The sequence below is a fragment of the Pleurodeles waltl genome, chromosome 12 (assembly GCF_031143425.1).
Source record: "Pleurodeles waltl isolate 20211129_DDA chromosome 12, aPleWal1.hap1.20221129, whole genome shotgun sequence".
NCBI classification, from domain to species: domain Eukaryota; kingdom Metazoa; phylum Chordata; class Amphibia; order Caudata; family Salamandridae; genus Pleurodeles; species Pleurodeles waltl.
In genome coordinates, this window is record NC_090451.1 from 113,755,164 (window position 1) to 113,827,252 (window position 72,089).

The 72,089-nt window shown below is 45.6% G+C and overlaps 4 non-coding genes across 4 annotated transcripts; all 4 read left to right on the plus strand.

Moving 5' to 3' along the window:
* The first annotated feature begins 26,279 nt into the window (after positions 1-26,279).
* Positions 26,280-26,351, plus strand: TRNAH-GUG (transfer RNA histidin (anticodon GUG)). Its single transcript has one exon. It is a non-coding gene; the product is annotated as a tRNA-His (tRNA).
* A 9,911-nt stretch (positions 26,352-36,262) lies between these two features.
* Positions 36,263-36,334, plus strand: TRNAH-GUG (transfer RNA histidin (anticodon GUG)). The gene has a single exon. It is a non-coding gene; the product is annotated as a tRNA-His (tRNA).
* Positions 36,335-46,225: 9,891 nt separating this feature from the next.
* On the plus strand, positions 46,226-46,297 carry TRNAH-GUG (transfer RNA histidin (anticodon GUG)). The gene has a single exon. It is a non-coding gene; the product is annotated as a tRNA-His (tRNA).
* A 4,919-nt stretch (positions 46,298-51,216) lies between these two features.
* Positions 51,217-51,288, plus strand: TRNAH-GUG (transfer RNA histidin (anticodon GUG)). Its single transcript has one exon. It is a non-coding gene; the product is annotated as a tRNA-His (tRNA).
* Positions 51,289-72,089: the final 20,801 nt, after the last annotated feature.

Sequence of the window (72,089 nt, forward strand, 5' to 3'; positions counted from 1 at the left end):
CCCTCTCTATGCTTAACTCGGACTATAAAATACTGAGCTGAGTGCTAGCGATGAGATTGCTGCCCTATATGACAAAGTTAGTACACCCAGCTCAGGCGGGATTCATTCCTACTAGGAGCACTGCCCAGAATATACGTCGGCTGCTTTACCTTAAGGATACTGTGGCCTCTTCGGAACCTGGGTCTGAAGTCCTTCCAATAGACATAGAGAAGGCATTTGACAGCTTTGAGTGGAATTAACTGTATGCGGTCCTCACACATATGGGTTTTGGGGAGAGTTTTATCAAATGGACAATGCTGCTCTATACAGCCCCCAAAGCAAGGGTTAGGACGGGAGCAGGCGTCTCAGAGCAATACTCGGTTGGCAGTAGCACCAGACAGGGTTGCCCCCTGTCACCACTGCTGTTTACCTTGGCAATGGAACCCTTGGCAGCCCAGGCTAGGGCTGCCACCTGGTATCGGGGTTTGACCCGAGGCGACCGGCACCATGCGATTGCACTATACGCAGACGATGTACTCTTACGGGACACTGGCCCGGAGAGGGAGGGGGCACAGCCCTTGGTGGCGATGTTCGGTCAGCTGCCGGGATTGGGGGTCAGTTGGAAAAATCATTCTTGTTTCCATTGATGGCGGGATGTGAACCGCCGACGGAGCTGGGTGAAGTGACATGGGAGCCCTGTTGCATTTCGTATCTAGGTGTGCAAGTGTACCACTCTCATTCAGATATTCTGGACGTTAACATCGGAAGGGCAGTCAGGACTCTGAGGTCAAGCTTCGGATTCTGGGGCTCGCTTCCGCTCTCAGTAGCTGGACGGGTTGAGCTTCTCAAAATGGTGGCGCTGCCCCGGCTGTTGTACTATTTTGTGGCGCTGCTGCTTTGGGTGCCGCACGCACTGTTCAGAGAACTGGATACGGCGATCACCGCGTCCATATGGGGAGGGGGTAGACGCAGGGTTGCGCTGACTACCTTGAAGAGACCTCGGATGGAGGGGGGGGGGGCTGGCGGTAACTGACTTTGACGCCTATTACCTTGCCGCACAGCTGCAATGGCTGGTGCGCTGGATGGCGGATGGTGGCACTGGGGAGAAAAATGAGGGCCTGGCAGTTCTCCCCCATAACTTTATTGGCGGGAATCTTCTTTAACATTTATTATAGCTAAGAGAGAGCTGACGAGGAATTGGTAAAGCCCGGGAGGCCCCAACCTCCGGGACTAGAGAAGGGAACTCAAGAAATAGGCTGATAGTGAAGGATCGGCACTGCATAACGAACTGAAAAAGGGAAGGGAATTCCCCGAGTTGAAGGAGGCCTGGGAACAGATCACTATAGCGCTGCAAAGGGAACAGCTAGCCTCTAGCCGGAGGGTAGTCGCACAGATCGACACATCTAATGGCTGACATCCACACAGCTCCAGAATTGCAGTCAGAACAAACAGAGCGGAACCCTGAGACACAAGACTAGGATACCTTACACGGCTCGTGCGACCTCAGACGCGTGGACACCACATATCACACCTACAAGAGGCAAGTTTGAAGGTGGCAGTAGTTACACATAAGTCAAGTTTCACGTCTCTTAAATTAGAAGGGCACAGTGATCATGATTAGCCATATTAAGATCTCTACCCCATACTACATGTACATATCTACTAACACTGTGGGGAGGGGAGAGGTTGTTTCAGAATAAACACCAACGGAAGGGATAGCAATATTGACTGAATGCACAATAGCAAGCGGGAATTGATGTGGAATTGTGGCATAACTGGCTGTTGTACTTCATGCTATGTAACATAGACCTGCTGGTGCTAACCTTCCCATTTCTGTATGCATGACTAAGACTTATTTTATTCAGCATTTTTTTTCAATAAATTCTGTTTACAAAACAAAAGCTTCATTCATTTAAAGCTTCGTTTTGTTCCAGAGACAGGAAAAAGAAAGATAGTTTCCTGCGAGAGCCAGAACGACGAGAACCGTTGAGAAATGTAAATTCAGCGGGCATACACTCTCGTTTGTTCTACCAAAAAGATGGACTCATCACTTCTTGACAATCTTATGGGCTTGCGGCAACGCTTAGTGCCCATCTCTAACTGTTTATCATTCCTGAGCCACCTGCACATCTGAGAAAATCGATCCTGCACCATATATGCCCAAGAAATAGATACCATGGATAACCTTGGATTTGCTCAAATGACACGTCAGCATCATCCATGGTGCTGGACACAGGCTTGGATTTTAATTTCTTCAGGTTCTGGACTTTCACACCTCCAATTAACTGTCTGTCTCCTGGTTGCATCAAACCCACCAAAATGTCACCATCCTCAATATATTTAGCAGTGACTTGAAGTGCCTTGTGGAAAGTTCCTATTACAGCAGCATGATCTCACATCATTTCCACCATTTCACGTTATGCTTACTTCATGAAATGTCTGAACCTATGCCATCAGGCCACTGTGTGTAATGTCCAGCCTGTTCGGTTAATAACTCTATCACTAGAGCAAGGGAACAAACTAAAAGAACAGAATGTAAGTGACTGCTGTTTGCTGCTCTTGAGTTTTTTTACACTATTGTATAGAGTGAGATGTATACTTGTATCCAAAAGCAAGCTAGGATGCATCATGCACTTATATATTGCTACAAATGCAGCTTTTTATTGCCCATAATTTTCCATACTTCCTAATTTTCGCATTATTTGTGTTAAAGACATGTAAACGAGCTTCACACACCCCTAGAATTGAATCCACTGGCTAAGAAACTAGTCGGAATGCGGACCCCAACCTGTCCAAGGTTGGTGCTGCCATCTATGCTCTGGCACTTCTGTGCAGTCTGTACACCTTCTGATGCCTTGGTCTCATAAAAACCAACTAACTATACACTAGTCTAGATTGGTAAACAATAAACCTTGCACGGATAAACTTCTCCTGGAATGTAGAGGAGCCCCGGTGCTTAAGGAAATCAAACCTCCCCTTGACCTCACCACTTGCTAGATTTACGGTTAGAAGGCAGGAGTGTCCTCCATCAGTCCCTTTCCGACTTGTCCTGTATAATCAGTCTTCCTCGCCCAAGGACTAGTCAAGGGACCACCAACAAGCTGCCTTCACTCCAAGCTCATCACTGCGGCCATTTGTAATGATTGTGTGAAGACTGCATGATATCTCTGAGATAACAGAGGCGGGCTTCGGCCTAAGCTCTCAGCATCTGACATTCAGTAGAGCCCACCTGGGAGAGGTTGAGCCACCTTCATAAAATTCAATGAAGTCCAACTACCCCTGGAATTGAAACCTGCAATGACAAAGCCACCAAACGGTGCCAACCCTGTGTCACTGGCAAAGAACCTAGTTTAACAATAAGTCAGTGAAATCCAAAACGCTCCCCAGCACCCACTGAAAAACACTTTGACATTCCCCTTGTGAAGAACTCCAGAGCTGAAGTTGAAGAGTAGGCGATCTAGATAGCATTTGTGGTGTAGCTTAGATAACCACTGCAAGGCTGAGTGCGCTGTCGCGTCATTTCACACTTTTGTGCCCTACATGTAACATGACCAGGCAACGTGCTGTACATGGTCTCTGTGGCGCAATCGGTTAGATCGTTTGGTTGTTAACCAAAAGGTTGGTGGTTTGAGCCCACCCAGGGATCTCTGATTCCCCAGTTTCAGATACAAATGTATTCCAAGACTCCCCTGCTTACAGTAAGATTTCATGTGATCACATCTAATGCAAAGGAAGAAGTCTCAGACTTTTGACGCAGGGTCACAGCTCCGGTTTGCATCATGAATCTTATGGTGACACCACCCAGTAAATTCAGCTAGCCTGTAACTGTATGTTTCTCTGCTGCTGTTTCTTCGAGCTGCATGTGGTGTGCACTTCACCTGCCGCACCAGGGCGGGGCGTTTAGGAGATTGGATACTGGGTGTAGATAGCGACATCTCCAGGCCATTTATGGAATTGCCACTGGTTAGAAGGACTCGTGAGTGCACACAGCACACTAAGAATAAGATGAACAAGTAGAAAATCAGTAAAATATATGAGTGGTAATAAAGCTGATCCTCGGTACAACAGGGAATGGAGCACTTTAGTGCGGTGAATGGATTGATTTTCTACAGGAAGCGAAAGCAGGTTGGTGTCTCGGCCTGGACTCACCATACTGTGAGTCCGAGAAAATCACGTGATTTCCCTGTTGCTAAAATTAACCTTCCTATGGTAATGGAACTGGTGCTCATGTAAAACGCTGCCATACCTTCGGCCACGGTTCGCGCTATGTGCAGTTTTTTATACATAGCTCGAACTAAAACTGCAAGATCATGTCCAGCGCAAACTCAGTCCAAGGACATCGGTTCTTTTTACAGGAGCATCAGATGACACTACAGGGTTTTACTGTTGTTGTTTTAGGCACAGTTTGAGTGATTAGGCCAGAATCACAGCATAGAGCAAGGAGGTGTTTGCACCACTTTAAAGAGGGGCTGGGGGTTAGATTAGAGAAGCCTTGATTGTTGGCTTTGAGGAGTGAAAAGAATGACTTTTGGTCTTTTTTCAGGCACATGGAAAGTTGTTATTCATAAATATTTAAAGTAAACTAAAGCAAAAGATACGAGGAAGATGGGATTCGAGCACGCTGGATTAGCAGTTCATTGCCTACACCACTCGGCCACCTCGTCTGTCCCTCTTCCCGTTCCATCTGTGGATTTGTTGTACTACTACTGGGCTGGGAGTATGACGGATACCAGTGATATGGGTCTGGTGTTTATGACGCCATAGTTTGATCCCCACAGTGGTGGAAATACCTCTTTATGCCCTCCCTCTAAAATGTCTTATTTCAAATGACTGTGCCTGCAGCTTGCGAATACCCTTCCTGCTTCCAGCCAAAACAGGTAGATAACTGGTGAAAAGAATCAGAAAAAGTGTTCTAGCCAGGAGGTGCATGTTAGCTCAGTTGGGTGGCAGGCAGGGCTGATAAGTTCAAGGTCATGAGTTTCATACCTCCACATCACCATCACGTTTCGTTTACTTTTTGTTTGTTTTCATTTTTGTTTGATCTACACTCTCTGCAATCTACACTCTCTGCAAGTAGACCAATTTAATTACTGTTCCTTGCTAGGCAGTGTTGTATCTGTATCGTATGCCTGGCCACTGAGTTATGCAGCAGGAGAGGGCCAAATTATGCGACAGGGTTCAATAAATTATGCAACAAGAAAAGGCAAATTATGCAGCATAATGCGGCATGTTTTATAATAGTATTGCTCCATTATTTCGTCATTTTTTAACATAGTAATACTGTCTGTTCATTGGCTGCACCTCAATAGGCCCATTTTAACACCCAAATATAGCAATAAGTAACAGAAAGGTGATCAGAGCAGTTTTGCAAAGGGCCTTCCACTGCGCTGCAACACATGTCGCTGCATTTGTAGTAACTTTTGAACTGTTTAAGCGAGAAAGATTTTTTTTTAGTAAGATCTATAGACTGTGCACCAGACGAATGATTAAGTGGAAAATGCAACAAATCTATAATTATGCTAAAATTGTAGCAGCCACACAAGAACTGAGGTGCTCTGTTAGAAACGATGTATGGGGCTCCAGGCACTGGCAGGGCTGAGGGCTTAGAGTGTGTGAACTGAGGTGCAGTGCTGGAGCTGCACGCAAGTTGCCATTACTGTAACAGCAGTGTGTACTGACTGCAAAAACTGAGATGCTCTGGCAGACAGCATGTGTGGGGTTCAGGTACTGGCAGAGCTGAGGGCTTGCAGTGTGTGAACTGAGGTGCACTGACTGAACTGCAAGTGGGATCTCAGTATGGAGCAAAAGTGAACGCTATATCTGAGAATAGCGGAGCCCTGGTAGAGCTGGGTGCCTAGGCTGTAAGCTATTACAAGTGATTCTCTGCCCTTGCTCTCAACACCAGGGACCACAGGCAGGCACACTTGGTAAGGAAAATCCAGGCCAACGAAGGGCGGGAGCCAGGCAGCTGAGAGAGGGTGCAGAGAGCCCACAAAGACCAAAAGTGACCAAGACATCAGCCTTATTTAAGCCTTGTTTACAGCTAATCTCAGAGCAAGAATGCTCAGCATATGAAAAGGGAAGCTTCCCTGGACAGGAGCAGAAAACAAAGTTAAAAAAATGCACCCTGCAGACCAGATAAACAGGGCCAAGCATAAATATACCGTAGTTGGTCCCTGCTCCCACACAGAAGGAGGGACAAAGAGGCATGACTGAGGACTAGCAAGGAAGGATTTTTAAATGACACTGAAACTAACAAATGAAATAGCTGGAAGCTTACAGAAGAGGTATACTTAAAACTATACAAGAGGTCGTACGTTTACATTCCGCCTAAAAACAAGGGCATTTTCACATAGTATGCAAAATTGGGAAAATGCAATGAGAGCAAACTGTGTAACTGCAACAAATGTGAGCAGTGTTGAGGTTTTGGATGGGGAAATAAATTTTTATTATAGTAACTTGGTATTGAATGTTGAAGTTAGTTTGCTGGTATCAGAGAAGGTTAAGGACCATATGTTCCAAGTAACTTTAGGGCACATGCTTACAACTGACATGATGTGCAACTCTGGGACCCCAAAAAAAACATTATTTCGGATGTGCTGTTTAATGCACACTGGAGAGCATTTGTAGTTTTAAATAAACCTGACGTTCACCCAAAAGGATATGTAGATCAGAACATCGATATGGTAGGGTAATTTGAGGACTTTGTCATGTGTCTCGGAAGGAAGGTGTTCACCAAGGTCTATGTGGCAATCAAGGGCAGAACATTGTGGAATAGCCAGATCTATCCAAGTTCGGTCTTATGTTAGTGCCTGTGGCTGATACACCTGGGTGAATTTTTAATGTGCCTGTGTCTTTTGTTCAAGTTTTTATTTAGCAATCATCAGAAGAAATTGTCAAATATTTCCCTTAGATTTTCAAGAATGCTTTTGTTTGGGTAAAGAACTATGTGCATTCCGTTAAGTTAAAAAAATGCTCTGCCAATCGCTCACAAGGTGCTGTCAGTACCGTTGAGTGTAAGAAGGGAGTTGAAAGTACCTCTTGAAAAGATGATTAAAGATGGCAATATCAAACATGCTATCTGAGTGGGTGAGTCAATTAGTCAATAGTACGCAAGAGGGATGGTGATATCAGAATTTGTGCTGATATGCACAGTCAGAACAAAAATATTGTGGTAGAATGGCACCCATGTCTAAAATTCAGGATTTGTTAGCGAACATTGGTGAGGCAAAGTTCTTTTCATTTTTAGATCTCAAATCTACGTATCATCAGATTCCCTCGGATGATCTGTCAAAAGAGCTCACAACTCTTGTAACCCCTTTTGGTGTGTATAAATTTACAATATTACTTTTTGAGTTCGATTCAACAGCCAGCATCATTTAAGGATTGATTGACACCATCTTGGGGGACGTTGTAGGTGTGCAGGCCTTCCAGGGTGATTTTCTCATCTTTGTAACGACACTGGCTGAGCACAATCAAATTTTGTGCACAGTTTTTACGAAGTTTAAGGAATTTGACATCACTTCGTGCATTGACAAGTGCAACTTACTTGCACAGAATTTTTGACTATCTGGGGAATTCCATTGGTCCCAAAGGAATTTCTTCAACTTTTTCACTTATAAAAGCTATTAAAGAAGCTCCATCAACACGGGACAAATACAGGCTTCAGTCCTTCCTGGGTTTGAGTGAGTACTACTCATGCTTTGATAAAGGTTATGCATTTGTGATAAAAACCATTAGGAAATCTTCTCAAGAAATGTCTTAAATACATTTGGTTGGATGAGTTTCAGCAGGTGTTTCAAAGTGTAACGAAACTGGTTATCTCAGTTCCTGTGCTATCTCTCTTTGAGGCTGGAAGAATACGTGTGATAACTGTGGACGCCAGCCAGATTGGTATTGGAGCTGTGTTATCCCAATTTGCCGAGGATAAGTAATACACTATTGCCTTTACCTCATGCACCCTTACCTCTGCTGAAACAAATGATAGCACAATTGACCGTGATGCATTGACTTCCCCATGGGCTGTTGAAAGGTTTAAATGTTACATTTGGGGTGCTCATTTTAATAAGCATAGAGACAACACTCCTTTTTTTAATTTACTCAATGTTAATGGTTCGGGAAAAGCTTCTGCATGACTTGTTAGGCTACTTTCCAAGCTGCAAGAGTTTGTCTTTACTTTAAAATATATTCTTGACGGAAAGAAACGTATGGGTAGAGTGTTTATCTAGATTTCCTGTGTCTGATGGGTTTGTAAACAGTACTGCTGAGGACGAGTGTGTGATTGTATTAGTGCATAATATTTTGTGTGATTCCAGGACCATTACATGCAATGATTGGAAACTGCAAGTAAAGATCCTATACTGTGAACTGTGTGTTTGTACATACAAAATGGTTGGCCGAAGGAAAGAAATGTTGAGCCCGCTTTAAGGCCTTATGCCCAAGTATGAGAGGACCTTTCCTTAGTCGATGGCATGTTGTTGCATGTTGATGTCTGTGTACCACCTGCATCATTGAGAGAGGTTCTCATTGAAGGGGCACATAGGGGTCACTTGGGCATCAGCAGTATGTGTAAAGCTCTTAAACAATTTTATTGTTGGCCAGCCATGGAGTTCCAAGTCACCAAATATGCGAACAACTGTGCTATGTGTCTGGTGTTGGATAAACACTGGAAATTGCATGAATCACCTCTTCACACTGTGCCATATCCTGAAGAAACTTTGCAGAATGTAGCTTTAAATCTTGCTGGACCAATGAAGTTACTAGCAATGTTACAATACATGATGGCACGTGTGGACTATTTTTCTAAATGGGTCTATTTTTATTTCACAGCTATTCCTAATACTGATTCCATCATCAAGTTCTTGTGAGATATTCTTGCTATTGAAGAGGCTCCAAAGGAAATTGTGACAGACACTGGTACTCATTTCCCGTCCTGGTGTGTGAGGAATTTTGTAACTGAGTTTCAAATCACACACATCAAAGTGGCACTTTATTCTCCTCCATCTAACATTCTTGTGGAGGACTTGAACACATTTATGATGGAAGGTGTGCAAACAGCATTGATTATGAACTAAGATGTGAAAAGGTTTCTGAAAAAAGAAGGTTTGGTCATATTTAGTAACACCTCATAGCGCCACTGGTGTTTGCCCATTTGTGTTATTACGCAAAAGATGTCACAGATGTTCCATTTGGCCTGACTGCATTAGAGAGGTGAGGAAAGGCAAGTCTGTATATTTATCTTCTGTTCCAGCTACAGTAGCTGCCAAACAAATTCAAACTGAGGAATTTTTCGATGAGAAACATAAAGTGAGAAGTGTGGATTTGTCTAGAGGTGATTGGGTTCTGGGGAGGGTGCCCATGAAGAGAAAAAGGGGACTCCAAATGTTCTGCTCCAGTGGGTGAGGGGAAAGCTTCGAAAGGTTCTGTTCTGCTGCAGAAGAAAGGATGGTGGAGCGAGAGAGATGTTCTCAAGGTCACAGTTGATCAGGAGAGAATAATCAAATATGTGAGGGGTTTGAAGGAGGAGCACAGTAACAGTTTTGTGGGTAGAATTTATGATTCTAGCTCACAGTGTTGTTGCTCTGCAAAGTAATGCTGTTTTTGTGCAGTGTGAATCTCATGATGATCCTATTCTGTGTGATATTATCCTCAACAATCCTCCAGACAATGTGGTGTGTACAGAGAATGAATGTCACCAACTCAATCAGCCATCTCCTTCTGGGAGGGTGGCTGGTAATGCAGGTCTGCCTGCCAAATCTAAGGATTTTAAGTCTATTGGTGCCTGTATTTATTTTTATTCTCTTCCCCTCTCCTATGCTTTGTTTTTCTTTAAAAGGGGGAGCTGTTGTATCTGTATTATCTGTTTATTGTTGCTGGCAGCCTCGCGTGGCGCGCTGTATTCTTGTTATAATGTCTTTGCTTGTGTTATTCTCTAGTGCTTTGCACACTCGTGTTATTACTTGAGTTGTACCGAGTTCTGCTGGCGCTGCCTGTGCCTCGGGTGAGTCAGTTCTCCAAGGTTGGCCGAGGTGCGAGAAGCCTTGGTTGTGGGCTCCTTTCATTTCTTTTTCCAGGAATAAATAGTTTTATTTTTTTAAAGAAAAACCTACTACAGCGGTTCCTGGCCTTTCATTGTCCCGCGCGACAGGCAGCAACATAGATGACAAAAAAAGAATGGAGAAAAAAAACCATGGTAAAACACCAAGAAAATAGGTGCTCTGCAACGTGTGTACCATGGAGAAAAACAGGTGAGTAACAAATGGGGGGTGGGAGGGTTGGGGGGTGTAGCAGCGGACAACGCAGAACAATCAATCGGAGGGGACAAGAAGCATGACACACGTGTGTTAATAGACATGCAAACGGAAGCAATAAAAGAGAGCAGAGTGTGTGTATAGTCTGAGAAACTACTGACTGACGAGTCCGCTGCAGCGCCTATGTATCTCACAGCTGAGGTTTCATAACCAGGAGCTATACCTGAATGCTACATGTTAGTTCCCGTGTCCGCATCACGGTGCTACAATGTCAATGGACACATAATTATAGCTCCTCTAGGGGCCCTAGGCCTACATGCTGGGTAATGCAGGGGAGTAAAGTGAGTGAGTCACTTTGAAGGCAACTACCTCTTCCACACACCTGGGAATGATGACCACACGGTCTCATATTCTCAGAATTGAAGCATCTCAGTTCTATTTACTCACAACAGTGTCATTTTTATTACTCAGGGGGCTCCTACTCCCAACAAGCATCAGTAACACCATTACTTCTGGATGATGCTACGGCATATGGTCATTGGGTGCATGTCCGGATGCAGTAATATACAACTCACAAAGTGGCACTCAAGTACTGCTTGTGGGTTTGATTTATTGTGAGAAAGTGTCACTCAAAGTGTCACACATTTGACAACAGAACTTCATTAACATGCAAACTGAAACCATAGAAATGTCAGATCTAAGGCATCCGGAAGCTTGGCAGCTATGTTTAAAGGAGGTGTGTACCAGCAGCACGCTGGCTATGGATGGACTGCTGAGAATGACAATCCCTGCAGGTCCTTGCCACGTTTTTCTATCAGACATCTGCCTCTGCCTCCTTATCACCATACACTTATTTGCATATAACGCTCAACACACAAATTTCACCAGGTCTTCTAGCGCTGGATGTATAACTACAAACTGCACAGAACACAATGGGTGAAAGTATTCACTGGCTAATTTAAGGCCTTGTGCAGTTGTAATCACTTTGGCCCATTGTCTTCACTTCAGCAATTACCCATGACGCCCTTGCCTTAATATAGGAGGGTAAGCTCCGGATCATGTGCTTAACATTTCTAACTATCTTAAGGGGACTTTTGATGGTTGTATTTAACATCGTATGTATTCGCCACTTTCAGCATGTTAACATGCCATCACTTACGGTGTAATTTACATTTTTTTCATGTAGTTTACTGTGGTCTGTTTCTTTTTCTTTTTCAGGTCTACGCCGATTGTGTTTTTTTTTTTGCGTAACTGTTCATGTAAGTTTTTCGTTTTGCACACGTTTATTTTTTGTTTTTTGAGTAGCTTAGATTTTTGTCTCTTGGTCCTGAGGAAACACCATCCGATCCTTAGGGACGCCTGAGGCGTGAAACATGTCAACCTAATAGTTAGGGCTAGAGTCAATGTCCTTTGCCCTATGTGTGATTGGTTAGAGTAGAGGAACATTATTTTCCTTATGCTCCCCTTGTTTTTAAACTTGACCGCGACTCAGCATTCACAATAAATTGGTTGCAGGGGGGTTTCCGAGCCAATTTTAACATTTCTAGCTTTCTGTCCTTCACAGTAGTTCTGAATTTGTTCCTACTTATCTTTGTGGCACGCACTCTCAAAAGATCTCTGGCATAGAGCCCCCATACAGGGGCCCGTTGGGCATTGCAGCGCCAGCCCGACGAGGTACAGACCCGAGGATGAAGCATGACATCCAATGGATGTGTGAGGGTTTTAGCTTCTAAAATTTGAAGTGCCCCTGTATTTTCTTTCTACCTTTATCTTAGGAATAGTGTGCATACTTTGTTCCATACCGATTGTTTAGGGAGTTTGCACACTGGACCTATCCTAATCCTCCCTGTCCCTCATATATTGATATTCACTTCAGAGAGGACAGCTTGGGTGGAGCAGAGGGAGAGGCTGAGCAGGGCTCCTACACTGGACCTGGTAGCTCACTGGCTCTGGCTTCGAGCACCTGGTGAACATTGTTAAACACACATCGCACTGACCTCCACAAGGGCAGGAAATAACACAGACATCCGAGGCTCCTTGGGTTCCTACAAGAAGGGAAACTGCTTTTAAAATAAATCAAAACTGTCAAACGATATGAGTGACTTTAAAGATGAGAGCATTTCTGAAGACAGCACAGAGAATGTGTTGCATCATTTATACAGCACTTACTACCCCACGGGGGAACTGACGCGCTTGCCTACATGGGTAGCTTCACCATGTAGGGTATCTGGCTGAACCTGTGTTTTCTCCGTGTTGATCCTGGGAGGGAAGTGATTCCACGTTACGAGTGATGACCACTGAGATGCGCTGTTCTTGCCCCCCCATCAGTGCTCCCTGTCTTACTTCCGCAACCACCCGTTTCCGCTGTGCTGCTTATGCCTCGCTGAGTCTTACATGTTCCCCTACAGCACTGGTCTTCAAACTGGGGGGGCGGACCCCCCTAGGGGGGCCTGACGTGATCCCAGGGGGGGGCGCAAAGCTCTGCCCAAAAGACGCATTATACGGATAGCAGTGTTTTGTTTTTAGAAGAAACATATTATTGCACTTTTAAAAAGGTAACAGTACTTAACTGCAATATTTAAATATGTCTGGACATATTTAAACATTGGCATCTTTATAAAATAATTGTGAAAAATTCTGAGGGGGGCCCAATGTTTTTTATTTTTCAACTGGGGCGGCGCTGCATAAAAACGTTTTTTAGACCACTGCCCTGCAGGGTCCTCTGAGTGGCTTAAGACCCCCAGTTGCTTTTCCCGCCCCCTCCAGGTCACCTCTGGGAACTGGGGGACTGTCAAAGGCACGAGGCGTGGTCCTGGGATTCTCAAGCTGGAATCCCAGGGCTCTGGCCCAAGGGGGTTTAGTAAATACTCCGGGGAATAAAAGACCTGCCCAGTCCTACCCAGAATAATGACAGCATCAGCAGCTGAATGTGTCTGAAGAGACACCCAGAAAAGAAAAAAACAACTATATGTGGGGGCCTCTTCCGAGCCCCTCCTTGGCCTGGAGGAGTTTGGTCGGCCGTGGATTAAGTTTTTGCAGTGTTCACTTCCCCGACCCCAGCACTCATGGAACACTTGAGACTTGCAGGGCAGAGTGGTGGATCTTGTTAAGCAGTCTGGGCTTCTTGGTTTATGGGGAGTCTTGTCACTGGAAGCAGAGAGGTAAATATTTGCTTTGAGCTGCTACCCAAAGAAAAGACCCTGATCTAACTTGAAAAGAATGGGTTTTAAACAAACGCTAAATCTATCCACTCCACGGACATTGTGGCCTCTTCGAAGCCTATCAGAGCCACACCAGGGTCCTCCTTTCAGAGTCCAAGTAGCTCGCTGTGATCCTATAGTGGTTAGTACTCTGTGTTGTGGCCGCAACAACCTCGGTTCGAATCCGAGGCACGGCATTGCGGGTGGCAATGTCACGGCAGTTGGGCAGCATTTTTATTCTCACTTCTTAAAATGTACATGAGTTAGGAGCTTGAAACTAATTTCAACAGTGAAATTAAATGTCTTTGAAGAACGCGTTATCAATGTTATTATTTATTTCACCTTTCTGCGCTTTTACGTTTGTGGCGGTTCTGATGTGAAAACTATGAGCTACAGTTTGGTTTCACGGGACCCGGTCACCAAGAGGGATGGATGTCTGTGTCTCCTGTACCTGCAGCGCCGAGGCTCCTGTACTGACGCGGAGTAGCTTTCAATGTTGAAAGGGATCCTGCTAGTCAAATATCAGTTTCTGCAGCAATTCAGGCCGCGAAGAAAAAAGGTCTAAAAATAAAGATCTGTATAGGAAGTAACACTGAGCTCCCAGGGGTCCGAAAGAAAGAGGCGACAGAGAAGGACACTGAGTGGCGCACTCACCCAATCAGCGTTTGGCTTCATCATCCCGCACTCGACGAATCACCGGGCAGTTAGAGGGAAAGTTTTAAAACTTAAGCCAAGTTTATTACTTTGCCTAGTCGTGGTCGAATCGTGGATTACACAATTACGCTCCTTTGTGGAATTTGGAGTAATGTGGGGAAAGACATCTACCCAAGAGCGGAGGAAAAGAGCGCGAGCAGCGGCTGTTGTGCCAGTTCTGTTGCATTTAGAGCGATTTTCTTGTGCAAAGTGTATATCAGGTTCCTTTCGGATCTGAGCGTGTATTTTGCACCAGGAAAATAGCCTTGTGTAATTCTGTACAACCTCGCATAATGTTGCTGTAATTTCGCGTAATTACACTGCAGTGAGTTACACTGGTTACGCCCATCCCTACATTTGACTCATGTTTAACAGAGAGGTCCGTCCATCTATTGATCCATTCATCTGTCCATCCATCTTTTTGCCCGTGTGCCTGCTTATCTATCTGCTCACCTACCTGTGCGTGACTGTGAACCTGTCTAACAGAGTGTTGATGCCTGGCTGTATGCTTTGTTAACACTATAACGCTCATAGGGACATTGAGGAGGACATCTTGGCGCTATGTTTTTTTTTGGTATGAAGCAACCGTTCTCAAATCCTGACAGTCCACACAGAGTTGATCATATGTGATCCCATTTTCGTACCAACAGCTGCTTCTCTATATACTTATCGGTCCACGTCTATTACTACATGTGCTTTCTATTTACTTTCTATTTCAATCTGGGTATCTGCCTTACTGCCTATTTCTGCCCATCCCTGTTTATGTTAACACTTTAAAGCCTACATGCTGACTACCAAGGTCTTTGTGGCGTGGTTCTTTCTAAAGCAGGCGCGTGTGATTAACAGCGGTTTCTGTGAAGCTGATTATATCTCATCCATGATTTACTAACAGCTACATACCTGCCTTTCTGCCTACAAACCTGTACAGATGCATCGGTGCATGTGGCTTATTTATGACGATCTGTTTAACCTTCTATCCGTCCTTCTATCTGTGCAACTGTCTTACAGTTCCCCCTCTTTTATGTTGTTACAACACTATTTGTTAAACAAACCTTCACAGTCAGAAGGGCTTCCAGGCGCTGTTATTTATTAAAAAAACTGCAAAGAACACCAGTTTATGCAATGTTGATGACATTTACTTCACCCCTTTATTGTTGCATTAATGGGTTTTCAAGTCACAAAACGGGTCCCTGATGAAGCCTAAGTGGACTTCTGAGCTGCTGTAGCTCTGTGGGGTCTCCAGCTCTCCTAGGGCCTCAGATCTACCACTACAACACCAGCCTTACCCTAAGTTGTGCAGCAGATGTTTTATTTTTTTTATTTATTGGTATTTCAGATGGTACATATTATTCACAGGATTGTAACAGGTTGCAGAGCTGTATGAATCTCCTTTCCATGACAACTTTTGAACAGTTACCCATTACTGCTATTATATTATGTTACCACCACGCTGAGGGCTGTTCCTTGCATAAATCTGTAAGCAGGCTTGTGATCTGTGGTGTGGGCCTCCTGTGGGTCTCCGGTTCAGCGCTGTATGCCCATGGAGCAGGGTGGTCGGTTGCCACCATTTCCAGCTCTGGCACGTCAGGTACTCATCATCTCTTATTACAACAAATAACAAGCAAGCCAAACAACTTGCCCAGAAACGAGACCTAACTACGCATCGTGTGAGTGTGTCTACAGCTGTATGGGGCCCAGCCGGGGGGGGGAAGGGACCCAGGGGAACCCTCCCCAGTGTATGATCTTCCAGGGAGGTCTAGGAGAGGTGTGTTTGTCGTGCTCCAAACTCCGCAAGTTAAGAGGCCTGTGAGAAACTGGGGCTGATTGCAGAGGCCCCCTAACTTTTTGCCCCCATTTTCCACTTTATGCTGGTGTTTTCCTGACTCTGATGGTGCCCTGGGTACTGCTAACCAGTCTCTGGGTGCTCTGTGTAAAATGGATATGCAAATTAGGCTAATTATAATTGGCTAAGTTAACCTACCTATAAGTCCCTAGTATATGGTAGGGCATATAGGTTTAGGGACCACAGCATAGGTGGTGCACACCTAGGTGCATTGCTGAGGTGCCCAGTGTCATTTTAAAAGCAAGCCTGCCTTGCTGGCTGCTTTTAAATTAAAGTTATATGCAAATTCGACTTTGGAATTAAAGGTACTTCCAAAGTCTTAAACTACCTTATTTTTACATATAAGTCACCCCTAAGGTGTGCCCTATGTGCCCCTAGGGCTGGGTGCCATGTAACTATAAGCAGGGACTTTATAAAAATAGATTTATAAGCCCTGGTGAGGTAAAAACAGCCAAATTCGTTTTTCCCTCATTGAAGTAAATGGCCTTCATAGGCTAGAATGGGCAGACTTTATTTAAAATTTTAAAGTCTCCTTAAGTGTTACATACCAAGAATTTGGTATCAAATTGATTGTTATAATAAATCCCACAACTTCCAGTTGTTGGATTTAATATAACTAGTGCAGGTAAAAAGTTTAGACTTTACCTAAAAAGTTGCCAATTTCAGCTCTGCATTGTTGTTGCTGCTGTGCTCTGATTGGCCAGCCTGCAGCAGCTTCTGCCAGGCTACTTTAATGAGGTGTGAAGTGGCCTGACTTCACACAAAGGAATGTGCTTGGGGTAGAGAATCTCCCCTCAGCAGATGGTGAGGCAGGAAGGGGGAGGGCTGCCAAACTGGTCTTCAAAGGCAGAGAAGGACATTTGCAGCACCCAGCAACACCCCCACATCCTGCAACCCCAGACAGCTAGGTGCCCCCTTGATTAGATTAGGAGAGGGCAGGAGAGGGGTGTGTTTATGATTTTTAGCCACACCAGTGGGTGGGCTCAGCCAGATCTCTCCTCCAAAAATCAGATTCATCCATTTTGGATTTTTAGAGACTGTTGCCTTCTGGGATGGATTTTTGCCACACTTCCCAGGAAGTGGTCATCACAGGGGGACGACCCTGTCCCTGATTGGAGAACCAGGGCCCCCCTGCTTTTCACCCAGGAGCAAGGATAAAACTGGCAGACCTGCACCCACGCCTAAGATCCCCACCAAATTTCAAGAAGAAAGAACTACAAGGAGAAGAAGGACTGCCCTGCTGGACCTCTGGCCTGCACCTGGACCCTGCACTCAGAAAGACTGCACCAGCTGCACACTTGGGCTTCACCACAAGAAGGACTTTGCCTGGCTTCCACTGGTTCAAGGAGGGACTCCCTGTTTGCTACAGGTGAAAAATTGCTAACCAGAGTCCCCTGCACCAACTCCTGAAAAAGTGACCAGCTGACCACTGTCCAGTGGCCAAAAAGGAGTTTGCGCCAGGTGCATTCTGGGAGTTGAAGTCCGCACTTCCCAAGGACCATCACAGAACTTCTGGACCCTTGGGGTGAGCTGTGGACCCCAAAAGAACCTTAAAAGAACATCTGGGTGAAGCCCCAGAAGTTTGGAAAAGATTGGAGAAATTTTTGAAAAAAGCTCCATAAAGTGACCGACCCGACGCGGAAATTCTAGCCGGCTTGCCTCAACCGCGACCCGGCCTGACTTCGTGGTTCGTCCCGGTAAAGAAAAACATCCAAAAAAGAGACTAAGTCCGAACGTAAAAAGTTGACCGGGACCTTCCAGCCATCGTATCCGAGAAGGGCTCCACGGACGTCGGATCAAGATCCAGGTTTACCCCGGTCGAAGGATTTTCATCTCGAAAAAACGACTAAGTCCGAAGGTAAAAATCACCACCGAGGAAACCGACTTCGCGTATCCGGACAAGGGCTCCAGGAGGTCGGATCCAACTGGCAGGTTCGTCCCGGTGAAGAAAAACTTCAAAATAAAGACTAAGTCAGAAGGTAACTTTTTAACCGAGGCTTCCCGCGACCTGTAGCCGAGCAGGGCTCCATCGCGGTCGGCCTGAAAGTTTGACTTTGTCCCGGTCCTGGTGCAACCAGATGACCCGATTGGCGCTTTTTGTTTCTATGCGCTAGAAAATAATAATACTTTAAAAATTCATATCTCCGGTTCCCCTGAACCGATTTTAATCGTTTTTGTGTCATTTTAAAGATAAAAATATAAGCTATTTTTATAAATTGGTTTTGGATTTTTAAACTGTTTCCTGTGTTTTATTTAATTACTGTTGTGTGATATTTGAATGCTTTACACTTTGTCTCCTAAGTTAAGCCTTGACGCTCGATGCCAAGCTACCAAGGGTAGAGCTGGGATTAATTTACTGAGACCTAACTGTACTTTTGTGGAGGTTTGTGGCTTGTTGCTAGGTGTAGGTACCTACCTGCCCTACCAATAACCCATTTTCCAACATAATTGGAAGCAGCGACGGGATCCTGTACTTGTGTTCAATATCACGTTACAGTTTTAGATAAAACAAATTAAAAATCCTTTAAATTGTCCTAGTGCAAAAATTGTTTTTAATTTTTGATTTTAATTTTTTTTTTAATTAATTTGGATTAATTTCAATTATTGAATTTTTGTAATTTTTTCTAAATTCTTGTTTCCAATTTTTGCAAAAAGTTTTTGTTGACACAAAACTAGGGAACCATGGAGCTTGATCTGGCTAGCCTACCCACACTGACAGTAGTCCAGCTTAGGGGGTTGTGTATTGAGAGAGGGTTGCCTGCAACCCCTGATCTCAGGAAGCAAATCCTGATTAAATCCCTGACAGCATGGGCTGAGGCCCAAGAGGTAGAGACAGAGGAAGCTCCAGAGGGGGAAGAAAAAGAGGAAGATGCTAACTCTAACCACTCAGGGGAGGGAAGGCATCAGACCCCAAGTGAGGAAGAGGAGGAACGGTCCTCACTGGATACAGTCACTAGGGGCAGACCCAAAGCTAGTGGTAGGAAGAGGGTCCTTTCAGGAGGAGAGAACCCATCCATCAGGGAAAGAGAGCTGGAAGCCCAGCTAGCCTACATAGCTTTGGAAGCAGAGAAGCTGGCCCTAGAAAAGAAAAAGTGGGCATACAAAGAGAAAAGAGATGGAAGCAGCGATAAAGAAGCTGAGGTGTCCATGGGTGGGGGAGTTTGCCCCAGATTACCCAAGGGGGTGGTTCCTGCTTATGTAGAGGGGGATGACATAGATAAGTGGCTAGGGGCCTTTGAGAGGGCACTCCAAATGAGAAGGGTTAAGCCTCAATACTGGGGTTCCCTTTTGTGGGAGTTGGTCCCCAACTCAGGGAGGGATAGGCTTCTGACCTTAAGGGGGGAGGAGGCAGATTCATACCCTAGTATGAAGAGGTGCTTAGTCAAGAAGTTTGGTCTGACCCCAGAGCAATATAGAATGAAGTTCAGGGACACCCAGAAAGTCAGTACCCAGTCTTGGGTTGACTTTGTGGACACCTCACTAAAGGCACTAGAGGGCTGGATTATTGGCAACAAAGTAAATACTTATGAGGGGTTATACAATCTGATCATGAGAGAGCACATCTTGACCAATTGTATCCAAGAAAGGTTACGCCAGCATCTAGTGGACTCTAAGCTGACCAACCCTAGAGAGCTAGTGGAGGCAGCTGATGAGTGGTTGAGAACCAGGGTGGTTGTCAAGTCCCAGGGGGGAGACTCCAAGAAGGGGGGGACAGGTCCCCAAAAACCTAAGGAGGGAGGTGGTAAGCCCACCACAGAGACTCCCTCTGTACCGCAGAACCCTAAGAAGGAGGAGAGTAAATCCCACTCCCAATCTGACATGCAGAGACAGGGAGACCCAGGGTTAAAAAAGCTCTTGGACAGTAGGGCTTGCTTTGACTGTCAGCAGACAGGTCACTTCAGAGGAGATGCAGCATGTCCAAAGAAAGTGGTTAGCACTGGGCTGTCCAGTGTAGCCATAGAGGAGGATTCCTCAGATGATGAAGTCCTCCTAGCATTGTGCTGGGAGACAGGACCAGATGGTAAGCTGGTGATCCCTGAGGGTGGGAGTAGGCACTTCCACCACATTCAAGTGAATGGGATCCCTACCACTGGCCTGAGAGACACCTGTGCCAGTCACACTGTAGTGAGTGACCGGTTAGTGACCCCAGACATGTATGTCCCAGGAAAGACAAAGAAAGTCAGCATAGCCACAGGGGAGGTCACCTCCAAACCTGTAGCCATAGTGCCCCTAGAGAGGGAGGGTATCCTTGACTGGATTAGGGTGGTAGTCAGTGCTGACCTTCCCCTAGATTGTATCCTGGGCAATGACCTCCCAGAGGTGAGTCTGGTCACAGATGGGGTGGTCGCCCAGGGCGCCCCCCCAACCCAAAGTCCTGGGGAGTCAGTCCCTACAGTTAGGAGACAGGGGTCCCCAAGAAAAGGAAAGAAGAAAAGGAAGGGTAGGCCACTCTTAAAGAGAGTTCCAGGGAGCCAAAGGCCTTCTGCCCCAGTAGGGGGGGAGCCCAGAGTTGGCACTGGTGAGGCCTCACCTGACCCCAAGGAAGTCCTGAGTAGTCAGGCAGCTGTCCAGATGCAAGGTGTTGCCCCTGCACTGACAGAAGGGAGAGTGGAAGGAGGGTGTCTGCCACAGGAGGTGGTAGCCCCCCACTCTAGACAGCAAGAGGGGTGCCAGGACCCCAAAGATGCCCCTAAAGCAGCTCAGGCACCTGTCAGTGGAGAGCTTAGTGTGTGGTTCTGGGTACTGACAGCTGTCAGTAGCCTCTGCTGGGTGCTCGCCTTCCTGGCAGCACTGTACTTGGCCTGGGAGGCAGACCCCAAGGCCAATAGCAAAGTAGGCCCCCTGACCCTGTTGGTCATGGTGGGGTTGCTCAAGTGTTGGGTGACCTCTTTGGGTAAGCTAGGTGTTGCCCTAGCAAAGTTAGGAGTAGGGGAGGTGGGCACCTCACTACCCAAGTTGACAGAGAGAGAGGAGGAAGACCCCCTAGAGGGAAGTTTCAGTTTGAGTTGGGTCCTTTTACTGTTGGGATGGCTTCACTACCCAGAGGGAGTGACCCTGACAGGAGGATGTAAGGCAGAGTAGGCCCTGCAAAGGGACAGCCAGTTTTCTTCACTGTCTTCCTCGCCTAACAAGCCAGGAAGACTCTCCCAGGGTTGGGCTGAGTCTCCTGGGCGTGTGGGCTGGGGGGGGGTTGTGTGAGAAACTGGGGCTGATTGCAGAGGCCCCCTAACTTTTTGCCCCCATTTTCCACTTTATGCTGGTGTTTTCCTGACTCTGATGGTGCCCTGGGTACTGCTAACCAGTCCCAGGGCCTGTGCTCTGTGTAAAATGGATATGCAAATTAGGCTAATTATAATTGGCTAAGTTAACCTACCTATAAGTCCCTAGTATATGGTAGGGCATATAGGTTTAGGGACCACAGCATAGGTGGTGCACACCTAGGTGCATTGCTGAGGTGCCCAGTGTCATTTTAAAAGCAAGCCTGCCTTGCTGGCTGCTTTTAAATTAAAGTTATATGCAAATTCGACTTTGGAATTAAAGGTACTTCCAAAGTCTTAAACTACCTTATTTTTACATATAAGTCACCCCTAAGGTGTGCCCTATGTGCCCCTAGGGCTGGGTGCCATGTAACTATAAGCAGGGACTTTATAAAAATAGATTTATAAGCCCTGGTGAGGTAAAAACAGCCAAATTCGTTTTTCCCTCATTGAAGTAAATGGCCTTCATAGGCTAGAATGGGCAGACTTTATTTAAAATTTTAAAGTCTCCTTAAGTGTTACATACCAAGAATTTGGTATCAAATTGATTGTTATAATAAATCCCACAACTTCCAGTTGTTGGATTTAATATAACTAGTGCAGGTAAAAAGTTTAGACTTTACCTAAAAAGTTGCCAATTTCAGCTCTGCATTGTTGTTGCTGCTGTGCTCTGATTGGCCAGCCTGCAGCAGCTTCTGCCAGGCTACTTTAATGAGGTGTGAAGTGGCCTGACTTCACACAAAGGAATGTGCTTGGGGGAGAGAATCTCCCCTCAGCAGATGGTGAGGCAGGAAGGGGGAGGGCTGCCAAACTGGTCTTCAAAGGCAGAGAAGGACATTTGCAGCACCCAGCAACACCCCCACATCCTGCAACCCCAGACAGCTAGGTGCCCCCTTGATTAGATTAGGAGAGGGCAGGAGAGGGGTGTGTTTATGATTTTTAGCCACACCAGTGGGTGGGCTCAGCCAGATCTCTCCTCCAAAAATCAGATTCATCCATTTTGGATTTTTAGAGACTGTTGCCTTCTGGGATGGATTTTTGCCACACTTCCCAGGAAGTGGTCATCACAGGGGGACGACCCTGTCCCTGATTGGAGAACCAGGGCCCCCCTGCTTTTCACCCAGGAGCAAGGATAAAACTGGCAGACCTGCACCCACGCCTAAGATCCCCACCAAATTTCAAGAAGAAAGAACTACAAGGAGAAGAAGGACTGCCCTGCTGGACCCCTGGCCTGCACCTGGACCCTGCACTCAGAAAGACTGCACCAGCTGCACACTTGGGCTTCACCACAAGAAGGACTTTGCCTGGCTTCCACTGGTTCAAGGAGGGACTCCCTGTTTGCTACAGGTGAAAAATTGCTAACCAGAGTCCCCTGCACCAACTCCTGAAAAAGTGACCAGCTGACCACTGTCCAGTGGCCAAAAAGGAGTTTGCGCCAGGTGCATTCTGGGAGTTGAAGTCCGCACTTCCCAAGGACCATCACAGAACTTCTGGACCCTTGGGGTGAGCTGTGGACCCCAAAAGAACCTTAAAAGAACATCTGGGTGAAGCCCCAGAAGTTTGGAAAAGATTGGAGAAATTTTGGAAAAAAGCTCCATAAAGTGACCGACCCGACGCGGAAATTCTAGCCGGCTTGCCTCAACCGCGACCCGGCCTGACTTCGTGGTTCGTCCCGGTAAAGAAAAACATCCAAAAAAGAGACTAAGTCCGAACGTAAAAAGTTGACCGGGACCTTCCAGCCATCGTATCCGAGAAGGGCTCCACGGACGTCGGATCAAGATCCAGGTTTACCCCGGTCGAAGGATTTTCATCTCGAAAAAACGACTAAGTCCGAAGGTAAAAATCACCACTGAGGAAACCGACTTCGCGTATCCGGACAAGGGCTCCAGGAGGTCGGATCCAACTGGCAGGTTCGTCCCGGTGAAGAAAAACTTCAAAATAAAGACTAAGTCAGAAGGTAACTTTTTAACCGAGGCTTCCCGCGACCTGTAGCCGAGCAGGGCTCCATCGCGGTCGGCCTGAAAGTTTGACTTTGTCCCGGTCCTGGTGCAACCAGATGACCCGATTGGCGCTTTTTGTTTCTATGCGCTAGAAAATAATAATACTTTAAAAATTCATATCTCCGGTTCCCCTGAACCGATTTTAATCGTTTTTGTGTCATTTTAAAGATAAAAATATAAGCTATTTTTATAAATTGGTTTTGGATTTTTAAACTGTTTCCTGTGTTTTATTTAATTACTGTTGTGTGATATTTGAATGCTTTACACTTTGTCTCCTAAGTTAAGCCTTGACGCTCGATGCCAAGCTACCAAGGGTAGAGCTGGGATTAATTTACTGAGACCTAACTGTACTTTTGTGGAGGTTTGTGGCTTGTTGCTAGGTGTAGGTACCTACCTGCCCTACCAATAACCCATTTTCCAACAAGGCCCATCTGCATCGTCATAATAGTCATGTCAGGAGTGTTCCATGCTCCCGCCACCTCTGCCCATAGGGGAGCTATCTGTCTGTTCCTCAGCCCTCTCATTTCTTCCCTCTGAAGTGCCCTTTCTTCTGCCTTGCCAAGGAAGTGATGTCTGCTTATAGCACGTGTCCTACTTTTATAATGTTTTCAGGGCACTTCGCCCACTTCATATCTAGCCAAAATCCTTTAGCACTGGGAGACCACGTGTCTGCTGAATATCTTACCTCCACCATTGGGGGTATAAAAGGTGTACTTTGGCTCTGTTGTAAATTATTATATAGGGCCCAGTTTGGTTGGGTTGTGAATTGCTGTCAAGCTCTAAATCTCAGAATTCTCTTAGTCACACCTTTTTATGTCTTGCGTACACAGTGAATGTGCTGTGAGACATATTGTTTAGAATTCAGTGGGCTTACCACACGCCCATAGCTTACTTACCAATAATTGTTTTCTATGTCACTCACATTTGCAATATTTCGATTACTTAGCTCCCATAGACTGAATCTTCCTTTCTTGTGTTCATTCCTCCATGGAGGATGGACCAAGTACATGTGTTCTTTTCGTCTTTCTACAGTACGCTATTTTTTATATTTTAAAAGTGTTTTCGTATCATTCTTGGATGTGCCATTTGCTTTCCAACATTCATGACAAGCATACAGCTTATTTTTCACCCTAAACGCCGTCTCTATTGACACTTTAGTTACTTTCTCACACTGTATTCCTCTACATGACTATACTCTACTCCCCTCAGTGCCACTGTACTCTACACTGTGCAACTCTATACCACTCCACTCTACTCAGTTCTACTCCACTCTAATCTACATTGTTCCACTCTATCACTCCACTCTATGCCACTCTAATCTATGCCACTCCACTATACGCCACTTCACTCCACTTTATGCTACTCCATTCTATGCCACTCCACCCTGTCACTCTCTGCTATGCCCCTCTACTCCACTCCACTCCACTCTACTCTATGCCACTACCCTTCATTCCTCTCTACGCCACCCTACTTCATAGAATGCCACTTTATGTGACTCTATGCCACTCTGCTCTACATCACTCTAGAATACTCAACTGAACTCTACTCTATACAATTCCACTCTACTTTACTCCTCTCCACTCTATGCCTCTCCACTCTATGCTACTCTACTCCAGTCTACTGTACGCCACTTTATTTTATCCCATTCTACTCTACGCCACTATACACCACTCAACTCTATGCCACTCTACTCCGTTGCACCCCTCTCTACTCTACGCTACTCTACTCCATGCTACTATACTCCACTCTAAGCCACTGTACTCTCCACCACTAAGCTCTATTCCACTCTACTGTATGCCACTCCATGCCACTCTAATCCACCCCACAGAATGCCACTCTACTCTATGCCACTCCACTCAACTCCATGCCATTCCACACTTTTGCACTCTACCCTACTCTGTGCCTCTCCATTCCACTCCATGCTACTCCACTCTATCCCACTACGCTCTACTCTAGTTCACTCTATGCCACTCCACTTTACTCTCTCCCACTCTACTCTATACTACTTCATTCCATGCCACTTCACTGTACTCCACTCCACTTCATCTCACAAAATATCACTCAATGGCACTACATGCGCTCTACTCTATGCCACTCTACTGCACACTACTCTATGCTGTGCCACTCTACACTACTCTCCTGTAGGCCTTTCTACTCTATGCCACTTTTTTCTCTGCTCCTCTCTACACCACAGTGTCACTCCATGCAACGCGACTGTATGCTACTCAACTCCACAACACTCTACTTCATGCAGTCCGACTCCACTCCTCCTAATTCTTTGCCACCCCTCTCCATGACACACTGTTCTCTGACTCTATGCCATTCCATGCCACTTCACTCTACACCACACTATGCCACTCTACACCACACTACTTTACTCTATGCTACTCTATGCCATTCTATGCAACCTCACTCCTCTCTACCCCACTCTGCTCTATGCCACTCCATTCCTCACAATGCTATTCAACGCCATGCCAAGGCACACCACTTCATTATATTCCACTGTATTCTATGACACATTACGTCACTCTACTCTTTGCACTTCAATCTACTCCCTTCTATGACCCTCTATTCATCACCACTCCATTGTTTGCTAGTCAAGTTTACGCCACTTCATTCCACACAATGCAACTCTAAAGCAGTATGCACCAAGCAGCTGAATGTGTCTGAAGAGACACCCAGAAAAGAAAAAAAAAACAATATGTGGGGGCCTGTTCCGAGCCCCTCCTGGCCTGGAGGAGTTTGGTCGGCCGTGGATTAAGTTTTTGCAGTGTTCACTTCCCCGACCCCAGCACTCATAGAACACTTGAGACTTGCAGGGCAGAGTGGTGGATCTTGTTAAGAAGTCTGGGCTTCTTGGTTTATGGGGAGTCTTGTCACTGGAAGCATAGAGGTAAATATTTGCTGTGATCTGCTACTCAAAGAAAAGACCCTGATCTAACTTGAAAAGATGGGTTTTAAACAAACGCTAAATCTATCCACTCCACGGACACTTTGACCTTTTTTAAGCCTATCAGAGCCACACCAGGGTAGTCTTTTCAGAGCCCAAGTTGCTCGCTGTGATCGTATAGTGGTTAGTACTCTGCGTTGTGGCCGCAGCAACCTCGGTTCGAATCCGAGTCACGGCATTGCGGGTGGCAATGTCACAGCAGTTGGGCAGCATTTTTATTCTCACTTCTTAATATTTACATGAGTTAAGAGCTTGAACCTAATTTCAACGGTGAAATTAAATGTCTTTGAAGAACGCGTTAACAATGTTATTATTTATTTAACCTTTCTGCACTTTTACGTTTGTGGCGGTCCTGATGTGAAAAGTATGAGCTACAGTTTGGTTTCACGGGACCCGGTCAGCAAGAGGGATGGATGTCTGTGTCTCCTGTACCTGCAGAGCCGAGGCTCCTGTACTGACGCGGAGTAGCTTTCAATGTTGAAAGGGATCCTGCTAGTCAAATATCAGTTTTTGCAGCAATTCAGGCCGCGAAGAAAAAAGGTCTAAAAATAAATATTTGCATAGAAAGTAAGACTGAGCTCCCAAGGGTCTGAAAGAAAGAGGCGACGGAGAAGGACACTGAGAGGCGCACTCACCCAATCAGCGTTTGGCTTCATCATCCCGCACCCGACGGATCACCGGGCAGCTAGAGGGAAAGTTTTAAAACTTAAGCCAAGTTTATTAGTCGTGGTCGAATCGTGAATTACACAATTACGCTCCTTTGTGGAATTTGGAGTAATGTGGGGAAAGACATCTACCCAAGAGCGGAGGAAAAGAGCGCGAGCAGCGGCTGTTGTGCCAGTTCTGTTGCATTTAGAGCGATTTTCTTGTGCAAAGTGTATATCAGGTTCCTTTCGGATCTGAGCGTGTATTTTGCACCAGGAAAATAGCCTTGTGTAATTCTGTACAACCTCGCATAATGTTGCTGTAATTTCGCGTAATTACACTGCAGTGAGTTACACTGGTTACGCCCATCCCTACATTTGACTCATGTTTAACAGAGAGGTCCGTCCATCCATTGATCCATTCATCTGTCCATCCATCTTTTTGCCTGTGTGCCTGCTTATCTATCTGCTCACCTACCTGTGCGTGACTGTGAACCTGTCTAACAGAGTGTTGATGCCTGGCTGTATGCTTTGTTAACACTATAACGCTCATAGGGACATTGAGGAGGACATCTTGGCGCTATGGTTTTTTTTGGTATGAAGCAACCGTTTTCAAATCCTGACAGTCCACACAAAGTTGATCATATGTGATCCCATTTTCGTACCAACAGCTGCTTCTCTATATACTTATCGGTCCACGTCTATTACTACATGTGCTTTCTATTTACCTTTCTATTTCAATCTGGGTATCTGCCTTACTGCCTATTTCTGCCCATCTCTGTTTATGTTAACACTTTAAAGCCTACATGCTGACTACCAAGGTCTTTGTGGCGTGGTTATTTCTAAAGCAGGCGCGTGTGATTTACAGCGGTTTCTGTGACGCTGATTATATCTCATCCATGATTTACTAACAGCTACATACCTGCCTTTCTGTCTACAAACCTGTACAGATGCATCGGTGCATGTGGCTTATTTATGACGATCTGTTTAACCTTCTATCCGTCCTTCTATCTGTGCAACTGTCTTACAGTTCCCCCTCTTTTATGTTGTTACAACACTATTTGTTAAACAAACCTTCACAGTCAGAGGGGCTTCCAGGCGCTGTTATTTATTTAAAAAACTGCAAAGAACACCAGTTTATGCAATGTTGATGACATTTACTTCACCCCTTTATTGTTGCATTAATGGGTTTTCAAGTCACAAAACGGGTCCCTGATGAAGCCCAAGTGGACTTCTGAGCTGCTGTAGCTCTGTGGGGTCTCCAGCTCTCCTAGGGCCTCAGATCTACCACTACAACACCAGCCTTACCCTAAGTTGTGCAGTAGATTTTTTATTTTTTTTATTTATTGGTATTTCAGATGGTACATATTATTCATAGGATTGTAACAGGTTGCAGAGCTGTATGAATCTCCTTTCCATGACAACTTTTGAACAGTTACCCATTACTGCTATTATATTATGTTACCACCACGCTGAGGGCTGTTCCTTGCATAAATCTGTAAGCAGGCTTGTGATCTGTGGTGTGGGCCTCCTGTGGGTCTCCGGTTCAGCGCTGTATGCCCATGGAGCAGGGTGGTCGGTTCCCACCATTTCCAGCTCTGGCACGTCAGGTACTCATCATCTCTTATTACAACAAATAACAAGCAAGCCAAACAACTTGCCCAGAAACCGAGACCTAACTACGCATCGTGTGAGTGTGTCTACAGCTGTATGGGGCCCAGCCGGGGGGGAGGGGAAGGGACCCAGGGAAACTCTCCCCAGTGTATGATCTTCCAGGGAGGTCTCGGAGAGGTGTGTTTGTCGTGCTCCTAACTCCGCAAGTTAAGAGGCCCATCTGCATCGTCATCATAATCATGTCAGGAGTGTTCCAAGCTCCCGCCACCTCTGCCCATAGGGGAGCTATCTGTCTGTTCCTCAGCCCTCTCATTTCTTCCCTCTGAAGTGCCCTTTCTTCTGCCTTGCCAAGGAAGTGATGTCTGCTTATAGCACGTGTCCTACTTTTATAATGTTTTCAGGGCACTTCGCCCACTTCATATCTAGCCAAAATCCTTTAGCACTGGGAGACCACGTGTCTGCTGAATATCTTACCTCCACTATTGGGGGTATAAAAGGTGTACTTTGGCTCTGTTGTAAATTATTATATAGGGCTCAATTTGGTTGGGTTGTGAATTGCTGTCAAGCTCTAAATCTCAGAATTCTCTTAGTCACACCTTTTTATGTCTTGCGTACACAGTGAATGTGCTGTGAGACATATTGTTTAGAATTCAGTGGGCTTACCACACGCCCATAGCTTACTTACCATTAATTGTTTTCTAGGTCACTCACATTTGCAATATTTCGATTGCTTAGCTCCCATAGACTGAATCTTCAATTCTTTTGTTCATTCCTCCATGGAGGATGGACCAAGATGTGTTCTTTTCGTCTTTCTACAGTATGCTATTTTTTATATTTTAAAAGTGTTTTCGTATCATTCTTGGATGTGCAATGTGCTTTCCAACATTCATGACAAGCATACAGCTTATTTTTCACCCTAAACGCCGTCTCTATTGACACTTTAGTTACTTTCTCACACTGTATTCCTCTGCATGACTATACTCTACTCCCCTCAGTGCCACTGTACTCTACACTGTGCAACTCTATACCACTCCACTCTACTCAGTTCTACTCCACTCTAATCTACATTGTTCCACTCTATCACTCCTCTCTATGCCACTCTAATCTATGCCACTCCACTATACGCCACTTCACTCCACCTTATGCTACTCCATTCTATGCCACTCTACCCTGTCACTCTCTGCTATGCCCCTCTACTCCACTCCACTCCACTCTACTCTATGCCACTTCCCTTCATTCCTCTCTACGCCACCCTACTTCATAGAATGCCACTTTATGTGACTCTAAGCCACTCTGCTCTACATCACTCTAGAATACTCAACTGAACTCTACTCTATACAATTCCACTCTACTTTACTCCTCCCCACTCTATGCCTCTCCACTCTATGCTACTCTACTCCAGTCTACTGTACGCCACTTTATTTTATCCCATTCTACTCTACGCCACTGTACACCACTCAACTCTATGCCACTCTACTCCGTTGCACCCCTCTCTACTCTACGCTACTCTACTCCATGCTACTATACTTCACTCTAAGCCACTGTACTCTCCACCACTAAGCTCTATTCCACTCTACTATATGCCACTCCATGCCACTCTAATCCACCCCACAGAATGCCACTCTACTCTATGCCACTCCACTCAACTCCATGCCATTCCACACTTTTGCACTCTACCCTACTCTGTGCCTCTCCATTCCACTCCATGCCACTCCACTCTATCCCACTACGCTCTACTCTAGTTCACTCTATGCCACTCCACTTTACTCTCTCCCACTCTACTCTATACTACTTCATTCCATGCCACTTCACTGTACTCCACTCCACTCCATCTCACACAATATCACTCAATGGCACTACATGCGCTCTACTCTATGCCACTCTACTGCACACTACTCTATGCTGTGCCACTCTACACTACTCTCCTGTAGGCCTTTCTACTGTATGCCACTTTTTACTCTGCTCCTCTCTACACCACAGTGTCACTCCATGCAACGCGACTGAATGCTACTCAACTCCACAACACTCTACTTCATGCAGTCCGACTCCACTCCTCCTAATTCTTTGCCACCCCTCTCCATGACACACTGTTCTCTGACTCTATGCCATTCCATGCCACTTCACTCTACACCACACTATGCCACTCTACAACACACTACTTTACTCTATGCTACTCTATGCCCTTCTATGCAACCTCACTCCTCTCTACCCCACTCTGCTCTATGCCACTCCATTCCTCACAATGCTATTCAACGCCATGCCAAGGCACACCACTTCATTATATTCCACTGTATTCTATGACACATTACGTCACTCTACTCTTTGCACTTCAATCTACTCCCTTCTATGACCCTCCATTCATCACCACTCCATTGTTTGCTAGTCAAGTTTACGCCACTTCATTCCACACAATGCAACTCTAAAGCAGTATGCACCAAGCAGCTGAATGTGGCTGAAGAGACACCCAGAAAAGAAAAAAAAAACAATATGTGGGGGCCTGTTCCGAGCCCCTCCTGGCCTGGAGGAGTTTGGTCGGCCGTGGATTAAGTTTTTGCAGTGTTCACTTCCCCGACCCCAGCACTCATAGAACACTTGAGACTTGCAGGGCAGAGTGGTGGATCTTGTTAAGAAGTCTGGGCTTCTTGGTTTATGGGGAGTCTTGTCACTGGAAGCATAGAGGTAAATATTTGCTGTGATCTGCTACTCAAAGAAAAGACCCTGATCTAACTTGAAAAGATGGGTTTTAAACAAACGCTAAATCTATCCACTCCACAGACACTTTGACCTTTTTTAAGCCTATCAGAGCCACACCAGGGTAGTCTTTTCCGAGCCCAAGTAGCTCGCTGTGATCGTATAGTGGTTAGTACTCTGCGTTGTGACCGCAGCAACCTCGTTTCGAATCCGAGTCACGGCATTGCAGGTGGCAATGTCACGGCAGTTGGGCAGCATTTTTATTCTCACTTCTTAATATTTACATGAGTTAAGAGCTTGAACCTAATTTCAACGGTGAAATTAAATGTCTTTGAAGAACGCGTTAACAATGTTATTATTTATTTCACCTTTCTGCGCTTTTACGTTTGTGGCGGTCCTGATGTGAAAAGTATGAGCTACAGTTTGGTTTCACGGGACCCGGTCAGCAAGAGGGATGGATGTCTGTGTCTCCTGTACCTGCAGCGCCGAGGCTCCTGTACTGACGCGGAGTAGCTTTCAATGTTGAAAGGGATCCTGCTAGTCAAATATCAGTTTTTGCAGCAATTCAGGCCGCGAAGAAAAAAGGTCTAAAAATAAATATTTGTATAGAAAGTAAGACTGAGCTCCCAAGGGTCTGAAAGAAAGAGGCGACGGAGAAGGACACTGAGAGGCGCACTCACCCAATCAGCGTTTGGCTTCATCATCCCGCACCCGACGGATCACCGGGCAGCTAGAGGGAAAGTTTTAAAACTTAAGCCAAGTTTATTAGTCGTGGTCGAATCGTGAATTACACAATTACGCTCCTTTGTGGAATTTGGAGTAATGTGGGGAAAGACATCTACCCAAGAGCGGAGGAAAAGAGCGCGAGCAGCGGCTGTTGTGCCAGTTCTGTTGCATTTAGAGCGATTTTCTTGTGCAAAGTGTATATCAGGTTCCTTTCGGATCTGAGCGTGTATTTTGCACCAGGAAAATAGCCTTGTGTAATTCTGTACAACCTCGCATAATGTTGCTGTAATTTCGCGTAATTACACTGCAGTGAGTTACACTGGTTACGCCCATCCCTACATTTGACTCATGTTTAACAGAGAGGTCCGTCCATCCATTGATCCATTCATCTGTCCATCCATCTTTTTGCCTGTGTGCCTGCTTATCTATCTGCTCACCTACCTGTGCGTGACTGTGAACCTGTCTAACAGAGTGTTGATGCCTGGCTGTATGCTTTGTTAACACTATAACGCTCACAGGCACAATGAGGAGGACATCTTGGCGCTATGTTTTTTTTTGGTATGAAGCAACCGTTTTCAAATCCTGACAGTCCACACAAAGTTGATCATATGTGATCCCATTTTCGTACCAACAGCTGCTTCTCTATATACTTATCGGTCCACGTCTATTACTACATGTGCTTTCTATTTACCTTTCTATTTCAATCTGGGTATCTGCCTTACTGCCTATTTCTGCCCATCTCTGTTTATGTTAACACTTTAAAGCCTACATGCTGACTACCAAGGTCTTTGTGACGTGGTTATTTCTAAAGCAGGCGCGTGTGATTTACAGCGGTTTCTGTGACGCTGATTATATCTCATCCATGATTTACTAACAGCTACATACCTGCCTTTCTGTCTACAAACCTGTACAGATGCATCGGTGCATGTGGCTTATTTATGACGATCTGTTTAACCTTCTATCCGTCCTTCTATCTGTGCAACTGTCTTACAGTTCCCCCTCTTTTATGTTGTTACAACACTATTTGTTAAACAAACCTTCACAGTCAGAGGGGCTTCCAGGCGCTGTTATTTATTAAAAAAACTGCAAAGAACACCAGTTTAGGCAATGTTGATGACATTTACTTCACCCCTTTATTGTTGCATTAATGGGTTTTCAAGTCACAAAACGGGTCCCTGATGAAGCCCAAGTGGACTTCTGAGCTGCTGTAGCTCTGTGGGGTCTCCAGCTCTCCTAGGGCCTCAGATCTACCACTACAACACCAGCCTTACCCTAAGTTGTGCAGTAGATTTTTTATTTTTTTTATTTATTGGTATTTCAGATGGTACATATTATTCATAGGATTGTAACAGGTTGCAGAGCTGTATGAATCTCCTTTCCATGACAACTTTTGAACAGTTACCCATTACTGCTATTATATTATGTTACCACCACGCTGAGGGCTGTTCCTTGCATAAATCTGTAAGCAGGCTTGTGATCTGTGGTGTGGGCCTCCTGTGGGTCTCCGGTTCAGCGCTGTATGCCCATGGAGCAGGGTGGTCGGTTCCCACCATTTCCAGCTCTGGCACGTCAGGTACTCATCATCTCTTATTACAACAAATAACAAGCAAGCCAAACAACTTGCCCAGAAACCGAGACCTAACTACGCATCGTGTGAGTGTGTCTACAGCTCTATGGGGCCCCGCCGGCGGGGGGAAGAGACCCAGGGAAACCCTCCCCAGTGTATGATCTTCCAGGGAGGTCTAGGAGAGGTGTGTTTGTCGTGCTCCTAACTCCGCAAGTTAAGAGGCCCATCTGCATCGTCATCATAATCATGTCAGGAGTGTTCCAAGCTCCCGCCACCTCTGCCCATAGGGGAGCTATCTGTCTGTTACTCAGCCCTCTCATTTCTTCCCTCTGAAGTGCCCTTTCTTCTGCCTTGCCAAGGAAGTGATGTCTGCTTATAGCACGTGTCCTACTTTTATAATGTTTTCAGGGCACTTCGCCCACTTCATATCTAGCCAAAATCCTTTAGCACTGGGAGACCACGTGTCTGCTGAATATCTTACCTCCACTATTGGGGGTATAAAGGTGTACTTTGGCTCTGTTGTAAATTATTATATAGGGCTCAATTTGGTTGGGTTGTGAATTGCTGTCAAGCTCTAAATCTCAGAATTCTCTTAGTCACACCTTTTTATGTCTTGCGTACACAGTGAATGTGCTGTGAGACATATTGTTTAGAATTCAGTGGGCTTACCACACGCCCATAGCTTACTTACCATTAATTGTTTTCTATGTCACTCACATTTGCAATATTTCGATTGCTTAGCTCCCATAGACTGAATCTTCAATTCTTTTGTTCATTCCTCCATGGAGGATGGACCAAGATGTGTTCTTTTCGTCTTTCTACAGTACGCTATTTTTTATATTTTAAAAGTGTTTTCGTATCATTCTTGGATGTGCAATGTGCTTTCCAACATTCGTGACAAGCATACAGCTTATTTTTCACCCTAAACGCCGTCTCTATTGACACTTTAGTTACTTTCTCACACTGTATTCCTCTGCATGACTATACTCTACTCCCCTCAGTGCCACTGTACTCTACACTGTGCAACTCTATACCACTCCACTCTACTCAGTTCTACTCCACTCTAATCTACATTGTTCCACTCTATCACTCCACTCTATGCCACTCTAATCTATGCCACTCCACTATACGCCACTTCACTCCACTTTATGCTACTCCATTCTATGCCACTCTACCCTGTCACTCTCTGCTATGCCCCTCTACTCCACTCCACTCTACTCTATGCCACTTCCCTTCATTCCTCTCTACGCCACCCTACTTCATAGAATGCCACTTTATGTGACTCTATGCCACTCTGCTCTACATCACTCTAGAATACTCAACTGAACTCTACTCTATACAATTCCACTCTACTTTACTCCTCACCACTCTATGCCTCTCCACTCTATGCTACTCTACTCCAGTCTACTCTACGCCACTTTATTTTATCCCATTCTACTCTACGCCACTGTACACCACTCAACTCTATGCCACTCTACTCCGTTGCACCCCTCTCTACTCTACGCTACTCTACTCCATGCTACTATACTCCACTCTAAGCCACTGTACTCTCCACCACTAAGCTCTATTCCACTCTACTATATGCCACTCCATGCCACTCTAATCCACCCCACAGAATGCCACTCTACTCTATGCCACTCCACTCAACTCCATGCCATTCCACACTTTTGCACTCTACCCTACTCTGTGCCTCTCCATTCCACTCCATGCCACTCCACTCTATCCCACTACGCTCTACTCTAGTTCACTCTATGCCACTCCACTTTACTCTCTCCCACTCTACTCTATAAAACTTCATTCCATGCCACTTCACTGTACTCCACTCCACTCCACTCCATCTCACACAATATCACTCAATGGCACTACATGCGCTCTACTCTATGCCACTCTACTGCACACTACTCTATGCTGTGCCACTCTACACTACTCTCCTGTAGGCCTTTCTACTCTATGCCACTTTTTACTCTGCTCCTCTCTACACCACAGTGTCACTCCATGCAACGCGACTGAATGCTACTCAACTCCACAACACTCTACTTCATGCAGTCCGACTCCACTCCTCCTAATTCTTTGCCACCCCTCTCCATGACACACTGTTCTCTGACTCTATGCCATTCCATGCCACTTCACTCTACACCACACTATGCCACTCTACACCACACTACTTTACTCTATGCTACTCTATGCCATTCTATGCAACCTCACTCCTCTCTACCGCACTCTGCTCTATGCCACTCCATTCCTCACAATGCTATTCAACGCCATGCCAAGGCACACCACTTCATTATATTCCACTGTATTCTATGACACATTACGTCACTCTACTCTTTGCACTTCAATCTACTCCCTTCTATGACCCTCCATTCATCACCACTCCATTGTTTGCTAGTCAAGTTTACGCCACTTCATTCCACACAATGCAACTCTAAATCAGTATGCACCAAGCAGCTGAATGTGTCTGAAGAGACACCCAGAAAAGAAAAAACAACAATATGTGGTGGCCTGTTCCGAGCCCCTCCTGGCCTGGAGGAGTTTGGTCGGCCGTGGATTAAGTTTTTGCAGTGTTCACTTCCCCGACCCCAGCACTCATAGAACACTTGAGACTTGCAGGGCAGAGTGGTGGATCTTGTTAAGAAGTCTGGGCTTCTTGGTTTATGGGGAGTCTTGTCACTGGAAGCAGAGAGGTAAATATTTGCTGTGATCTGCTACTCAAAGAAAAGACCCTGATCTAACTTGAAAAGATGGGTTTTAAACAAACGCTAAATCTATCCACTCCACGGACACTGTGACATTTTTTAAGCCTATCAGAGCCACACCAGGATAGTCTTTTCAGAGCCCAAGTAGCTCGCCGTGATTGTATAGTGGTTAGTACTCTGCGTTGTGGCCGCAGCAGCCTCGGTTCGAATCCGAGTCACGGCAGTTGGGCAGCATTTTTATTCTCACTTCTTAATATTTACTTGAGTTAAGAGCTTGAACCTAATTTCAACGGTGAAATTAAATGTCTTTGAAGAACGCGTTAACAATGTTATTATTTATTTCACCTTTCTGCGCTTTTACGTTTGTGGCGGTCCTGATGTGAAAAGTATGAGCTACAGTTTGGTTTCACAGGACCCGGTCAGCAAGAGGGATGGATGTCTGTGTCTCCTGTACCTGCAGCGCCGAGGCTCCTGTACTGACGCGGAGTAGCTTTCAATGTTGAAAGGGATCCTGCTAGTCAAATATCAGTTTTTGCAGCAATTCAGGCCGCAAAGAAAAAAGGTCTAAAAATAAATATTTGTATAGAAAGTAAGACTGAGCTCCCAAGGGTCTGAAAGAAAGAGGCGACGGAGAAGGACACTGAGAGGCACACTCACCCAATCAGCGTTTGGCTTCATCATCCCGCACCCGACGGATAACCGGGCAGCTAGAGGGAAAGTTTTAAAACTTAAGCCAAGTTTATTAGTCGTGGTCGAATCGTGAATTACACAATTACGCTCCTTTGTGGAATTTGGAGTAATGTGGGGAAAGACATCTACCCAAGAGCGGAGGAAAAGAGCGCGAGCAGCGGCTGTTGTGCCAGTTCTGTTGCATTTAGAGCGATTTTCTTGTGCAAAGTGTATATCAGGTTCCTTTCGGATCTGAGCGTGTATTTTGCACCAGGAAAATAGCCTTGTGTAATTCTGTACAACCTTGCATAATGTTGCTGTAATTTCGCGTGATTACACTGCAGTGAGTTACACTGGTTACGCCCATCCCTACATTTGACTCATGTTTAACAGAGAGGTCTGTCCATCCATTGATCCATTCATTTGTCCATCCATCTTTTTGCCCGTGTGCCTGCTTATCTATCTGCTCACCTACCTGTGCGTGACTGTGAACCTGTCTAACAGAGTGTTGATGCCTGGCTGTATGCTTTGTTAACACTATAACGCTCATAGGGACATTGAGGAGGACATCTTGGCGCTATGGTTTTTTTTGGTATGAAGCAACCGTTTTCAAATCCTGACAGTCCACACAAAATTGATCATATGTGATCCCATTTTCGTACCAACAGCTGCTTCTCTATATACTTATCGGTCCACGTCTATTACTACATGTGCTTTCTATTTACCTTTCTATTTCAATCTGGGTATCTGCCTTACTGCCTATTTCTGCCCATCTCTGTTTATGTTAACACTTTAAAGCCTACATGCTGACTACCAAGGTCTTTGTGGCGTGGTTCTTTCTAAAGCAGGCACGTGTGATTTACAGCGGTTTCTGTGACGCTGATTATATCTCATCCATGATTTACTAACAGCTACATACCTGCCTTTCTGTCTACAAACCTGTACAGATGCATCGGTGCATGTGGCTTATTTATGACGATCTGTTTAACCTTCTATAAGGCCTTCTATCTGTGAAACTGTCTTACTGTTCCCCCCTCTTTTATGTTGTTACAACACTATTTGTTAAACAAACCTTCACAGTCAGAAGGGCTTCCAGGCGCTGTTATTTATTTAAAAAACTGCAAAGAACACCAGTTTATGCAATGTTGATGACATTTACTTCACCCCTTTATTGTTGCATTAATGGGTTTTCAAGTCACAAAACGGGTCCCTGATGAAGCCCAAGTGGACTTCTGAGCTGCTGTAGCTCTGTGGGGTCTCCAGCTCTCCTAGGGCCTCAGATCTACCACTACAACACCAGCCTTACCCTAAGTTGTGCAGTAGATTTTTTTATTTATTTATTTATTGGTATTTCAGATGGTACATATTATTCACAGGATTGTAACAGGTTGCAGAGCTGTATGAATCTCCTTTCCATGACAACTTTTGAACAGTTACCCATTACTGCCATTATATTATGTTACCACCACGCTGAGGGCTGTTCCTTGCATAAATCTGTAAGCAGGCTTGTGATCTGTAGTGTGGGCCTCCTGTGGGTCTCCGGTTCAGTGCTGTATGCCCATGGAGCAGGGTGGTCGGTTCCCACCATTTCCAGCTCTGGCACGTCAGGTACTCATCATCTCTTATTACAACAAATAACAAGCAAGCCAAACAACTTGCCCAGAAACCGAGACCTAACTACGCATCGTGTGAGTGTGTCTACAGCTGTATGGGGCCCAGCCGGGGGGGGGGAAGGGACCCAGGGGAACCCTCCCCAGTGTATGATCTTCCAGGGAGGTCTAGGAGAGGTGTGTTTGTCGTGCTCCTAACTCCGCAAGTTAAGAGGCCCTTCTGCATCGTCATCATAGTCATGTCTGGAGTGTTCCATGCTCCCGCCACCTCTGCCCATAGGGGAGCTATCTGTCTGTTCCTCAGCCCTCTCATTTCTTCCCTCTGAAGTGCCCTTTCTTCTGCCTTGCCAAGGAAGTGATGTCTGCTTATAGCACGTGTCCTACTTTTATAATGTTTTCAGGGCACTTCGCCCACTTCATATCTAGCCAAAATCCTTTAGCACTGGGAGACCACATGTCTGCTGAATATCTTACCTCCACCATTGGGGGTATAAAAGGTGTACTTTGGCTCTGTTGTAAATTATTATATAGGGCTCAATTTGGTTGGGTTGTGAATTGCTGTCAAGCTCTAAATCTCAGAATTCTCTTAGTCACACCTTTTTATGTCTTGCGTACACAGTGAATGTGCTGTGAGACATATTGTTTAGAATTCAGTGGGCTTACCACACGCCCATAGCTTACTTACCATTAATTGTTTTCTATGTCACTCACATTTGCAATATTTCGATTGCTTAGCTCCCATAGACTGAATCTTCCTTTCTTGTGTTCATTCCTCCATGGAGGATGGACCAAGTACATGTGTTCTTTTCGTCTTTCTACAGTACGCTATTTTTTATATTTTAAAAGTGTTTTCGTATCATTCTTGGATGTGCAATGTGCTTTCCAACATTCATGACAAGCATACAGCGTATTTTTCACCCTAAACGCCGTCTCTATTGACACTTTAGTTACTTTCTCACACTGTATTCCTCTGCATGACTATACTCTACTCCCCTCAGTGCCACTGTACTCTACACTGTGCAACTCCATACCACTCCACTCTACTCAGTTCTACTCCACTCTAATCTACATTGTTCCAATCTATCACTCCCCTCTATGCCACTCTAATCTATGCCACTCCACTATACGCCACTTCACTCCACTTTATGATGCTCCATTCTATGCCACTCCACCCTGTCACTCTCTGCTATGCCCCTCTACTCCACTCCACTCCACTCTACTCTATGCCACTTCCCTTCATTCCTCTCTACGCCACCCTACTTCATAGAATGCCACTTTATGTGACTCTGTGCCACTTTGCTCTACATCACTCTAGAATACTCAACTGAACTCTACTCTATACAATTCCACTCTACTTTACTCCTCTCCACTCTATGCCTCTCCACTCTATGCTACTCTACTCCAGTCTACTGTACACCACTTTATTTTATCCCATTCTACTCTACGCCACTGTACACCACTCAACTCTATGCCACTCTACTCCGTTGCACCCCTCTCTACTCTACGCTACTCTACTCCATGCTATTATACTCCACTCTAAGCCACTGTACTCTCCACCACTACGCTCTATTCCACTCTACTGTATGCCACTCCATGCCACTCTAATCCACCCCACAGAATGCCACTCTACTCTATGCCACTCCACTCAACTCCATGCCATTCCACACTTTTGCACTCTACCCTACTCTGTGCCTCTCCATTCCACTCCATGCTACTCCACTCTATCCCACAACGCTCTACTCTAGTTCACTCTATGCCACTCCACTTTACTCTCTCCCACTCTACTCTATACTACTTCATTCCATGCCACTTCACTGTACTCCACTCCACTCCATCTCACACAATATCACTCAATGGCACTACATGCGCTCTACTCTATGCCACTCTACTGCACACTACTCTATGCTGTGCCACTCTACACTACTCTCCTGTAGGCCTTTCTACTCTATGCCACTTTTTTCTCTGCTCCTCTCTACACCACAGTTCACTCCATGCAACGCGACTGTATGCTACTCAACTCCACAACACTCTACTTCTTGCAGTCCGACTCCACTCCTCCTAATTCTTTGCCACCCCTCTCCATGACACACTGTTCTCTGACTCTATGCCATTCCATGCCACTTCACTCTACACCACACTATGCCACTCTACACCACACTACTTTACTCTATGCTACTCTATGCCATTCTATGCAACCTCACTCCTCTCTACCCCACTCTGCTCTATGCCACTCCATTCCTCACAATGCTATTCAACGCCATGCCATGGCACACCACTTCATTATATTCCACTGTATTCTATGACACATTACGTCACTCTACTCTTTGCACTTCAATCTACTCCCTTCTATGACCCTCCATTCATCACCACTCCATTGTTTGCTAGTCAAGTTTACGCCTCTTCATTCCACACAATGCAACTCTAAAGCAGTATGCACCAAGCAGCTGAATGTGTCTGAAGAGACACCCAGAAAAGAAAAAAAAAACAATATGTGGGGGCCTGTTCCGAGCCCCTCCTGGCCTGGAGGAGTTTGGTCGGCCGTGGTTTAAGTTTTTGCAGTGTTCACTTCCCCGACCCCAGCACTCATAGAACACTTGAGACTTGCAGGGCAGAGTGGTGGATCTTGTTAAGAAGTCTGGGCTTCTTGGTTTATGGGGAGTCTTGTCACTGGAAGCAGAGAGGTAAATATTTGCTGTGATCTGCTACTCAAAGAAAAGACCCTGATCTAACTTGAAAAGATGGGTTTTAAACAAACGCTAAATCTATCCACGCCACGGACACTTTGACCTTTTTTAAGCCTATCAGAGCCACACCAGGGTAGTCTTTTCAGACCCCAAGTAGCTCGCCGTGATCGTATAGTGGTTAGTACTCTGCGTTGTGGCCGCAGCAACCTCGGTTAGAATCTGAGTCACGGCATTGCGGGTGGCAATGTCACAGCAGTTGGGCAGCGTTTTTATTCTCACTTCTTAATATTTACATGAGTTAAGAGCTTGAACCTAATTTCAACGGTGAAATTAAATGTCTTTGAAGAACGCGTTAAAAATGTTATTATTTATTTCACCTTTCTGCGCTTTTACGTTTGAGGCGGTCCTGATGTGAAAAGTATGAGCTACAGTTTGGTTTCACGGGACCCGGTCAGCAAGAGGGATGGATGTCTGTGTCTCCTGTACCTGCAGCGCCGAGGCTCCTGTAGTGACGCGGAGTAGCTTTCAATGTTGAAAGGAATCCTGCTAGTCAAATATCAGTTTTTGCAGCAATTCAGGCCGCGAAGAAAAAAGGTCTAAAAATAAATATTTGTATAGAAAGTAAGACTGAGCTCCCAAGGGTCTAAAAGAAAGAGGCGACGGAGAAGGACACTGAGAGGCGCACTCACCCAATCAGCGTTTGGCTTCATCATCCCGCACCCACGGATCACCGGGCAGCTAGAGGGAAAGTTTTAAAACTTAAGCCAAGTTTATTAGTCGTGGTCGAATCGTGAATTACACAATTACGCTCCTTTGTGGAATTTGGAGTAATGTGGGGAAAGACATCTACCCAAGAGCGGAGGAAAAGAGCGCGAGCAGCGGCTGTTGTGCCAGTTCTGTTGCATTTAGAGCGATTTTCTTGTGCAAAGTGTATATCAGGTTCCTTTCGGATCTGAGCGTGTATTTTGCACCAGGAAAATAGCCTTGTGTAATTCTGTACAACCTCGCATAATGTTGCTGTAATTTCGCGTAATTACACTGCAGTGAGTTACACTGGTTACGCCCATCCCTACATTTGACTCATGTTTAACAGAGAGGTCCGTCCATCCATTGATCCATTCATCTGTCCATCCATCTTTTTGCCCGTGTGCCTGCTTATCTATCTGCTCACCTACCTGTGCGTGACTGTGAACCTGTCTAACAGAGCGTTGATGCCTGGCTGTATGCTTTGTTAACACTATAACGCTCAGAGGGACATTGAGGAGGACATCTTGGCGCTATGTTTTTTTTTGGTATGAAGCAACCGTTTTCAAATCCTGACAGTCCACACAAAGTTGATCATATGTGATCCCATTTTCGTACCAAAAGCTGCTTCTCTATATACTTATCGGTCCACGTCTATTACTACATGTGCTTTCTATTTACTTTCTATTTCAATCTGGGTATCTGCCTTACTGCCTATTTCTGCCCATCTCTGTTTATGTTAACACTTTAAAGCCTACATGCTGACTACCAAGGTCTTTGTGGCGTGGTTATTTCTAAAGCAGGCGCGTGTGATTTACAGCGGTTTCTGTGAAGCTGATGATATCTCATCCATGATTTACTAACAGCTACATACCTGCCTTTCTGTCTACAAACCTGTACAGATGCATCGGTGCATGTGGCTTATTTATGACGATCTGTTTAACCTTCTATCCGTCCTTCTATCTGTGCAACTGTCTTACAGTTCCCCCTCTTTTATGTTGTTACAACACTATTTGTTAAACAAACCTTCACAGTCAGAAGGGCTTCCAGGCGCTGTTATTTATTACAAAAACTGCAAAGAACACCAGTTTATGCAATGTTGATGACATTTACTTCACCCCCTTATTGTTGCATTAATGGGTTTTCAAGTCACAAAACGGGTCCCTGATGAAGCCTAAGTGGACTTCTGAGCTGCTGTAGCTCTGTGGGGTCTCCAGCTCTCCTAGGGCCTCAGATCTACCACTACAACACCAGCCTTACCCTAAGTTGTGCAGCAGATTTTTTATTTTTTTTATTTATTGGTATTTCAGATGGTACATATTATTCACAGGATTGTAACAGGTTGCAGAGCTGTATGAATCTCCTTTCCATGACAACTTTTGAACAGTTACCCATTACTGCTATTATATTATGTTACCACCACGCTGAGGGCTGTTCCTTGCATAAATCTGTAAGCAGGCTTGTGATCTGTGGTGTGGGCCTCCTGTGGGTCTCCGGTTCAGTGCTGTATGCCCATGGAGCAGGGTGGTCGGTTGCCACCATTTCCAGCTCTGGCACGACAGGTACTCATCATCTCTTATTACAACAAATAACAAGCAAGCCAAACAACTTGCCCAGAAACGAGACCTAACTACGCATCGTGTAAGTGTGTCTACAGCTGTATGGGGCCCAGCCGGGGGGGGGAAGGGACCCAGGGGAACCCTCCCCAGTGTATGATCTTCCAGGGAGGTCTAGGAGAGGTGTGTTTGTCGTGCTCCTAACTCCGCAAGTTAAGAGGCCCATCTGCATCGTCATCATAGTCATGTCAGGAGTGTTCCATGCTCCCGCCACCTCTGCCCATAGGGGAGCTATCTGTCTGTTCCTCAGCCCTCTCATTTCTTCCCTCTGAAGTGCCCTTTCTTCTGCCTTGCCAAGGAAGTGATGTCTGCTTATAGCACGTGTCCTACTTTTATAATGTTTTCAGGGCACTTCGCCCACTTCATATCTAGCCAAAATCCTTTAGCACTGGGAGACCACGTGTCTGCTGAATATCTTAACTCCACCATTGGGGGTGTAAAAGGTGTACTTTGGCTCTGTTGTAAATTATTATATAGGGCTCAGTTTGGTTGGGTTGTGAATTGCTGTCAAGCTCTAAATCTCAGAATTCTCTTAGTCACACCTTTTTATGTCTTGCGTACACAGTGAATGTGCTGTGAGACATATTGTTTAGAATTCAGTGGGCTTACCACACGCCCATAGGTTACTTACCATTAATTGTTTTCTATGTCACTCACATTTGCAATATTTCGATTGCTTAGCTCCCATAGACTGAATCTTCCTTTCTTGTGTTCATTCCTCCATGGAGGATGGACCAAGTACATGTGTTCTTTTCGTCTTTCTACAGTACGCTATTTTTTATATTTTAAAAGTGTTTTCGTATCATTCTTGGATGTGCAATGTGCTTTCCAACATTCATGACAAGCATACAGCTTATTTTTCACCCTAAACGCCGTCTCTATTGACACTTTAGTTACTTTCTCACACTGTATTCCTCTGCATGACTATACTCTACTCCCCTCAGTGCCACTGTACTCTGCACTGTGCAACTCTATACCACTCCACTCTACTCAGTTCTACTCCACTCTAATCTACATTGTTCCACTCTATCACTCCACTCTATGCCACTCTAATCTATGCCACTCCACTATACGCCACTTCCCTCCACTTTATGCTACTCCATTCTATGCCACTCCACCCTGTCACTCTCTGCTATGCCCCTCTACTCCACTCCACTCCACTCTGCTCTATGCCACTTCCCTTCATTCCTCTCTACGCCACCCTACTTCATAGAATGCCACTTTATGTGACTCTATGCCACTCTGCTCTACATCACTCTAGAATACTCAACTGAACTCTACTCTATACAATTCCACTCTACTTTACTCCTCTCCACTCTATGCCTCTCCACTCTATGCTACTCTACTCCAGTCTACTGTACGCCACTTTATTTTATCCCATTCTACTCTACGCCACTGTACACCACTCAACTCTATGCCACTCTACTCCGTTGCACCCCTCTCTACTCTACGCTACTCTACTCCATGCTACTATACTCCACTCTAAGCCACTGTACTCTCCACCACTAAGCTCTATTCCACTCTATTATATGCCACTCCATGCCACTCTAATCCACCCCACAGAATGCCACTCTACTCTATGCCACTCCACTCAACTCCATGCCATTCCACACTTTTGCACTCTACCCTACTCTGTGCCTCTCCATTCCACTCCATGCCACTCCACTCTATCCCACTACGCTCTACTCTAGTTCACTCTATGCCACTCCACTTTACTCTCTCCCACTCTACTCTATACTACTTCATTCCATGCCACTTCACTGTACTCCACTCCACTCCATCTCACACAATATCACTCAATGGCACTACATGCGCTCTACTCTATGCCACTCTACTGCACACTACTCTATGCTGTGCCACTCTACACTACTCTCCTGTAGGCCTTTCTACTCTATGCCACTTTTTACTCTGCTCCTCTCTACACCACAGTGTCACTCCATGCAACGCGACTGTATGCTACTGAACTCCACAACACTCTACTTCATGCAGTCCGACTCCACTCCTCCTAATTCTTTGCCACCCCTCTCCATGACACACTGTTCTCTGACTCTATGCCATTCCGTGCCACTTCACTCTACACCACACTATGCCACTCTACACCACACTACTTTACTCTATGCTACTCTATGCCATTCTATGCAACCTCACTCCTCTCTACCCCACTCTGCTCTATGCCACTCCATTCCTCACAATGCTATTCAACGCCATGCCAAGGCACACCACTTCATTATATTCCACTGTATTCTATGACACATTACGTCACTCTACTCTTTGCACTTCAATCTACTCCCTTCTATGACCCTCCATTCATCACCACTCCATTGTTTGCTAGTCAAGTTTACGCCACTTCATTCCACACAATGCAACTCTAAAGCAGTATGCACCAAGCAGCTGAATGTGTCTGAAGAGACACCCAGAAAAGAAAAAAACAACAATATGTGGGGGCGTGTTCCGAGCCCCTCCTGGCCTGGAGGAGTTTGGTCGGCCGTGGATTAAGTTTTTGCAGTGTTCACTTCCCCGACCCCAGCACTCATAGAACACTTGAGACTTGCAGGGCAGAGTGGTGGATCTTGTTAAGAAGTCTGAGCTTCTTGGTTTATGGGGAGTCTTGTCACTGGAAGCAGAGAGGTAAATATTTGCTGTGATCTGTTACTCAAAGAAAAGACCCTAATCTATCTTGAAAAGATGGGTTTTAAACAAACGCTAAATCTATCCACTCCACGGACACTGTGACCTTTTTTCAGCCTATCAGAGCCACACCAGGGTATTCTTTTCAGAGCACAAGTAGCTCGCCGTGATCGTATAGTGGTTAGTACTCTGCGTTGTGGCCGCAGCAACCTCGGTTCAAATCCGAGTCACGGCATTGCAGGTGGCAATGTCACAGCAGTTGGGCAGCGTTTTTATTCTCACTTCTTAATATTTACATGAGTTAAGAGCTTGAACCTAATTTCAACGGTGAAATTAAATGTCTTTGAAGAACGCGTTAAAAATGTTATTATTTATTTCACCTTTCTGCGCTTTTACGTTTGTGGCGGTCCTGATGTGAAAAGTATGAGCTACAGTTTGGTTTCACGGGACCCGGTCAGCAAGAGGGATGGATGTCTGTGTCTCCTGTACCTGCAGCGCCGAGGCTCCTGTACTGACACGGAGTAGCTTTCAATGTTGAAAGGAATCCTGCTAGTCAAATATCAGTTTTTGCAGCAATTCAGGCCGCGAAGAAAAAAGGTCTTAAAATAAATATTTGTATAGAAAGTAAGACTGAGCTCCCAAGGGTCTGAAAGAAAGAGGCGACGGAGAAGGACACTGAGAGGCGCACTCACCCAATCAGCGTTTGGCTTCATCATCCCGCACCCACGGATCACCGGGCAGCTAGAGGGAAAGTTTTAAAACTTAAGCCAAGTTTATTAGTCGTGGTCGAATCGTGAATTACACAATTACGCTCCTTTGTGGAATTTGGAGTAATGTGGGGAAAGACATCTACCCAAGAGCGGAGGAAAAGAGCGCGAGCAGCGGCTGTTGTGCCAGTTCTGTTGCATTTAGAGCGATTTTCTTGTGCAAAGTGTATATCAGGTTCCTTTCGGATCTGAGCGTGTATTTTGCACCAGGAAAATAGCCTTGTGTAATTCTGTACAACCTCGCATAATGTTGCTGTAATTTCGCGTAATTACACTGCAGTGAGTTACACTGGTTACGCCCATCCCTACATTTGACTCATGTTTAACAGAGAGGTCCGTCCATCCATTGATCCATTCATCTGTCCATCCATCTTTTTGCCCGTGTGCCTGCTTATCTATCTGCTCACCTACCTGTGCGTGACTGTGAACCTGTCTAACAGAGCGTTGATGCCTGGCTGTATGCTTTGTTAACACTATAACGCTCAGAGGGACATTGAGGAGGACATCTTGGCGCTATGTTTTTTTTTGGTATGAAGCAACCGTTTTCAAATCCTGACAGTCCACACAAAGTTGATCATATGTGATCCCATTTTCGTACCAACAGCTGCTTCTCTATATACTTATCGGTCCACGTCTATTACTACATGTGCTTTCTATTTACTTTCTATTTCAATCTGGGTATCTGCCTTACTGCCTATTTCTGCCCATCTCTGTTTATGTTAACACTTTAAAGCCTACATGCTGACTACCAAGGTCTTTGTGGCGTGGTTATTTCTAAAGCAGGCGCGTGTGATTTACAGCGGTTTCTGTGAAGCTGATGATATCTCATCCATGATTTACTAACAGCTACATACCTGCCTTTCTGTCTACAAACCTGTACAGATGCATCGGTGCATGTGGCTTATTTATGACGATCTGTTTAACCTTCTATCCGTCCTTCTATCTGTGCAACTGTCTTACAGTTCCCCCTCTTTTATGTTGTTACAACACTATTTGTTAAACAAACCTTCACAGTCAGAAGGGCTTCCAGGCGCTGTTATTTATTAAAAAAACTGCAAAGAACACCAGTTTATGCAATGTTGATGACATTTACTTCACCCCCTTATTGTTGCATTAATGGGTTTTCAAGTCACAAAACGGGTCCCTGATGAAGCCTAAGTGGACTTCTGAGCTGCTGTAGCTCTGTGGGGTCTCCAGCTCTCCTAGGGCCTCAGATCTACCACTACAACACCAGCCTTACCCTAAGTTGTGCAGCAGATTTTTTATTTTTTTTATTTATTGGTATTTCAGATGGTACATATTATTCACAGGATTGTAACAGGTTGCAGAGCTGTATGAATCTCCTTTCCATGACAACTTTTGAACAGTTACCCATTACTGCTATTATGTTATGTTACCACCACGCTGAGGGCTGTTCCTTGCATAAATCTGTAAGCAGGCTTGTGATCTGTGGTGTGGGCCTCCTGTGGGTCTCCGGTTCAGTGCTGTATTCCCATGGAGCAGGGTGGTCGGTTGCCACCATTTCCAGCTCTGGCACGACAGGTACTCATCATCTCTTATTACAACAAATAACAAGCAAGCCAAACAACTTGCCCAGAAACGAGACCTAACTACGCATCGTGTGAGTGTGTCTACAGCTGTATGGGGCCCAGCCGGGGGGGGGAAGGGACCCAGGGGAACCCTCCCCAGTGTATGATCTTCCAGGGAGGTCTAGGAGAGGTGTGTTTGTCGTGCTCCTAACTCCGCAAGTTAAGAGGCCCATCTGCATCGTCATCATAGTCATGTCAGGAGTGTTCCATGCTCCCGCCACCTCTGCCCATAGGGGAGCTATCTGTCTGTTCCTCAGCCCTCTCATTTCTTCCCTCTGAAGTGCCCTTTCTTCTGCCTTGCCAAGGAAGTGATGTCTGCTTATAGCACGTGTCCTACTTTTATAATGTTTTCAGGGCACTTCGCCCACTTCATATCTAGCCAAAATCCTTTAGCACTGGGAGACCACGTGTCTGCTGAATATCTTACCTCCACCATTGGGGGTGTAAAAGGTGTACTTTGGCTCTGTTGTAAATTATTATATAGGGCTCAGTTTGGTTGGGTTGTGAATTGCTGTCAAGCTCTAAATCTCAGAATTCTCTTAGTCACACCTTTTTATGTCTTGCGTACACAGTGAATGTGCTGTGAGACATATTGTTTAGAATTCAGTGGGCTTACCACACGCCCATAGGTTACTTACCATTAATTGTTTTCTATGTCACTCACATTTGCAATATTTCGATTGCTTAGCTCCCATAGACTGAATCTTCCTTTCTTGTGTTCATTCCTCCATGGAGGATGGACCAAGTACATGTGTTCTTTTCGTCTTTCTACAGTACGCTATTTTTTATATTTTAAAAGTGTTTTCGTATCATTCTTGGATGTGCAATGTGCTTTCCAACATTCATGACAAGCATACAGCTTATTTTTCACCCTAAACGCCGTCTCTATTGACACTTTAGTTACTTTCTCACACTGTATTCCTCTGCATGACTATACTCTACTCCCCTCAGTGCCACTGTACTCTGCACTGTGCAACTCTATACCACTCCACTCTACTCAGTTCTACTCCACTCTAATCTACATTGTTCCACTCTATCACTCCACTCTATGCCACTCTAATCTATGCCACTCCACTATACGCCACTTCCCTCCACTTTATGCTACTCCATTCTATGCCACTCCACCCTGTCACTCTCTGCTATGCCCCTCTACTCCACTCCACTCCACTCTGCTCTATGCCACTTCCCTTCATTCCTCTCTACTCCACCCTACTTCATAGAATGCCACTTTATGTGACTCTATGCCACTCTGCTCTACATCACTCTAGAATACTCAACTGAACTCTACTCTATACAATTCCACTCTACTTTACTCCTCTCCACTCTATGCCTCTCCACTCTATGCTACTCTACTCCAGTCTACTGAACGCCACTTTATTTTATCCCATTCTACTCTACGCCACTGTACACCACTCAACTCTATGCCACTCTACTCCGTTGCACCCCTCTCTACTCTACGCTACTCTACTCCATGCTACTATACTCCACTCTAAGCCACTGTACTCTCCACCACTAAGCTCTATTCCACTCTACTATATGCCACTCCATGCCACTCTAATCCACCCCACAGAATGCCACTCTACTCTATGCCACTCCACTCAACTCCATGCCATTCCACACTTTTGCACTCTACCCTACTCTGTGCCTCTCCATTCCACTCCATGCCACTCCACTCTATCCCACTACGCTCTACTCTAGTTCACTCTATGCCACTCCACTTTACTCTCTCCCACTCTACTCTATACTACTTCATTCCATGCCACTTCACTGTACTCCACTCCACTCCATCTCACACAATATCACTCAATGGCACTACATGCGCTCTACTCTATGCCACTCTACTGCACACTACTCTATGCTGTGCCACTCTACACTACTCTCCTGTAGGCCTTTCTACTCTATGCCACTTTTTACTCTGCTCCTCTCTACACCACAGTGTCACTCCATGCAACGCGACTGAATGCTACTGAACTCCACAACACTCTACTTCATGCAGTCCGACTCCACTCCTCCTAATTCTTTGCCACCCCTCTCCATGACACACTGTTCTCTGACTCTATGCCATTCCGTGCCACTTCACTCTACACCACACTATGCCACTCTACACCACACTACTTTACTCTATGCTACTCTATGCCATTCTATGCAACCTCACTCCTCTCTACCCCACTCTGCTCTATGCCACTCCATTCCTGACAATGCTATTCAACGCCATGCCAAGGCACACCACTTCATTATATTCCACTGTATTCTATGACACATTACGTCACTCTACTCTTTGCACTTCAATCTACTCCCTTCTATGACCCTCCATTCATCACCACTCCATTGTTTGCTAGTCAAGTTTACGCCACTTCATTCCACACAATGCAACTCTAAAGCAGTATGCACCAAGCAGCTGAATGTGTCTGAAGAGACACCCAGAAAAGAAAAAAACAACAATATGTGGGGGCGTGTTCCGAGCCCCTCCTGGCCTGGAGGAGTTTGGTCGGCCGTGGATTAAGTTTTTGCAGTGTTCACTTCCCCGACCCCAGCACTCATAGAACACTTGAGACTTGCAGGGCAGAGTGGTGGATCTTGTTAAGAAGTCTGAGCTTCTTGGTTTATGGGGAGTCTTGTCACTGGAAGCAGAGAGGTAAATATTTGCTGTGATCTGTTACTCAAAGAAAAGACCCTAATCTAACTTGAAAAGATGGGTTTTAAACAAACGCTAAATCTATCCACTCCACGGACACTGTGACCTTTTTTCAGCCTATCAGAGCCACACCAGGGTAGTCTTTTCAGAGCCCAAGTAGCTCGCCGTGATCGTATAGTGGTTAGTACTCTGCGTTGTGGCCGCAGCAACCTCGGTTCAAATCCGAGTCACGGCATTGCAGGTGGCAATGTCACAGCAGTTGGGCAGCGTTTTTATTCTCACTTCTTAATATTTACATGAGTTAAGAGCTTGAACCTAATTTCAACGGTGAAATTAAATGTCTTTGAAGAACGCGTTAAAAATGTTATTATTTATTTCACCTTTCTGCGCTTTTACGTTTGTGGCGGTCCTGATGTGAAAAGTATGAGCTACAGTTTGGTTTCACGGGACCCGGTCAGCAAGAGGGATGGATGTCTGTGTCTCCTGTACCTGCAGCGCCGAGGCTCCTGTACTGACACGGAGTAGCTTTCAATGTTGAAAGGAATCCTGCTAGTCAAATATCAGTTTTTGCAGCAATTCAGGCCGCGAAGAAAAAAGGTCTTAAAATAAATATTTGTATAGAAAGTAAGACTGAGCTCCCAAGGGTCTGAAAGAAAGAGGCGACGGAGAAGGACACTGAGAGGCGCACTCACCCAATCAGCGTTTGGCTTCATCATCCCGCACCCACGGATCACCGGGCAGCTAGAGGGAAAGTTTTAAAACTTAAGCCAAGTTTATTAGTCGTGGTCGAATCGTGAATTACACAATTACGCTCCTTTGTGGAATTTGGAGTAATGTGGGGAAAGACATCTACCCAAGAGCGGAGGAAAAGAGCGCGAGCAGCGGCTGTTGTGCCAGTTCTGTTGCATTTAGAGCGATTTTCTTGTGCAAAGTGTATATCAGGTTCCTTTCGGATCTGAGCGTGTATTTTGCACCAGGAAAATAGCCTTGTGTAATTCTGTACAACCTCGCATAATGTTGCTGTAATTTCGCGTAATTACACTGCAGTGAGTTACACTGGTTACGCCCATCCCTACATTTGACTCATGTTTAACAGAGAGGTCCGTCCATCCATTGATCCATTCATCTGTCCATCCATCTTTTTGCCCGTGTGCCTGCTTATCTATCTGCTCACCTACCTGTGCGTGACTGTGAACCTGTCTAACAGAGCGTTGATGCCTGGCTGTATGCTTTGTTAACACTATAACGCTCAGAGGGACATTGAGGAGGACATCTTGGCGCTATGTTTTTTTTTGGTATGAAGCAACCGTTTTCAAATCCTGACAGTCCACACAAAGTTGATCATATGTGATCCCATTTTCGTACCAACAGCTGCTTCTCTATATACTTATCGGTCCACGTCTATTACTACATGTGCTTTCTATTTACTTTCTATTTCAATCTGGGTATCTGCCTTACTGCCTATTTCTGCCCATCTCTGTTTATGTTAACACTTTAAAGCCTACATGCTGACTACCAAGGTCTTTGTGGCGTGGTTATTTCTAAAGCAGGCGCGTGTGATTTACAGCGATTTCTGTGAAGCTGATGATATCTCATCCATGATTTACTAACAGCTACATACCTGCCTTTCTGTCTACAAACCTGTACAGATGCATCGGTGCATGTGGCTTATTTATGACGATCTGTTTAACCTTCTATCCGTCCTTCTATCTGTGCAACTGTCTTACAGTTCCCCCTCTTTTATGTTGTTACAACACTATTTGTTAAACAAACCTTCACAGTCAGAAGGGCTTCCAGGCGCTGTTATTTATTAAAAAAACTGCAAAGAACACCAGTTTATGCAATGTTGATGACATTTACTTCACCCCCTTATTGTTGCATTAATGGGTTTTCAAGTCACAAAACGGGTCCCTGATGAAGCCTAAGTATACTTCTGAGCTGCTGTAGCTCTGTGGGGTCTCCAGCTCTCCTAGGGCCTCAGATCTACCACTACAACACCAGCCTTACCCTAAGTTGTGCAGCAGATTTTTTATTTTTTTTATTTATTGGTATTTCAGATGGTACATATTATTCACAGGATTGTAACAGGTTGCAGAGCTGTATGAATCTCCTTTCCATGACAACTTTTGAACAGTTACCCATTACTGCTATTATATTATGTTACCACCACGCTGAGGGCTGTTCCTTGCATAAATCTGTAAGCAGGCTTGTGATCTGTGGTGTGGGCCTCCTGTGGGTCTCCGGTTCAGTGCTGTATGCCCATGGAGCAGGGTGGTCGGTTGCCACCATTTCCAGCTCTGGCACGACAGGTACTCATCATCTCTTATTACAACAAATAACAAGCAAGCCAAACAACTTGCCCAGAAACGAGACCTAACTACGCATCGTGTGAGTGTGTCTACAGCTGTATGGGGCCCAGCCGGGGGGGGGAAGGGACCCAGGGGAACCCTCCCCAGTGTATGATCTTCCAGGGAGGTCTAGGAGAGGTGTGTTTGTCGTGCTCCTAACTCCGCAAGTTAAGAGGCCCATCTGCATCGTCATCATAGTCATGTCAGGAGTGTTCCATGCTCCCGCCACCTCTGCCCATAGGGGAGCTATCTGTCTGTTCCTCAGCCCTCTCATTTCTTCCCTCTGAAGTGCCCTTTCTTCTGCCTTGCCAAGGAAGTGATGTCTGCTTATAGCACGTGTCCTACTTTTATAATGTTTTCAGGGCACTTCGCCCACTTCATATCTAGCCAAAATCCTTTAGCACTGGGAGACCACGTGTCTGCTGAATATCTTACCTCCACCATTGGGGGTGTAAAAGGTGTACTTTGGCTCTGTTGTAAATTATTATATAGGGCTCAGTTTGGTTGGGTTGTGAATTGCTGTCAAGCTCTAAATCTCAGAATTCTCTTAGTCACACCTTTTTATGTCTTGCGTACACAGTGAATGTGCTGTGAGACATATTGTTTAGAATTCAGTGGGCTTACCACACGCCCATAGGTTACTTACCATTAATTGTTTTCTATGTCACTCACATTTGCAATATTTCGATTGCTTAGCTCCCATAGACTGAATCTTCCTTTCTTGTGTTCATTCCTCCATGGAGGATGGACCAAGTACATGTGTTCTTTTCGTCTTTCTACAGTACGCTATTTTTTATATTTTAAAAGTGTTTTCGTATCATTCTTGGATGTGCAATGTGCTTTCCAACATTCATGACAAGCATACAGCTTATTTTTCACCCTAAACGCCGTCTCTATTGACACTTTAGTTACTTTCTCACACTGTATTCCTCTACATGACTATACTCTACTCCCCTCAGTGCCACTGTACTCTACACTGTGCAACTCTATACCACTCCACTCTACTCAGTTCTACTCCACTCTAATCTACATTGTTCCACTCTATCACTCCACTCTATGCCACTCTAATCTATGCCACTCCACTATACGCCACTTCACTCCACTTTATGCTACTCCATTCTATGCCACTCCACCCTGTCACTCTCTGCTATGCCCCTCTACTCCACTCCACTCTACTCTATGCCACTTCCCTTCATTCCTCTCTACGCCACCCTACTTCATAGAATGCCACTTTATGTGACTCTATGCCACTCTGCTCTACATCACTCTAGAATACTCAACTGAACTCTACTCTATACAATTCCACTCTACTTTACTCCTCTCCACTCTATGCCTCTCCACTCTATGCTACTCTACTCCAGTCTACTGTATGCCACTTTATTTTATCCCATTCTACTCTACGCCACTGTACACCACTCAACTCTATGCCACTCTACTCCGTTGCACCCCTCTCTACTCTACGCTACTCTACTCCATGCTACTATACTCCACTCTAAGCCACTGTACTCTCCACCACTAAGCTCTATTCCACTCTACTGTATGCCACTCCATGCCACTCTAATCCACCCCACAGAATGCCACTCTGCTCTATGCCACTCCACTCAACTCCATGCCATTCCACACTTTTGCACTCTACCCTACTCTGTGCCTCTCCATTCCACTCCATGCCACTCCACTCTATCCCACTACGCTCTACTCTAGTTCACTCTATGCCACTCCACTTTACTCTCTCCCACTCTACTCTATAAAACTTCATTCCATGCCACTTCACTGTACTCCACTCCACTCCACTCCATCTCACACAATATCACTCAATGGCACTACATGCGCTCTACTCTATGCCACTCTACTGCACACTACTCTATGCTGTGCCACTCTACACTACTCTCCTGTAGGCCTTTCTACTCTATGCCACTTTTTACTCTGCTCCTCTCTACACCACAGTGTCACTCCATGCAACGCGACTGAATGCTACTCAACTCCACAACACTCTACTTCATGCAGTCCGACTCCACTCCTCCTAATTCTTTGCCACCCCTCTCCATGACACACTGTTCTCTGACTCTATGCCATTCCATGCCACTTCACTCTACACCACACTATGCCACTCTACACCACACTACTTTACTCTATGCTACTCTATGCCATTCTATGCAACCTCACTCCTCTCTACCCCACTCTGCTCTATGCCACTCCATTCCTCACAATGCTATTCAATGCCATGCCAAGGCACACCACTTCATTATATTCCACTGTATTCTATGACTTTACGTCACTCTACTCTTTGCACTTCAATCTACTCCCTTCTATGACCCTCCATTCATCACCACTCCATTGTTTGCTAGTCAAGTTTACGCCACTTCATTCCACACAATGCAACTCTAAAGCAGTATGCACCAAGCAGCTGAATGTGTCTGAAGAGACACCCAGAAAAGAAAAAAACAACAATATGTGGGGGCCTGTTCCGAGCCCCTCCTGGCCTGGAGGAGTTTGGTCGGCCGTGGATTAAGTTTTTGCAGTGTTCACTTCCCCGACCCCAGCACTCATAGAACACTTGAGACTTGCAGGGCAGAGTGGTGGATCTTGTTAAGAAGTCTGGGCTTCTTGGTTTATGGGGAGTCTTGTCACTGGAAGCAGAGAGGTAAATATTTGCTGTGATCTGCTACTCAAAGAAAAGACCCTGATCTAACTTGAAAAGATGGGTTTTAAACAAACGCTAAATCTATCCACTCCACGGACACTGTGACCTTTTTTAAGCCTATCAGAGCCACACCAGGATAGTCTTTTCAGAGCCCAAGTAGCTCGCCGTGATTGTATAGTGGTTAGTACTCTGCGTTGTGGCCGCAGCAACCTCGGTTCGAATCTGAGTCACGGCATTGCGGGTGGCAATGTCACGGCAGTTGGGCAGCATTTTTATTCTCACTTCTTAATATTTACATGAGTTAAGAGCTTGAACCTAATTTCAACGGTGAAATTAAATGTCTTTGAAGAACGCGTTAACAATGTTATTATTTATTTCACCTTTCTGCGCTTTTACGTTTGTGGCGGTCCTGATGTGAAAAGTATGAGCTACAGTTTGGTTTCACGGGACCCGGTCAGCAAGAGGGATGGATGTCTGTGTCTCCTGTACCTGCAGCGCCGAGGCTCCTGTACTGACGCGGAGTAGCTTTCAATGTTGAAAGGGATCCTGCTAGTCAAATATCAGTTTTTGCAGCAATTCAGGCCGCGAAGAAAAAAGGTCTAAAAATAAATATTTGTATAGAAAGTAAGACTGAGCTCCCAAGGGTCTGAAAGAAAGAGGCGACGGAGAAGGACACTGAGAGGCACACTCACCCAATCAGCGTTTGGCTTCATCATCCCGCACCCGACGGATAACCGGGCAGCTAGAGGGAAAGTTTTAAAACTTAAGCCAAGTTTATTAGTCGTGGTCGAATCGTGAATTACACAATTACGCTCCTTTGTGGAATTTGGAGTAATGTGGGGAAAGACATCTACCCAAGAGCGGAGGAAAAGAGCGCGAGCAGCGGCTGTTGTGCCAGTTCTGTTGCATTTAGAGCGATTTTCTTGTGCAAAGTGTATATCAGGTTCCTTTCGGATCTGAGCGTGTATTTTGGACCAGGAAAATAGCCTTGTGTAATTCTGTACAACCTCGCATAATGTTGCTGTAATTTCGCGTGATTACACTGCAGTGAGTTACACTGGTTACGCCCATCCCTACATTTGACTCATGTTTAACAGAGAGGTCTGTCCATCCATTGATCCATTCATTTGTCCATCCATCTTTTTGCCCGTGTGCCTGCTTATCTACCTGCTCACCTACCTGTGCGTGACTGTGAACCTGTCTAACAGAGTGTTGATGCCTGGCTGTATGCTTTGTTAACACTATAACGCTCATAGGGACATTGAGGGGGACATCTTGGCGCTATGGTTTTTTTTGGTATGAAGCAACCGTTTTCAAATCCTGACAGTCCACACAAAGTTGATCATATGTGATCCCATTTTCGTACCAACAGCTGCTTCTCTATATACTTATCGGTCCACGTCTATTACTACATGTGCTTTCTATTTACCTTTCTATTTCAATCTGGGTATCTGCCTTACTGCCTATTTCTGCCCATCTCTGTTTATGTTAACACTTTAAAGCCTACATGCTGACTACCAAGGTCTTTGTGGCGTGGTTCTTTCTAAAGCAGGCGCGTGTGATTTACAGCGGTTTCTGTGACGCTGATTATATCTCATCCATGATTTACTAACAGCTACATACCTGCCTTTCTGTCAACAAACCTGTACAGATGCATCGGTGCATGTGGCTTATTTATGACGATCTGTTTAACCTTCTATCCGTCCTTCTATCTGTGCAACTGTCTTACTGTTCCCCCCTCTTTTATGTTGTTACAACACTATTTGTTAAACAAACCTTCACAGTCAGAAGGGCTTCCAGGCGCTGTTATTTATTAAAAAAACTGCAAAGAACACCAGTTTATGCAATGTTGATGACATTTACTTCACCCCTTTATTGTTGCATTAATGGGTTTTCAAGTCACAAAACGGGTCCCTGATGAAGCCCAAGTGGACTTCTGAGCTGCTGTAGCTCTGTGGGGTCTCCAGCTCTCCTAGGGCCTCAGATCTACCACTACAACACCAGCCTTACCCTAAGTTGTGCAGTAGATCTTTTTATTTTTTTATTTATTGGTATTTCAGATGGTACATATTATTCACAGGATTGTAACAGGTTGCAGAGCTGTATGAATCTCCTTTCCATGACAACTTTTGAACAGTTACCCATTACTGCCATTATATTATGTTACCACCACGCTGAGGGCTGTTCCTTGCATAAATCTGTAAGCAGGCTTGTGATCTGTAGTGTGGGCCTCCTGTGGGTCTCCGGTTCAGTTCTGTATGCCCATGGAGCAGGGTGGTCGGTTCCCACCATTTCCAGCTCTGGCACGTCAGGTACTCATCATCTCTTATTACAACAAATAACAAGCAAGCCAAACAACTTGCCCAGAAACCGAGACCTAACTACGCATCGTGTGAGTGTGTCTACAGCTGTATGGGGCCCAGCCGGGGGGGGGGGAAGGGACCCATGGGAACCCTCCCCAGTGTATGACCTTCCAGGGAGGTCTAGGAGAGGTGTGTTTGTCGTGCTCCTAACTCCGCAAGTTAAGAGGCCCATCTGCATCGTCATCATAGTCATGTCAGGAGTGTTCCATGCTCCCGCCACCTCTGCCCATAGGGGAGCTATCTGTCTGTTTCTCAGCCCTCTCATTTCTTCCCTCTGAAGTGCCCTTTCTTCTGCCTTGCCAAGTAAGTGATGTCTGCTTATAGCACGTGTCCTACTTTTATAATGTTTTCAGGGCACTTCGCCCACTTCATATCTAGCCAAAATCCTTTAGCACTGGGAGACCACGTGTCTGCTGAATATCTTACCTCCACCATTGGGGGTATAAAAGGTGTACTTTGGCTCTGTTGTAAATTATTATATAGGGCTCAATTTGGTTGGGTTGTGAATTGCTGTCAAGCTCTAAATCTCAGAATTCTCTTAGTCACACCTTTTTATGCCTTGCGTACACAGTGAATGTGCTGTGAGACATATTGTTTAGAATTCAGTGGGCTTACAACACGCCCATAGCTTACTTACCATTAATTGTTTTCTATGTCACTCACATTTGCAATATTTCGATTGCTTAGCTCCGATAGACTGAATCTTCCTTTCTTGTGTTCATTCCTCCATGGAGGATGGACCAAGTACATGTGTTCTTTTCGTCTTTCTACAGTACGCTATTTTTTATATTTTAAAAGTGTTTTCGTATCATTCTTGGATGTGCAATGTGCTTTCCAACATTCATGACAAGCATACAGCTTATTTTTCACCCTAAACGCCGTCTCTATTGACACTTTAGTTACTTTCTCACACTGTATTCCTCTGCATGACTATACTCTACTCCCCTCAGTGCCACTGTACTCTACACTGTGCAACTCTATACCACTCCACTCTACTCAGTTCTACTCCACTCTAATCTACATTGTTCCACTCTATCACTCCACTCTATGCCACTCTAATCTATGCCACTCCACTATACGCCACTTCACTCCACTTTATGCTACTCCATTCTATGCCACTCCACCCTGTCACTCTCTGCTATGCCCCTCTACTCCACTCCACTCCACTCTACTCTATGCCACTTCCCTTCATTCCTCTCTACGCCACCCTACTTCATAGAATGCCACTTTATGTGACTCTATGCCACTCTGCTCTACATCACTCTAGAATACTCAACTGAACTCTACTCTATACAATTCCACTCTACTTTACTCCTCTCCACTCTATGCCTCTCCACTCTATGCTACTCTACTCCAGTCTACTGTACACCACTTTATTTTATCTCATTCTACTCTACGCCACTGTACACCACTCAACTCTATGCCACTCTACTCCGTTGCACCCCTCTCTACTCTACGCTACTCTACTCCATGCTATTATACTCCACTCTAAGCCACTGTACTCTCCACCACTACGCTCTATTCCACTCTACTGTATGCCACTCCATGCCACTCTAATCCACCCCACAGAATGCCACTCTACTCTATGCCACTCCACTCAACTCCATGCCATTCCACACTTTTGCACTCTACCCTACTCTGTGCCTCTCCATTCCACTCCATGCTACTCCACTCTATCCCACTACGCTCTACTCTAGTTCACTCTATGCCACTCCACTTTACTCTCTCCCACTCTACTCTATACTACTTCATTCCATGCCACTTCACTGTACTCCACTCCACTCCATCTCACACAATATCACTCAATGGCACTACATGCGCTCTACTCTATGCCACTCTACTGCACACTACTCTATGCTGTGCCACTCTACACTACTCTCCTGTAGGCCTTTCTACTCTATGCCACTTTTTTCTCTGCTCCTCTCTACACCACAGTTCACTCCATGCAACGCGACTGTATGCTACTCAACTCCACAACACTCTACTTCTTGCAGTCCGACTCCACTCCTCCTAATTCTTTGCCACCCCTCTCCATGACACACTGTTCTCTGACTCTATGCCATTCCATGCCACTTCACTCTACACCACACTATGCCACTCTACACCACACTACTTTACTCTATGCTACTCTATGCCATTCTATGCAACCTCACTCCTCTCTACCCCACTCTGCTCTATGCCACTCCATTCCTCACAATGCTATTCAACGCCATGCCATGGCACACCACTTCATTATATTCCACTGTGTTCTATGACACATTACGTCACTCTACTCTTTGCACTTCAATCTACTCCCTTCTATGACCCTCCATTCATCACCACTCCATTGTTTGCTAGTCAAGTTTACGCCACTTTATTCCACACAATGCAACTCTAAAGCAGTATGCACCAAGCAGCTGAATGTGTCTGAAGAGACACCCAGAAAAGAAAAAAACAACAATATGTGGGGGCCTGTTCCGAGCCCCTCCTGGCCTGGAGGAGTTTGGTCGGCCGTGGATTAAGTTTTTGCAGTGTTCACTTCCCCGACCCCAGCACTCATAGAACACTTGAGACTTGCAGGGCAGAGTGGTGGATCTTGTTAAGAAGTCTGGGCTTCTTGGTTTATGGGGAGTCTTGTCACTGGAAGCAGAGAGGTAAATATTTGCTGTGATCTGCTACTCAAAGAAAAGACCCTGATCTAACTTGAAAAGATGGGTTTTAAACAAACGCTAAATCTATCCACTCCACGGACACTTTGACCTTTTTTAAGCCTATCAGAGCCACACCAGGGTAGTCTTTTCAGACCCCAAGTAGCTCGCCGTGATCGTATAGTGGTTAGTTCTCTGCGTTGTGGCCGCAGCAACCTCGGTTCGAATGCGAGTCACGGCATTGTGGGTGGCAATGTCACGGCAGTTGGGCAGCATTTTTATTCTCACTTCTTAATATTTACATGAGTTAAGAGCTTGAACCTAATTTCAACGGTGAAATTAAATGTCTTTGAAGAACGCGTTAACAATGTTATTATTTATTTCACCTTTCTGCGTTTTTACGTTTGAGGCGGTCCTGATGTGAAAAGTATGAGCTACAGTTTGGTTTCACGGGACCCGGTCAGCAAGAGGGATGGATGTCTGTGTCTCCTGTACCTGCAGCGCCGAGGCTCCTGTACTGACGCGGAGTAGCTTTCAATGTTGAAAGGGATCCTGCTAGTCAAATATCAGTTTTTGCAGCAATTCAGGCCGCGAAGAAAAAAGGTCTAAAAATAAATATTTGTATAGAAAGTAAGACTGAGCTCCCAAGGGTCTAAAAGAAAGAGGCGACGGAGAAGGACACTGAGAGGCGCACTCACCCAATCAGCGTTTGGCTTCATCATCCCGCACCCGACGGATCACCGGGCAGCTAGAGGGAAAGTTTTAAAACTTAAGCCAAGTTTATTAATCGTGGTCGAATCGTGAATTACACAATTACGCTCCTTTGTGGAATTTGGAGTAATGTGTGGAAAGACATCTACCCAAGAGCGGAGGAAAAGAGCGCGAGCAGCGGCTGTTGTGCCAGTTCTGTTGCATTTAGAGCGATTTTCTTGTGCAAAGTGTATATCAGGTTCCTTTCGGATCTGAGCGTGTATTTTGCACCAGGAAAATAGCCTTGTGTAATTCTGTACAACCTCGCATAATGTTGCTGTAATTTCGCGTCATTACACTGCAGTGAGTTACACTGGTTACGCCCATCCCTACATTTGACTCATGTTTAACAGAGAGGTCCGTCCATCCATTGATCCATTCATCTGTCCATCCATCTTTTTGCCTGTGTGCCTGCTTATCTATCTGCTCACTGTGAGAAGGTAGCCTCTTTCTAGCCTTGTTACCCCCACTTTTGGCCTGTTTGTGAGTGTATGTCAGGGTGTTTGTCACTGTTTTCACTGTCTCACTGAGATCCTGATAGCCAGGCCTCAGTGCTCATAGTGAAAACACTATGTTTTCAGTATGTTTGTTATGTGTCACTGGGATCCTGCTGGTCAGGACCCCAGTGCTCATAGGTTTGTGGCCTATATGTATGTGTCACTGGGACCCTGTCACACAGGGCCCCAGTGCTCATAGGTGTGCATGTATATGTTCCCTGTGTGGTGCCTAACTGTCTCACTGAGGCTCTGCTAACCAGAACCTCAGTGGTTATGCTCTCTCATTACTTTCAAATTGTCACTAACAGGCTAGTGACCAATTTTACCAATTTACATTGGCTTACTGGAACACCCTTATAATTCCCTAGTATATGGTACTGAGGAACCCAGGGTATTGGGGTTCCAGGAGATCCCTATGGGCTGCAGCATTTCTTTTGCCACCCATAGGGAGCTCTGACAATTCTTACACAGGCCTGCCACTGCAGCCTGAGTGAAATAACGTCCACGTTATTTCACAGCCATTTTACACTGCACTTAAGTAACTTATAAGTCACCTATATGTCTAACCTTTACCTGGTAAAGGTTAGGTGCAAAGTTACTTAGTGTGAGGGCACCCTGGCACTAGCCAAGGTGCCCCCACATTGTTCAGAGCCAATTCCCTGAACTTTGTGAGTGCGGGGACACCATTACACGCGTGCACTACATATAGGTCACTACCTATATGTAGCTTCACAATGGTAACTCCGAATATGGCCTTGTAACATGTCTATTATCATGGAATTGCCCCCTCTATGCCATCCTGGCATAGTTGGCACAATCCCATGATCCCAGTGGTCTGTAGCACAGACCCTGGTACTGCCAAACTGCCCTTCCTGGGGTTTCACTGCAGCTGCTGCTGCTGCCAACCCCTCAGACAGGCAGCTGCCCTCCTGGGGTCCAGCCAGGCCTGGCCCAGGATGGCAGAACAAAGAACTTCCTCTGAGAGAGGGTGTGACACCCTCTCCCTTTGGAAAATGGTGTGAAGGCAGGGGAGGAGTAGCCTCCCCCAGCCTCTGGAAATGCTTTGTTGGGCACAGATGTGCCCAATTCTGCATAAGCCAGTCTACACCGGTTCAGGGACCCCTTAGCCCTGCTCTGGCGCGAAACTGGACAAAGGAAAGGGGAGTGACCACTCCCCTGACCTGCACCTCCCCTGGGAGGTGTCCAGAGCTCCTCCAGTGTGATCCAGACCTCTGCCATCTTGGAAACAGAGGTGCTGCTGGCACACTGGACTGCTCTGAGTGGCCAGTGCCACCAGGTGACGTCAGAGACTCCTGCTGATAGGCTCCTTCAGGTGTTAGTAGCCTATCCTCTCTCCTAGGTAGCCAAACCCTCTTTTCTGGCTATTTAGGGTCTCTGTCTCTGGGGAAACTTTAGATAACGAATGCATGAGCTCAGCCGAGTTCCTCTGCATCTCCCTCTTCACCTTCTGATAAGGAAACGACCGCTGACCGCGCTGGAAGCCTGCAAACCTGCAACATAGTAGCAAAGACGACTACTGCAACTCTGTAACGCTGATCCTGCCGCCTTCTCGACTGTTTTCCTGCTTGTGCATGCTGTGGGGGTAGCCTGCCTCCTCTCTGCACCAGAAGCTCCGAAGAAATCTCCCGTGGGTCGACGGAATCTTCCCCCTGCAACCGCAGGCACCAAAAAGCTGCATTACTGGTCCCTTGGGTCTCCTCTCAGCACGACGAGCGAGGTCCCTCGAATCCAGCGACGCTGTCCAAGTGACCCCCACAGTCCAGTGACTCTTCAGCCCAAGTTTGGTGGAGGTAAGTCCTTGCCTCACCTCGCTGGGCTGCATTGCTGGGAACCGCGACTTTGCAGCTACTCCGGCCCCTGTGCACTTCCGGCAGAAATCCTTTGTGCACAGCCAAGCCTGGGTCCACGGCACTCTAACCTGCATTGCACGACTTTCTAAGTTGGTCTCCGGCGACGTGGGACTCCTTTGTGCAACTTCGGCGAGCACCGTTTCACGCATCCTTGTAGTGCCTGTTTCTGGCACTTCTCCGGGGGCTACCTGCTTCAGTGAGGGCTCTTTGTCTTGCTCGACGTCTCCTCTCTCTTCAGGTCCAATTTGCGACCTTCTGGTCCCTCCTGGGCCCCAGCAGCGTCCAAAAACGCCAAACGCACAATTTGCGTGTAGCAAGGCTTGTTGGCGTCCTTCCGGCGGGAAAACACTTCTGCACGACTCTACGAGGCAAGAGGGATCCGTCCACCAAAGGGGAAGTCTCTAGCCCTTTTCGTCCCTGCAGAAACCTCAGTTTCTTCTGTCCAGTCGAAGCTTCTTTGCACCCGCAGCTGGCATTTCCTGGGCATCTGCCCATCTACGACTTGCTTGTGACTTTTGGACTTGGTCCCCTTGTTCCACAGGTACCCTAGATTGGAAATCCACAGTTGTTGCATTGCTGGTTTGTGTCTTTCGTGCATTATTCCTCTAACACAACTATTTTGTCCTTAGGGGAACTTTAGTGCACTTTGCACTCACTTTTCAGGGTCTTGGGGAGGGTTATTTTTCTAACTCTCACTATTTTCTAATAGTCCCAGCGACCCTCTACAAGGTCACATAGGTTTGGGGTCCATTCGTGGTTCGCATTCCACTTTTGGAGTATATGGTTTGTGTTGCCCCTATCCCTATGTTTCCCCATTGCATCCTATTGTAACTATACATTGTTTGCACTGTTTTCTAAGACTAAACTGCATATTTTTGCTATTGTGTATATATATCTTGTGTATATTTCCTATCCTCTCACTGAGGGTACACTCTAAGATACTTTGGCATATTGTCATAAAAATAAAGTACCTTTATTTTTAGTATAACTGTGTATTGTGTTTTCTTATGATATTGTGCATATGACACTAAGTGGTACTGTAGTAGCTTCACACGTCTCCTAGTTCAGCCTAAGCTGCTCTGCTAAGCTACCATTATCTATCAGCCTAAGCTGCTAGACACCCTATACACTAATAAGGGATAACTGGGCCTGGTGCAAGGTGCAAGTACCCCTTGGTACTCACTACAAGCCAGTCCAGCCTCCTACACTCACCTACCTGTGCGTGACTGTGAACCTGTCTAACAGAGTGTTGATGCCTGGCTGTATGCTTTGTTAACACTATAACGCTCATAGGGACATTGAGGAGGACATCTTGGCGCTATGTTTTTTTTTTGGTATGAAGCAACCGTTTTCAAATCCTGACAGTCCACAAAAAGTTGTTCATATGTGATCCCATTTTCGTACCAAAAGCTGCTTCTCTATATACTTATCGGTCCACATCTATTACTACATGTGCTTTCTATTTACCTTTCTATTTCAATCTGGGTATCTGCCTTACTGCCTATTTCTGCCCATCTCTGTTTATGTTAACACTTTAAAGCCTACATGCTGACTACCAAGGTCTTTGTGGCGTGGTTATTTCTAAAGCAGGCGCGTGTGATTTACAGCGGTTTCTGTGACGCTGATTATATCTCATCCATGATTTACTAACAGCTACATACCTGCCTTTCTGTCTACAAACCTGTACAGATGCATCGGTGCATGTGGCTTATTTATGACGATCTGTTTAACCTTCTATCCGTCCTTCTATCTGTGCAACTGTCTTACAGTTCCCCCTCTTTTATGTTGTTACAACACTATTTGTTAAACAAACCTTCACAGTCAGAAGGGCTTCCAGGCGCTGTTATTTATTTAAAAAACTGCAAAGAACACCAGTTTATGCAATGTTGATGACATTTTCTTCACCCCTTTATTGTTGCATTAATGGGTTTTCAAGTCACAAAACGGGTCCCTGATGAAGCCTAAGTGGACTTTTGAGCTGCTGTAGCTCTGTGGGGTCTCCAGCTCTCCTAGGGCCTCAGATCTACCACTACCACACCAGCGTTACCGCAGTAGATTTTTTATTTTTATTATTTATTGGTATTTCAGATGGTACATATTATTCATAGGATTGTAACAGGTTGCAGAGCTGTATGAATCTCCTTTCCATGACAACTTTTGAACAGTTACACATTACTGCTATTATATTATGTTACCACCACGCTGAGGGCTGTTCCTTGCATAAATCTGTAAGCAGGCTTGTGATCTGTGGTGTGGGCCTCCTGTGGGTCTCCGGTTCAGAGCTGTATGCCCATGGAGCAGGGTGGTCGGTTCCCACCATTTCCAGCTCTGGCACGTCAGGTACTCATCATCTCTTATTACAACAAATAACAAGCAAGCCTAACAACTTGCCCAGAAACCGAGACCTAACTACGCATCGTGTGAGTGTGTCTACAGCTGTATGGGGCCCAGCCGGGGGGGGGGGAAGGGACCCAGGGGAACCCTCCCCAGTGTATGATCTTCCAGGGAGGTCTAGGAGAGGTGTGTTTGTCGTGCTCCTAACTCTGCAAGTTAAGAGGCCCATCTGCATCGTCATCATAGTCATGTCAGGAGTGTTCCATGCTCCCGCCACCTCTGCCCATAGGGGAGCTATCTGTCTGTTCCTCAGCCCTCTCATTTCTTCCATCTGAAGTGCCCTTTCTTCTGCCTTGCCAAGGAAGTGATGTCTGCTTATAGCACGTGTCCTACTTTTATAATGTTTTCAGGGCACTTCGCCCACTTCATATCTAGCCAAAATCCTTTAGCACTGGGAGACCACGTGTCTGCTGAATATCTTACCTTCACCATTGGGGGTATAAAAGGTGTACTTTGGCTCTGTTGTAAATTATTATATAGGGCTCAATTTGGTTGGGTTGTGAATTGCTGTCAAGCTCTAAATCTCAGAATTCTCTTAGTCACACCTTTTTATGTCTTGCGTACACAGTGAATGTGCTGTGAGACATATTGTTAAGAATTCAGTGGGCTTACCACACGCCCATAGCTTACTTACCATTAATTGTTTTCTATGTCACGCACATTTGCAATATTTCGATTGCTTAGCTCCCATAGACTGAATCTTCCTTTCTTGTGTTCATTCCTCCATGGAGGATGGACCAAGTACATGTGTTCTTTTCGTCTTTCTACAGTACGCTATTTTTTATATTTTAAAAGTGTTTTCGTATCATTCTTGGATGTGCAATGTGCTTTCCAACATTCATGACAAGCATACAGCTTATTTTTCACCCTAAACGCCGTCTCTATTGACACTTTAGTTACTTTCTCACACTGTATTCCTCTGCATGACTATACTCTACTCCCCTCAGTGCCACTGTACTCTACACTGTGCAACTCTATACCACTCCACTCTACTCAGTTCTACTCCACTCTAATCTACATTGTTCCACTCTATCACTCCACTCTATGCCACTCTAATCTATGCCACTCCACTATACGCCACTTCACTCCACTTTATGCTACTCCATTCTATGCCACTCCACCCTGTCACTCTCTGCTATGCCCCTCTACTCACTCCACTCCACTCTACTCTATGCCACTTCCCTTCATTCCTCTCTACGCCACCCTACTTCATAGAATGCCACTTTATGTGACTCTATGCCACTCTGCTCTACATCACTCTGGAATACTCAACTGAACTCTACTCTATACAATTCCACTCTACTTTACTCCTCTCCACTCTATGCCTCTCCACTCTATGCTACTCTACTCCAGTCTACTGTACGCCACTTTATTTTATCCCATTCTACTCTACGCCACTGTACACCACTCAACTCTATGCCACTCTACTCCGTTGCACCCCTCTCTACTCTACGCTACTCTACTCCATGCTACTATACTCCACTCTAAGCCACTGTACTCTCCACCACTAAGCTCTATTCCACTCTACTATATGCCACTCCATGCCACTCTAATCCACCCCACAGAATGCCACTCTACTCTATGCCACTCCACTCAACTCCATGCCATTCCACACTTTTGCACTCTACCCTACTCTGTGCCTCTCCATTCCACTCCATGCCACTCCACTCTATCCCACTACGCTCTACTCTAGTTCACTCTATGCCACTCCACTTTACTCTCTCCCACTCTACTCTATACTACTTCATTCCATGCCACTTCACTGTACTCCACTCCACTCCATCTCACACAATATCACTCAATGGCACTACATGCGCTCTACTCTATGCCAATCTACTGCACACTACTCTATGCTGTGCCACTCTACACTACTCTCCTGTAGGCCTTTCTACTCTATGCCACTTTTTACTCTGCTCCTCTCTACACCACAGTGTCACTCCATGCAACGCGACTGTATGCTACTCAACTCCACAACACTCTACTTCATGCAGTCCGACTCCACTCCTCCTAATTCTTTGCCACCCCTCTCCATGACACACTGTTCTCTGACTCTATGCCATTCCGTGCCACTTCACTCTACACCACACTATGCCACTCTACACCACACTACTTTACTCTATGCTACTCTATGCCATTCTATGCAACCTCACTCCTCTCTACCCCACTCTGCTCTATGCCACTCCATTCCTCACAATGCTATTCAACGCCATGCCAAGGCACACCACTCCATTATATTCCACTGTATTCTATGACACATTACGTCACTCTAATCTTTGCACTTCAATCTACTCCCTTCTATGACCCTCCATTCATCACCACTCCATTGTTTGCTAGTCAAGTTTACGCCACTTCATTCCACACAATGCAACTCTAAAGCAGTATGCACCAAGCAGCTGAATGTGTCTGAAGAGACACCCAGAAAAGAAAAAAACAACAATATGTGGGGGCGTGTTCCGAGCCCCTCCTGGCCTGGAGGAGTTTGGTCGGCCGTGGATTAAGTTTTTGCAGTGTTCACTTCCCCGACCCCAGCACTCATAGAACACTTGAGACTTGCAGGGCAGAGTGGTGGATCTTGTTAAGAAGTCTGAGCTTCTTGGTTTATGGGGAGTCTTGTCACTGGATGCAGAGAGGTAAATATTTGCTGTGATCTGCTACTCAAAGAAAAGACCCTAATCTAACTTGAAAAGATGGGTTTTAAACAAACGCTAAATCTATCCACTCCACGGACCCTGTGACCTTTTTTCAGCCTATCAGAGCCACACCAGGGTAGTCTTTTCAGAGCCCAAGTAGCTCGCCGTGATCGTATAGTGGTTAGTACTCTGCGTTGTGGTCACAGCAACCTCGGTTCAAATCCGAGTCACGGCAATGTCACGGCAGTTGGGCAGCGTTTTTATTCTCACTTCTTAATATTTAGATGAGTTAAGAGCTTGAACCTAATTTCAACGGTGAAATTAAATGTCTTTGAAGAACGCGTTAACAATGTTATTATTTATTTCACCTTTCTGCGCTTTTACGTTTGTGGCGGTCCTGATGTGAAAAGTATGAGCTACAGTTTGGTTTCACGGGACCCGGTCAGCAAGAGGGATGGATGTCTGTGTCTCCTGTACCTGCAGCGCCGAGGCTCCTGTACTGACGCGGAGTAGCTTTCAATGTTGAAAGGGATCCTGCTAGTCAAATATCAGTTTTTGCAGCAATTCAGGCCGCGAAGAAAAAAGGTCTAAAAATAAATATTTGTATAGAAAGTAAGACTGAGCTCCCAAGGGTCTGAAATAAAGAGGCGATGGAGAAGGACACTGAGAGGCGCACTCACCCAATCAGCGTTTGGCTTCATCATCCCGCACCCACGGATCACCGGGCAGCTAGAGGGAAAGTTTTAAAACTTAAGCCAAGTTTATTAGTCGTGGTCGAATCGTGAATTACACAATTACGCTCCTTTGTGGAATTTGGAGTAATGTGGGGAAAGACATCTACCCAAGAGCGGAAGAAAAGAGCGCGAGCAGCGGCTGTTGTGCCAGTTCTGTTGCATTTAGAGCGATTTTCTTGTGCAAAGTGTATATCAGGTTCCTTTCGGATCTGAGCGTGTATTTTGCACCAGGAAAATAGCCTTGTGTAATTCTGTACAACCTCGCATAATGTTGCTGTAATTTCGCGTAATTACACTGCAGTGAGTTACACTGGTTACGCCCATCCCTACATTTGACTCATGTTTAACAGAGAGGTCCGTCCATCCATTGATCCATTCATCTGTCCATCCATCTTTTTGCCCGTGTGCCTGCTTATCTATCTGCTCACCTACCTGTGCGTGACTGTGAACCTGTCTAACAGAGCGTTGATGCCTGGCTGTATGCTTTGTTAACACTATAACGCTCAGAGGGACATTGAGGAGGACATCTTGGCGCTATGGTTTTTTTTGGTATGAAGCAACCGTTTTCAAATCCTGACAGTCCACACAAAGTTGATCATATGTGATCCCATTTTCGTACCAACAGCTGCTTCTCTATATACTTATCGGTCCACGTCTATTACTACATGTGCTTTCTATTTACTTTCTATTTCAATCTGGGTATCTGCCTTACTGCCTATTTCTGCCCATCTCTGTTTATGTTAACACTTTAAAGCCTACATGCTGACTACCAAGGTCTTTGTGGCGTGGTTATTTCTAAAGCAGGCGCATGTGATTTACAGCGGTTTCTGTGAAGCTGATGATATCTCATCCATGATTTACTAACAGCTACATACCTGCCTTTCTGTCTACAAACCTGTACAGATGCATCGGTGCATGTGGCTTATTTATGACGATCTGTTTAACCTTCTATCCGTCCTTCTATCTGTGCAACTGTCTTACAGTTCCCCCTCTTTTATGTTGTTACAACACTATTTGTTAAACAAACCTTCACAGTCAGAAGGGCTTCCAGGCGCTGTTATTTATTAAAAAAACTGCAAAGAACACCAGTTTATGCAATGTTGATGACCTTTACTTCACCCCCTTATTGTTGCATTAATGGGTTTTCAAGTCACAAAACGGGTCCCTGATGAAGCCTAAGTGGACTTCTGAGCTGCTGTAGCTCTGTGGGGTCTCCAGCTCTCCTAGGGCCTCAGATCTCCCACTACAACACCAGCCTTACCCTAAGTTGTGCAGCAGATTTTTTTTATTTTTTATTTATTGGTATTTCAGATGGTACATATTATTCACAGGATTGTAACAGGTTGCAGAGCTGTATGAATCTCCTTTCCATGACAACTTTTGAACAGTTACCCATTACTGCTATTATATTATATTACCACCACGCTGAGTGTTGTTCCTTGCATAAATCTATAAGCAGGCTTGTGATCTGTGGTGTCGGCCTCCTGTGGGTCTCCGGTTCAGCACTGTATGCCCATGGAGCAGGGTGGTCGGTTGCCACCATTTCCAGCTCTGGCACGTCAGGTACTCATCATCTCTTATTACAACAAATAACAAGCAAGCCAAACAACTTGCCCAGAAACGAGACCTAACTACGGATTGTGTGAGTGTGTCTACAGCTGTATGGGGCCCAGCCGGGGGGGGGGAAGGGACCCAGGGGAACCCTCCCCAGTGTATGATCTTCCAGGGAGGTCTAGGAGAGGTGTGTTTGTCGTCCTCCTAACTCCGCAAGTTAAGAGGCCCATCTGCATCGTCATCATAGTCATGTCAGGAGTGTTCCATGCTCCCGCCACCTCTGCCCATAGGGGAGCTATCTGTCTGTTCCTCAGCCCTCTCATTTCTTCCCTCTGAAGTGCCCTTTCTTCTGCCTTGCCAAGGAAGTGATGTCTGCTTATAGCACGTGTCCTACTTTTATAATGTTTTCAGGGCTCTTCGCCCACTTCATATCTAGCCAAAATCCTTTAGCACTGGGAGACCACGTGTCTGCTGAATATCTTACCTCCACCATTGGGGGTATAAAAGGTGTACTTTGGCTCTGTTTTAAATTATTATATAGGGCTCAATTTGGTTGGGTTGTGAATTGTTGTCAAGCTCTAAATCTCAGAATTCTCTTAGTCACACCTTTTTATGTCTTGCGTACAC